General features: G+C 45.2%; 1 long non-coding RNA gene and 1 gene segment (V, D, J or C); both read right to left on the bottom strand.

The window, feature by feature from the left end:
• Positions 1-6,232: 6,232 nt before the first annotated feature.
• Positions 6,233-11,599, bottom strand: LOC119960245. The gene is made up of 3 exons (XR_005459349.1): positions 11,524-11,599; positions 10,671-10,769; positions 6,233-6,612 (listed from the first exon to the last, which is right to left on the bottom strand). It is a non-coding gene; the product is annotated as an uncharacterized LOC119960245 (long non-coding RNA).
• Positions 11,600-17,379: 5,780 nt separating this feature from the next.
• Positions 17,380-41,039, bottom strand: LOC119960244. The segment is given in 7 exon segments: positions 17,380-17,828; positions 19,813-20,121; positions 20,753-21,061; positions 21,261-21,557; positions 39,279-39,325; positions 40,541-40,853; positions 40,982-41,039. Coding segments are annotated over 7 exon segments (1,725 nt in total).
• Between the last annotated feature and the right edge of the window lie 31,050 nt (positions 41,040-72,089).

Here is a 72,089-nt window from a genome sequence, read left to right as displayed (position 1 = left end):
ATAAACCCTATCTCTTATAACCTTTTCCAACATTTTACCCACAACCGAAGTAAGGCTCACAGGTCTATAATTACCAGGGTTGTCTCTACTCCCCTTCTTGAACAAGGGGACAACATTTGCTATCCTCCAGTCTTCCGGCACTATTCCTGTCAACAAAGACGACATAAATATCAAGGACAAAGGCTCTGCAATCTCCTCCCTGGCTTCCCAGAGAATCCTAGGATAAATCCCATCTGGCCCAGGGGACTTATCTATTTTGACATTTTCTAAAATTGCTAACACCTCCTCCTTTTGAACCTCAATTCCATCTAGCCTGGTCGACTGAACCTGAGTGTTCTCCTCGACAACATTGTCTTTCTCCAGTGTAAACACTGACGAAAAATATCCATTTAATGCTTCCCCTATCTCCTCTGATTCCACACACAACTTTCCACTACTATCCTTGATTGGCCCTAATCTTACTCGAGTCATTCTTTTGTTCCTGATATACCTATAGAAAGCCTTAGGGTTTTCCTTGATCCTATCCGCCAACGACTTTTCGTGTCCTCTCCTCGCTCTTCTTAACTCTCCCTTTAGGTCCTTCCTGGCTAACTTGTAACTCTCAAGTGCCCTAACTGAGCCTTCATGTCTCATCCTAACATAGTAAGAAGTCTTACAACACCAGGTTTAAAGTCCAACAGGTTTGTTTCAAACACGAGCTTTCGGAGCACGGCTCCTTCTTCAGGTGAATGGAAAGGCTTGTTCCAGAAATGTTTATATAGACACAGTCAGAGATGCCCCGGAATGCGAGCACCTGCAGGCAATCAAATCATCAAAGATGCAGAGAGAGAGGTAACTCCAGGTTAAAGAGGTGTGAATTGTCCCAAGCCAGTTCAGTCGGTAGGCCTCTGCAAGTCCAGGCTTGTTGGTGGGGGCCGAATGTAATGCGACATGAATCCCAGATCCCGGTTGAGTCCGCATTCATGCGTGCGGAACTTAGCTATAAGTTTTTGCTCAGCAATTTTGCGTTGTCGCGTCTCCTGAAGGCCTCCTTGTAGAATGCTGACCCGGAGATCAGAGGCTGAATGTCCTTGACTGCTGAAGTGTTCCCCAACTGGAAGGGAACAGTCCTGCCTGTTGATAGTCGCACGATGCCCGTTTATTCGTTGTCGCAGTGTCTGCATGGTCTCGCCAATGTACCACGCTTCGGGACATCCTTTCCTGCAGCGTATGAGGTAGACTACATTGGTCGAGTCGCACGAGTATGCGCCGCGTACCTGGTGGGTGGTGTTTCCACGTGTAATGGTGGTGTCCATGTCGATGATCTGGCATGTCTTGCAGAGATTACCCTGGCAGGGTTTTGTGGTGTTGTGGTTGCTGTTCTGAAGGCTGGGTAATTTGCTGCAAACAATGGTTTGTTTGAGGTTGCGCGGTTGTTTGAAGGCCAGTAGTGGGGGTGTGGGGATGACCTTGGCAAGATGTCCATCCTCGCTGATGATGTGTTGGAGGCTGCGAAGAAGATGTCGTAGTTTCTCCGCCCCAGGAAAGTACTGGACGACGAAGGGTACTCTGTCAGTGGTGTCCCGTGTTTGTCTTCTGAGGAGGTCGGTGCGGTTTTTTGCTGTGGCGCGGTGGAACTGTCGATCAATGAGTCGAGCGCCATATCCCGTTCGTACGAGGGCATCTTTCAGCATCTGTAGGTGTCTGTTGCGCTCCTCCTTGTCTGAGCAGATCCTGTGTATACGGAGGGCTTGTCCATAGGGGATGGCTTCTTTAATGTGTTTCGGGTGAAAGCTGGAGAAGTGGAGCATCGTGAGATTATCTGTGGGCTTGCGGTAAAGCGAGGTGCTGAGGTGACCGTCCTTGATGGAGACGAGTGTGTCCAAGAATGGAACTGAATTTGGAGAATAGTCCATGGTGAGTTTGATGGTGGGATGGAACTTATTGATGTCATCGTGTAGAGGCCCCTCGAGCCTGCTCCGCCATTCAATGAGATCATGGCTGATCTTTTGTGTACTTAGCTCCACTTTCTGGCCTGAACAGCATAACCCTTTATCCCTTTATTCTTCAAAAAACTATCTATCTTTATCTTTTAATGAAGGAGCCTCAGCTGCTTCACTGGGCAAGGAATTCCATAGATTCACAACCCTTTGGGTGAAGAAGTTCCTCCTAAACTCAGTCCTAAATCTACTTCCCCTGATTTTGAGGCTATGCCCCCTAGTTCTGTTTTCACCCACCAGTGGAACCAACCTGCCCACATCTATCCTACCTATTCCCTTCATAATTTTATGTTTCTATAAGATCCCCCCTCATCCTTCTAAATTCCAATGAGTACGTCCCAGTCTACTCAAGTTCTCGTAATCCAACCCCTTCAGCTCTGTGATTAACCTAGTGAACCTCCATCCCTCCACATCATGGCATCCTAACATAAGCCTTCTTCTTCCTCTTGACAAGTGCTTCAACTTCCTTAGTAAACCACGGCTCCCTTGCTCGACAACTTCCTCCCTGACAGGTACATACTTATCAAGGACACGCAGTAGCTGTTCCTTGAAAAAGCTCCACATTTCGATTGTACCCATCCCCTGCAGTTTCCTTCCCCATCCTATACCTCCTAAATCTTGCTGAATAGCATCATAATTGCCTTTCCCCCAGCTATAATTCTTGCCTTGCGGTATATACCTATCCCTGCCCATTGCTAAAGTAAACATAACCGAGTTGTGATCACTATCACCAAAGTGCTCACCTACATCTAAATCTAACACCTGGCCGGGTTCATTACCCAGTACCAAATCCAATGTGGCCTCGCCCCTTGTTGGTCTGTCTACATACTGTGTCAGAAAACCCTCCTGCACACACTGCACAAAAACTGACCCATCTATAGTACTCGAACTATAGTATTTCCAGTCAATATTTGGAAAGTTAAAGTCCCCCATAACAACTACCCTGTTACTCTCGCTCCTGTCAAGAATCATCTTTGCAATCCTTTCCTCGACATCTCTGGGACTATTCGGAGGTCTATAGACAACTCCCAACAGGGTGACCTCTCCTCTACTGTTCCTAACCTCGGCCCATACTGCCTCAGTAGACGAGTCCTCAAGCGTCCTTTCTACCGCCGTAATACTTTCCTTGATTAACAATGCCACACCCCCCCCCCTCTTTTACCATCTTCTCTGTTCTTACAGAAACATCTAAATCCTGGAACCTGCAACAACCATTCCTGTCCCTGCTCTACCCATGTCTCCGAAATCGCCACAACATCGAGACCCCAGGTACCAACCCATGCTGCAAGCTCACCCACCTTATTCCGGATGCTCCTGGTGTTGAAGTAGACACACTTCAAACCAGCGTCCTGCTTGCCGGTGCCCTCTTTCGAACTTTTAACCCTATCCCTGACCTCACTACTCTCAACATCCTGTACACTGGGACTACAATTTAGGTTCCCATCCCCCTGCTGAATTAGTTTAAACCCCCCCGAAGAGCACTAGCAAATCTCCCCCCCAGGATATTGGTACCCCTCTGGTTCAGGTGAAGACCATCCTGTTTGTAGAGGTCCCACCTACCCCAGAATGAGCCCCAATTATCCAGGAAACCAAAACCCTCCCTCCTGCACCATCTCTGTAGCCACGTGTTCAACTCCTCTCTCTCCTTATTTCTCACTTCGCTAGCACGTGGCACGGGTAACAACCCAGAGATAACAACTCTGTTTGTTCTAGCTCTCAGCTTCCACCCTAGCTCCCTGAATTTCTGTCTCAAATCCCCATCTCTCTTCCTACCTATGTCGTTGGTACCTATGTGGACCACGACTTGGGGCTGCTCCCCCTCCCCCTTAAGGATCCCAAAAACACGATCAGAGACATCACGAACCCTGGCACCTGGGAGGCAACATACCAACCGTGAGTCTCTTTCGTTCCCACAGAACCTCCTGTCTGTTCCTCTAACTATGGAGTCCCCAATGACAAGTGCTCTGTTCCTCTTCTCCCTTCCCGTCTGAGCAACAGGGACAGACTCTGTGCCAGAGACCTGCGCCCTATTGCTTACCCCTGGTAAGTCGTCCCCCGCAACAGTATCCAAAACGGTATACTTGTTATAGAGGGGAACGACCACAGGGGATCCCTGCACTGCCTGCCGGTTCCCTCTCCCTCCCCTGACGGTAACCCATCTACTTTCTTCTTTTACCTGAGGTGTGACTACCTCCCTATAACTCCTCTCAATAACCTCCTCCGCCTCCCGAATGATCCGAAGTTCATCCAGCTCCAGCTCCAGGTCCCTAATGCGGCTCTCGAGGAGCTGGAGTTGGGTGCACTTCCCGCAGATGTAGTCAGAAGGGATACTAGAGGTGACCCTTTCCTCCCACATTCTGCAGGAGGAACATTCAACTGCCCTAGCCTCCATTCCCACTGGACTAACTTCCCAACAACTGAAAAATAAAAAAATAAAAAGCTTGTTAGTTTAGCAATCCAACGGACAGAGCTTTTTATTGGTTAGAGGAGGAGGATGGGTGGGAGACACTATGTAAGTAGTGTTTCGGGTAAAGCTGTCACTCGAGAACAGCCCCTTCACAAACCACCTTCAACTTACGCTGACCGCACTGCACGTATGCAAATCTCCCCGGAACAGCCAATCAGAAGCTCTGCTCTGCTGCCCTCTGCTGGATGCTCACCTTCCGTCGAACTCCTCGGGTCACTGATGCAGGTGCACCTTCAACTTACGCTGACCGCACTGCACGTATGCAAATCTCCCCGGAACAGCCAATCAGAAGCTCTGCTCTGCTGCCCACTGAAGGTAAGCACGCAGCTACAGCAGGCGGTAAAGAAGGCAAATGGTATGCTAGCCTTCATTGCGAGCGGATTTGAGTACAGGAGCAGGAATATCTTGCTATTATTACACAGGGCCGTGGCGAGGCCATACCTGGAATATTGTGTGCAATTTTGGTCTCCTTATCTGAGGAAGGATGTTCTTGCTCTAGAGGGAGTGCAGCGAGCGTTTACCAGACTGATTCCTGGGATGGTGGGACTGACGTATGAGAGATTGAATCAGTTAGGTTTGTATTCGCTGGAGTTCAGAAGAATGAGGGGGATCTCATAGAAACCTATAATATTCGAACAGGACTTAACAGGGTAGATGCAGGAAAGATTTTCCCGATGGTGGGAGTGTACAGAACCAGAGGTCGCAATCTGAGGATACGGGGGAGACCATTTAGACAGAGATGAGGAGAAATTTCTTCAACCAGAGACTGGTGAGCCCGTGGAATTTGTTACCACAGGAAAACTTTAAGGCCAATACATTATTTGTTTGCAAGAAGCAGTTAGATATCGCACTGAAGGTGAAGGGGGTCAAAGGATATGGAGGGGAAAGCGGGATTAAGCTATTGAGTTGGATGATAAGCCATGATCATAATGAATGGCAGATCAGGCGCAAAGGGCCAAATGGCCTCTTCCTGCTCTCCCTTTTCATGTTTCTATATAATCCCTTCCCACACTAAGAGCAGATGAATTGCCTCTCTCCAGTGTGAACTCGCCGGTGTTTCTGAAGGTTGGATGAATTACTGAATCCCTTCCCACACTGAGAGCAGGTGAATGGCCTCTCCCGAGTGTGAATTCGCTTATGTCTCTTCATGGTGGATGAACTAACAAATCCCTTCCCACACTGAGAGCAGGTGAATGGCCTCTCCCCAGTGTGAATTCGCTGATGTTTCCGCAGGGTGGATAAATCACTGAATCCTTTCCCACACTGAGAGCAGGTGAATGGCCTCTCCCCAGTGTGAATTCGCTTATGTCTCTTCATGGTGGATGAACTAACAAATCCCTTCCCACACTGAGAGCAGGTGAACGGCCTCTCCCCAGTGTGAACTCGCTGATGGTTCCGAAGGTTGGACGAGTTATTGAATCCCTTCCCACATTGAGAGCAGATGAATGGCCTCTCCCCAGTGTGAATTCGCTGGTGTGTCTGCAGGGTGGATAAATCACTGAATCCCTTCTCACAGAGGGAGCAGGTGAATGGCCTCTCCCCAGTGTGAAGTCGCTGATGTCTCCGTAGGTTGGATGAAGAACTGAATCCCGTCCCACACTGGGAGCAGGTGAATGGCCTCTCCCCAGTGCGAACTCGCTGGTGTCTCTGCAGACTGGATAACTGAGTGAATTCCTTCCCACACTGAGAGCAGGTGAATGGCCTCTGCCCAGTGTGACTGCGGCGATGAATCTCCAGCACAGATGGGGCTCTAAATCCCTTCCCACAGTCAGCACATTTCCACGGTTTTTCCATGTTTTGGGTCTCCTCGTGTCTCTCCAGATTGGACAATCAGTTGAAGCCTTGTCTACACACAGAACATGTGCACTGTCTCTCCTCAGTGTGAATGGTGTGATGTTTTTTTCAGGCCGTGTGTCTGGTTGAAGCTCTTTTCGCAGTGAGTTCACTGGAACTCTCTCACTCGGATGTGTGGTGTGGGTCTCGGTGCTTTTCCAGTCACACTGATATTTCAAATCTTTTGACGCCGAAAGATCGGACAAAAATTTCTCCTTCTCGTCGATGATGTTCAGAGCCCGTTGTTTTCAGATCAGAAGGAATCGAGTGAGTTTGTCACATCGAGACGTGATGTTTGAGATTTCTGTCTATAATTCCTCCTCTTCTAATATCCTTTAAAAACAATTTACGAAAGTCATCACTGTTATTACAGGATAGAAACTCAGAAGACAATTCTACTTCCTATGGAATATAATTTCCTCTCCTTTTCCAAAATCTGTAAATCTCCATCCGACACAATCTCCCTCCATTCTCACTCTGCTGTATCTAATATTCACCCTCCCAATTCTCCTGAAGGGCTGATTCATGTTGATTGACAGATCCAAGTTCAGCTCACTGCTTCCTGACCAGGACGCAGAGATTATAATAGGATCAAGTGTAGGCCATTCGGCCCACCGAGTCTGCTCAACCATTCAATGAGATCCTTTGCCGATCCACCTCAGCACCATTTTCCCACACGATTCCCATATCCCTCGATATCTTCAGTATCTAGAAACCTATCAATATTTGTCATGAACATCCCTGATGACTGAGGCTCCATATTCCTCTGGGGAATTCCAAAGCTTCACCACATCCTCGAGTGAAGAAATCCCTCCTCATCTCAGCTTTCACTCTATTTTCCTACATGTTCCCCATAACCCTTAACTCCATTGCCAATAAAATATCTGTCTAACTTGTGCTTCAATATATTCAATGACCCCCAGATACAACTGGTCCCTGTGGAAGAGAAATCCAACACAACCCTCTGAGGGAAGAGATAGCTGGAAATCTATAACGTAGCTACAGTCTTATAGTACATGGCGAGAAATAATTATGAATTTTATTACGGAACTGTAATTAATATATCTAATCTGTACCAGATAAGAACATGAGACGGATCCCTGTCCATTTACTGTCCCTGAAATGTAACCCTGTCCTGGGGTACCCACACCTTTCATTGTAAACATTAGGAAAGAGTTGTTAAAAATATATTTGGAGTAACCAACCTTTTATTCCAATTAAGGTGCAAAATTAGCTTGTTCAAATCACCTACCCTGCACATCTTTGGGTTGTGAAGGTGAGACACACGCAGAGACGGGGAGAATGTGTAAACTCCACATGGATAGTGACTCGGGGCTAGGATCGAACCCGGATTCTCAGCGCCATTAGGCAGCAGTGCTAACCACAGCACTACCATGGCCCCAGAGACCACCCTTTCAGTAAGAAAAATAATTGCATCCACCTGTTAACGGGGTGGGAGGCAGGAGTTGGAAACACTTTGTGGAGCCACGAAATTTCATTTAATTTTGTTTCCCAATTAAATTGAAATTTAACGTGATTCGAGGTTGGGCTCAAATCATCAGAGGACTCTGGTCGTGATTCTCCAACACCCTGCCGGGCCAGAGAATTGGCAGGGGACTGCGCGAATTGCGCCACACCACCTCAACGCCATTCTCCCACATGTAAAAAATTGGGCAGGCGCGCATTGTGCTGTGCCGCACGGAGAATCGCTGCAAACAGCCATAGCGGCGATCCTCCGGCGGCGCCGTGATTCTCCGGCCCGAATGGACCGACCGGCCGACTGAAAAAATCCTAGTCCCGCCGGCGCTGTTCTAACATGCTCTGGGCCCGGTGGGACCTCAGGGTTGAACGGTCCGGGGCGGCCTGTGGGGGATGGACGTGGGGTACATCCAGGACCGGCAGCTGGAGCAGCATGGACCACTTCAGCGCCGTTCTGGCCCCCCCAGGACCCGGGAATCGGGTCTCGAAACCTGCGCTGGAGTAAAGTACTCCTGTTTTGGCGCCGGCACTCTGACGCCGGACCAGAGAATCGTGGCCCTGGTCTGTGGGGAGGAAGGAAACCCAGGGAGGTGGACAGGGAGTATTCACAAACACCCACTGGAGGCCCCAATGAGACCCATTGATTTTATTGTCAGTCTGCAGACAGAAGCTGGAGAACTGAACCCAGGCAGAGGAGGGGGAGGGAGAAAACTGGGAGTGGAGGAAAGAAATGGTGCAGATGGTGAGATGGGTTTGGATTTCAGCCCAGGGAGGACGGAGAGTGAGTGGGACGAGGATTTACAGCTTTGGGGGAACAAGAGAGGGAAAAATGTTCCAGAGAAACTAGAATTGTCTGTTCAGAATTTCTATCCTGGACTGAGTGCTGACTATTGTTTTTTTATTAAATATAGAGTACAAAATTGTATTTTGTCCTAATTAAAGGGTAATTTTATCCATCACATCTTTTTGGATTGTGGGGTTGAAACCCATACTGACAAGGGAGAATGTGCAAAGTCCATATGGACAGAGACCCGGGATCAAACCCGGGTTCTCGGCTAACCACTGAGCCACCGTGCCTGCCCCTAATGACTTTTATAAACTCCTCTTACAGGATATTACAAGGGGAGAATTTACAAATGGAAACTCAAATCAAACTTCACAGCAAGATTTAACAGAGTCACTCCATTCATCAGGACCTGAATATCATTGGCCTGTGAATGTAGACGAAGAAATGTTTGTCTGCTCTGTCTGTAAGAAAAGATTTTCAACATCAGTGTGACTGGGACTGCTGCCTCACGGTGCCGAGGTCCCAGGTTCGATCTCGGCCCCGGGTCACTGTCCGTGTGGAGTTTGCACATTCTCCCCGTGTTTGCGTGGGTTTCAGCCCCACAACCCAAAGATGTGCAGGGTAGGTGGATTGGACATGCTAAATTGCCCCTTAATTGGAAAAAAAAATGGATACTCTAAATTTATTTTTTTTAAAGATCAGCGTTACTGAAAAAAGACCCGATACACACACACTTGAGTTCAACTGATCGTCAAACGTAGAGAGGGACAAGGACACCAGCAGCATGCTGTAACCATGGAAATGTGGGGACTGTGGGAAGGGATTCAGATCTCCATGTGAGCTGGAAATTCATCACCATCGTCACACCCGCGACAGACCATTCGCCTGTTCCGAGTGTGGGAAGGGATTCACTCAGTTATCCGAGTGAGGATTTACCAGTATGTGGGAGCCGGCTGGTGAGGAAGCAAGCGGCCTTTAATAAGGTTCAGGCTGCTCTATCTAAGAAAGGAGTTCCATTCGGGGTGGTTTACCCAGCAAAGCTACAAGTTGCAGATGAGTCCAAGGACTTTCATTTTGAGACTCCAGAGGAGGTGACTGCCTTCATTGAGGGGCTCATTGGTCTGGGGGTATGATTCTCGCTTCGGGTGTTTTGGTTTCGAAATTTGCGAGAGGCCCCGGGTTCAAATCCCGGACAAGCCCTTTGATAATGTTTTCTGTTGGCCAAGCAACATGTTTTAAGGGGTAGTAACTGTAGCACAGTGGGTAACACTGTTGCTTCACAGCTCCAGGATCCCAGGTGCGAATCCTGGCTTGGGTCACTGTCTGTGCGGAGTCTGCATGTTCTCCCTGTGTCTACTGTGGGTTTCCTCCGGGTGCTCTGGTTTAATCTCACTAGTCACGAAAGACATGCTGTTAAGTCATTTGGACATTCTGAATTCTCCCTCTGTGTACCCAAACAGGCACCAGAATGTGGCGACCAGGGGCTTTTCACAGTAACTTCATTGCAGTGTTAATGTTTTTTTTAAATATGAATTTAGAGTGCCCAATTCATTTTTTCCGATTGAGGGGCAATTTAGCATGGCCAATCCACCTACCCTGGACATCTTTGGGTTGTGGAGCCAAAACCAAGGCAAACACGGGGAGAATGTGCAAACTCCACACAGACAGAGACCCGAACCTGGGATCCCGGCGCCGTGAGGCAGCAATGTAACCACGGTAGTCAGTGGGTGGTTGGCGGGTACATTGGTGATGCTGGTGAATGGCTATGCCCCTAACTAGGATAATGTGGCATTTGTAAAAAGAATTGTTCCCCCATACATGGATACACATCAATTAATTCTTGGAGGAGATTTCAACTGTTTTCTGGATCTGAACTGAACTGGTCCAAGCCCATTCAACCGCTACAAAAACAGGAAAAGGGATTGAAACCAGATAGACCTCCCGTCATCGACCCAGGCACCGGAAATGACAACGGCAAACCCAGCAAAAGGTAAAGAAAAGCTGTTCAATAGCAGATTGTAAAAGGATTATGGGACACAGATTTAAGATTGTGAGCAAGATCTACAGGGGAGATATGAGGAAGAAAATTTACACAGTGTGGTAATGATTTGAACTCAATGCTTACACACAAAGGTCAATAATCTCCAGGTCCTGATCACCAGAAAAGTGCTGTCAGAATTTGATGTGAGGATTGATTGTGAGTTTCCTGTCCCTTTCTAAGTCCCTGTGAAAGAAGTTTACAAAGGCATCACTGTCAGTCCAGAAATAAAATTCAGGAAAGATAAACATTTCTCCTGGTTTGAGTTTGCTGTGTGTAAATCCTCCCTGACTAATCCCCTATAAAAGGAGTTTCCAAAATCAATTAGTCAGTTCAGTATAGAAATTCACAACCTCTCTTCCTGCTCCCTGGTCCAGGATTACCGCTTATGCCGCCTCGCCCCCCCCCCCCCCCCGCCGCTGCACACTGACCCTCGTCATCAGCAGTCCCCTGATTTGAGGGTCATGCTGACTTAGGGTTGTGAGTTTCTGCCCTGGGTCTTCATGTGGCTGAACAGGGCCACAGAGCTTTGGACACATCAGGCAGGATGGACAATGAGACAGCGAAATCTGGAGAGCAGGATTGGCTTCCTTTTCTTTCCATCTCTGCCACCGCTTTGCCCCATCAATAAGACATTGGGACTCAAAGACGAATCCAGTTTGATGGACAAGTTGTCTCCATTCTGAACAATGGGGAACAAGCCCCTCCCACTCATTGAAACATCGCCCCGACAAAGATGATAAACGCGCATGCGCCCTGATGCACATCCAATAAAGATGGCGGCCGTTAACCCGAGCCGAAGATGATGAGCTGCAGCTCAGCTCGGTACAAACTGGGTCCCGTAAACATTTCAGAGGTTTGCGATTGCAACAACTTTACACAACGTTTCCGCCCACCCCCGCGATCTCTCGCTCCCTCCGTATTGTTAAACGCCTCATACCGATTTCCGATCTGAAAAAGACATCCTTCTACATCGCCATTACCCACATTGCGCATGCTTCAATCACAGCGGGCCCCGCCCCTCATTCACTCCGATTGGTTGGAGGACCAGCCGCTCCCGTTCTGCCCTCCAGTACCGCCCCTCCTCTTCCTATTGGTCTGGAGCTGCCGTCAATCACCCGGACATTGTGAGGCAGATTTCAGGCTGACTGGCTGATCAATACATATTTTTTGGTAAATGTTTTTTGTTGGGTTTTTGAACAAAGTATATTTACCGTTATGTACACAGGATAAGAAACATATATATATATATATACACACACACACACACACATGTATAGAAGAGAAGGACACACCCCAACATACCAAAGAAAAGAAAATAGTGAATAATTTAAGAAAATACAATAAAAAATAAAATAGAATAATTGGTAGGGTATTGTGCACCAGCTCAACAGCAGCAACTCTGTACACCTGGCAAAATTATTTACAACACATCAGTAAGCGACTGTTTGCGGGCGGGGGGGGGGGGGGGGGGGGTGGAGAGATTGGGGAGGTAAATATACATTCGGGTGCAGGAGAAACAATTACAGTGAGCAATACTCGAATGGGTTTGGTGTTGGTGTTGTCGCTTGCTTCTCCCGGACGGATCTCGCTGCCGTCTTGCGCTCACCTCTGCTTCTGCCGTTGCTCCTGTCTTTCGTCTTTATTCTCCTCGTTCCCTACTCCTGGAGATACCATGTTCGTTAATGTAACCCGCGCCTTCCTTCCAGCTCTCATTTCCCTGCCTCTCTCCTACCTCCCTGGATTGTTCAATACATAGAGATACAATTATAGAATTTATAGTGCAGAAGGAGGCCATTCGGCCCATCAAGTCTGCACCGGCTCTTGGAAAGAGCACCCTACCTTAAGACCACACCTCCACCCCATCCCTGTAACCTAGCAACCCCATCTAACATAAGGGCAATTTAGCATGGCCACACCTGACCTGCACATCTTTGGACTGTGGGAGGAAACCGGAGCACCCGGAGGAATCCCACGCAGACACGGTGGGAACAGGCAGACTCCGCACAGGCAGTTACACTTTTGTTGTGGTTTCTAGCTGATTTTGGACTTTTATTTTGACTGGACCACATGCTTGGGGAAAGCAAGAGAGGAAAGAAGGTTTGATAGAAACTAAAATGATCTGTTGTGAATTTCTACCCTGTTCTTCTGGTGATCATTTTTGTAAACTTCTTTTTCAGGCATTAGAACGGGAGGATTGGCAGCTGGGCAACTCGAACCAAATATAACATCCAGATCTGACTGTCACTCAATTCATTAGCATCTAAATATCACAAACTGTCAATGTGTTTGTCTGTTCTGACTGTGGGAAGAGATTTCAAACATCAGTGTGACTGGAAAAGCCCCGAGACCCACACACATCTGAGTGCACTGACTGTGGAAAGAGCTTCAACCAGTTACACAGCCTAAAAAAATCATCTTCTTTCCTCTTGTGGGAGAGTCTAGGGCCAGAGGCATAATCTCAGAGGAAGGGGTTCAAATTTAGGACAGAGGTGAGGAGACATTTCTTCCATCAGAGGGTAGTGAATCTGTGGAATTCTTCAGCTGTGAAATCATTCTGTCTCTGGGGTTTACCATAAAAAGGCAAAGGTGAAGTTGTCTTAACCCGAATGGGCCGCATGGTGGCGCAGTGGCTCTTTCACTGAGGGGCCTTGAGTTCAGACACATCCCAGACAGGCCTGGTGAGAAATATCTGTCTGGGAAAGGGGAGAAAACTGTATAACCGGGGAAATGGAGCGGTGCTGATGGACCTTAGAGAAAGGAGTTCAGATTAGTCTTATTTTCTTCATTTTTCATTCAATATTTATTAAAATTTCAGAGAAAATATTACACAAAAGTTTATTTTGATGTTTACAAAAGGGAACAGAACGATTGAGGGTCACAGTGAGAACATAACACATGCCCTCTGAGCTGCCAAATGTATGTACAACTGTAACAGACACAAGAGAGAACAGGAGCTCAACATAAAGGGAAGGTAACTGTTGTAAATAAGGTACGTGATAAGATACTTATTTAGACATGACATTGAAAGAAATTACTAGCTACAATTACAATACAGCCAAAATTATCTCGTACATTTCAAACTGAAAAGCAGAAATACTGTCCATGATTGTCTCAGTTACAGATGCAGAATAATAAACGGAGAGGATTTTACTGTTAGAGTCACCAAGAGGAGATATTGTATTTCTGTCACACACAGATCATAATAAACAGCTGAGGGAAATCTACAGCATCCGAACGTCAACCCATCACTTGATCTGTAAAAGAGAGAGAAAATGATGAAGCAGATGTTTATGATCTGGGACATTGATGTTAGAGTTTTTAATCAATCAAACATTTAGTGTTTTTAAACGACTTCTGTCAGTTTGAAGTGTGAGTGGATTGAATCTTCTCACCTTCACCAGAGTGACTGCAGCGCTGTAGGAAATGCTCAGGAAGAACAGGGTGATGAATGTGGAAGCGGTTGTCCAGATGTTCCCATTATCATCCTCATCGTCTTCAGTCCAGGTGTGGTCTGTGGTATCTACGGGAATAGAGCCGAATAAATATAATCAGATTGTTTGTTAATAGAGGCTGGTTAATAGAGGCTCCCCTTTCCCAGACAGAGCTAATAATAGCGCACTCAGCTAAATCACTGGCTTTTCAAGCAGGCCAGCAGCACGGTTCGACTCCTGTACCAGCCTCCCCGGACAGGTGCCGGAATGTGGCGACTAGGGGCTTTTCACAGTAACTTCATTGAAGCCTACTCGTGACAATAAGCATTTTAAATTTAATTTAATACACGTTTTGTTTTTAATATTCCCGTATCATTTTCTCCCGCTGCTAATTCATTCTTTAATATATTTTCATTGCATATCTACTGTTGAGTTCATGACACTCGGAAATCGATCTCTAACTTTTTTCTTCCAATTATGGGGCAAGTTAGCATGGCCAATCCACCTAGCCTGCGCATCATTGGGTTGTCGGGGTAAGACCCATGGGTCACGGGGAACTCCACAGGGACAGAGACCCAGGAGCGGGATCCTGAGGCAGCAGTGCTAACCATTGCGTCACCGTGCCGCCCTTGTCTGACGTTTGTGTTTGTTCTTTAGCTTTTGTGTCTGTGTAGATGCGAAATTCGTGTTTCTTTACTCTTCATTTGTGTGTCGCGATGTCTTTATAAGTGTCATTGTGTGTGTTCATGTGTCAATGAGTATTGATCTGTATATCTGTGTGTCAGCGCCTTTGTGTAAATTTATCTTAAGTCAATGTTTATATATGAGTGTTTTATTGTGTGTGTTTGTGTGTTGAAATCTATGTTTATATATTAATGCCTGTGTTAATATAAGTTTATACTTCCCTGCCCAGTGATAAAAGTGTTAATGTGTCTTTATACGTTCAACATGCATGTCATTGTCTTAATGTTTGTGTCTGGGTAAGTGCGTTTGTGTGTGTGTTTGTTTGTAGATGCGCGTATTTCATCACAGAATCATCATCGGATAATCCCGACTGTGCCGAACGAGGCTATTCGGCCCATTGAGTCTGCACCGACCCTCCGAAAGAGCACCCTACCTGGACGCATGCCCCTGCCCTGTCCCCAGAACCTCGTAACCCCACCTAACGTTGTGGGCACTAAGGGGTAATAGAGCCTGGCTAACCCACCTAACCTGCACATCTTTGGACTGTGGGAGGTAACCGGAGCAGGCGGAGGAAACAGGAACAGACACTGGAGAACGTGGGAACTCCACACAGACAATCACCCAAGGCTGGAATTGAACCCGGGTTTATGGCGCTGTGAGGCAGCAGTGCTATTTATTCGTTGATGGTTGTTTATAACTATCTATTGATGTGTATTGATGATTCTATGTGTATTCATTTGTGTTCGTGTTAGCGTGTGTACGAGTCTGCTAATATGTGTCTACGTGTGTCCATAAGTGTGTTAGTGTGGATTATTGTCTCTAAATGGAAATATTTCTGTCATCGTGAAATTCTGCTAATGTACATGTTATTGGTTACATTTGTGTTTAATATTCTTCTGTCAGTCTGCTTGTCTGGTTTTATATGTTTGTGGACATGTGGCTGTATGTGTCTGTGTACATTTGTGTAGCCACTTGTGTGTGTGGATTTGTGTGTCTATGTGTGGATGTGCACGTGTGTCTGTCTCTGTATAAATGTGGGCTTGTTTGTGTTTATGTGCATGTTTGTGAATTTTTGCGCACCTTTGCGTGTGTTTTTGTGTCAAAATATGTGTGGTTCGTTGTGCCTGGGTGTATGTTTATGCATGTGTTTCTATGTGTGTGTCCATGTGTGTGTTTGTGTCCACGTGTGAGCGTGTGTGTGTTTGTGGGTCTGTGTGCATGTGTGTGTAGTGTCTGTGTCTGTTTATCTGTCTGTGTATTTGTATCAGCTGCCTGTAGCTTTGCCAGTTGTGGGTATTATTGGTACCGATGTAGAATATGTTGAACTTTCTGCATATAAATGTGTTTTCTGTGAGTTGCAAGCTGACATCAGGTGTCCTAATGCAAAAATACAAGGAGGTGCCTCAGGAGAGAACAGTGAAAACCCAGCGAGAATTCAATCACCAGTCTGGATTTGGATTCTGGGGAATCGGTCTCAGCATACGGATAAGAGGAACAAGGGTGTTAAAAATGCTGTTGCATAAATAGATACTTTAAGAACATCTTTATCATGATTGTCTTTTAAAGCCTTCAGCCAGTAAGCTACATGCCGCCTTGTAATGTCAGTAACTGAGTTCTTAGTCTAGAGAACCGTTTACTTCCAAACTCCCTGCTTGGGGACTGGGAAGTATTGAGTTAATAATCTCCCTCTCTCTGGTCAGCTCAGCAAATTGCCTTTGGATTCTCCCTGCTGGAGGTGGAGATACAGAGAGTTCAATCGTCACCTTCCTCCTCTTTTGGTCGGGAAAGTGGAGGTAAAATGGGTCAGCATTGCCCCTTAGCTCTCTTTGTTGGGGAAGTGTGGGTATAGTGGATTAAATAATGCCGCTCCACTCATTGTTGGAAGAGGGTGCACAGTGGATTAACTCAGCCCCCACCATCTCTTTGTTGGGGAAGTGAGGGTACAGTGTGTTAACTAATGCCCCTCCCCCTCTCTTTGCTGGGGAAATTGAGGTACAGTGTGTTAACTAATGCCCCTACCCCTCTCTTTGCCTGGGTAGTGGGGGTACACTGTGTTAACTAATGCCCCTACCCCTCTCTTTGCCTGGGTAGTGGGGGTACACTGTGTTAACTAATGCCCCTACCCCTCTCTTTGCCTGGGAAGTGGGGGTACAGTGCATTAAGTAATGCCCCTCTTCCTCTCTTTGTTGGGGAAGTGGGTTACAGTGGACTAACTAATGCCCCTACCCCTCTCTCTGTTGGGGAAGTGCGGGTATAGTGGATTAACAATTTCACTTTGCCCTCTCATTGACTGGGCATTGTTGGTCCATGTTTCTGTGTGATCCTCAATTCAGTTCCCAGTGGGTGTGTTACAGCAATTTAAAGGTGACATTAATTTTAAAGGGGTGGACAATGAGAAAAGCAGGAACACCGAGATCTAAATGTGATGTGTTTGTTTGTCTGAAATGGGGAATGATCCGATTTCTCCTCAGCGGGAGGAAAGTCAATGAAGATATTTTGCTGAATCCTGGAATGAATGAGATTTACTCTGTCTCTAACCCAGGGTGTATCTGAGCTGGGAGCTCTGATTGTATCAGACTTGGGGCCGAGACCTGTAGAAATCCGGGTCTCATTGAACAGATCTAATATCAGCAAAGTGGAAGCTCCATTAATTAGGCGGCTGTACATTTAAATCACAATTGGAGGAAAACAATCTTTATTATTTTATTTTAGTTCAAAATATAACCAATAGATTCTCATTGACATGAATTAACGGTGTCCATCAGAGCGAGGGAAATGTTCACAAAACTGGGTTTACCGCTGGATTTATCAACCGTTCTGTTGATGATCTTCAAGGGGATGGCTTCATGTCCCACCACACAGGAGTAAGAAGCGCCGCTGGCCCACTCCTCCGCTGCAATGGATAACAGGCTGTACATGAAGAAGGAGCTATTGCCGTTCTCCGCCATCACCTCGGTGTTCTTGTAGTTCCCGGGATTCACCGGCTTGTCATTGACGGTCCACTTGACGAAGATCTCTCGGGGGGAGAAACCTCTCACTAAGCAGCTGAGGGAGACGAATCTCTGAGCGGAGACGTCTTCAGCCGAGGGCAGGAGGACAGAGACGGACGGTTCCCGCGGATTGGGATCTGCAGAAAATGTACAATAAATGTCAATAAAATGGGGAATTCCGGAGACAATGGAACCGCGGGTTAGATGTGGGAGAAATGTGTTTTGTGTTGGATTTTAAAGGTTTCCATTTTCCACTTTAGGATCTGTCCTGGTTCCCAGCTCGGAGCAGAGGTGGACACAATCCTTTTCCCTGAGAATTTACGGATATTGGATTCGAAATTTTCAGAAAGTGTACAGCAGGGAAACAGGCCATTCGGCCCAACTGTTCTGTGCTGGTGTCTAAACTCCACACCAGGCTCCTCCCACCTTACTCCCAGAGGATTGGGAAACTGCCAATGTCACACCCTTATTCAAAAGGGAGGGAGACAAAAACAGAGAACTACAGTATAGGCCAGTGACCTTAACATTTGTCAGTGGGAAACGGTTCGAGTCCATTATAACGGATCCAATAGCTGAGCATTTAGAAATACACAATATAATCAAACAGAGTCAGCCCGGCTTCGTGAAGGTGAAATCATGCCTGACAAATTTATTGCCCTTATTTGAGGTGATAAGGAGAAAGCTAGAGAAAGGGGGGCAGTAGATGTAATATACATAAATTTCAAAACTGTGTTTAATAAATGAATGTACTATTCCTACGGCTGCAGATGACAAAAATATAAAGGCAAGTGGTGAGGTTACAGAAAAGCTAGAGAGGGATAGAGACAGCTTAAGTTACTGAGTAAAAACTTGGCAGATGGAACATAATGTTGAGAAATGTGAGGTGAGACACTTTGGTAGGAGGAGGAACATAACGGAATATTATTTAGCTGGAGAAAGACTGTAGGAAGCTGAGGTAACGGGGGAATTGGGGGTCCTCGCGCAGAAACCACAAAACGCAAGTTCTGCAGGTAATATGGAGACAATTTGAATGTTGACATTTATTTCAAAGGGAATAGAATATAAACATGGGGAAGTCGAGCTAAAACTATACAAGGCATTAGTTAGTCTACACCTGATATACTTTGAACAGTTTTGGTGCCCTTATCTAAGGAAGACAGATTGGTTTTGAAGGCAGTCCAGAGATGGATCACGATGTTGATCCCGAGTATGGAGGGATTTTCTTATGGGGAGAGGTTAAGTAGGCTGGGCCTGGACTGATTGGAGTTTAGAAGAATGAAGGCGGCCTAATTGAGACATGAAAGATTCTCAGGGAGCTTCGGAGTGTAGTCGCTGTGAGATTGTTTTCCCTTGTGGGAGCATCTCGGACCAGAGTGCAGGATCACATAGTCAATGTTCGCCCATTTAAGACAGAGATGAGAAGGAATTTCCTCTCTCAGAGCGTCGGGGAGCTGTAGAATTATTTAACCCAGGGGGCTGTAGATTCTGGGTTGTTCAGTATGTTCAAGGTTGAGAGAGACATATTTTAAACCAATGAGAGATATGGGATTGGATTTTGTTTATTGTCACGTGTACCGAGGTACAGTGAAAAGTATTTTTCTGCAAGCAGCTCAACAGATCATTCAGTACATGAAAAGAAAGGGAAATAAAATAAAATACATAACAGGGCAACATAAGGTACACAATGTAACTACTTAACACCGGCATCGGGTGAAGCATACAGAGGTGTAGTGTTAATGAGGTCAGTCCGTAAGAGGGTCGTTTAGGTGTCTGGTAACAGCGGGAGAAGGCGGGAAAGAGGAGTTGAAGATCATCACATCAGATCAGTTATGATCTCATTGAAGGCTGGATCAGTGTTGTTGGGCTGAATGGCCTACATCTGCTCCTACGTCTTGTGGCCATTGGTCTAGCTCCGTCTAAACCCCATATCACTGCTTTTAATTCATTGTTCCTTCATCTACGTAGCAATTTCCCCCTTAAGATCAACAGGCCCAAAATTTTTAGTCGTGGAATTACCAATCAGAATGGACCATAAATACACTGAATACTAAATACTGACCGCTGCACTGACACTAGAAATAGACACAATGACTCACTTATTGCTTCAGTTTCACCGCTCACCTATTTTTTTGTGGATTGAAATTCTTAAAGGAGTTGGCAGGTCCTGATGGCTCGCCACACAGTCAAACACAGCCCCACTCAGCCAGGCTTGTGTCGAGATGTTTAATTTGCTGACCACGCTCTCAGTATCTGCCCCAGGCTGGTCGGCAATCTCTGATTTCAGCGGCTTCTTCGCTTCACTCCAGGACACGTTGACTCCATAAGGACCATTCGAAATGACGCAGGTTAAGGTGACAGTCGCCTCCAGTAAGACCTGTTCTATTGGTGGTGGCAGTATTGTTACTGAGGCGGTAATACAATCAGAAGGATCTGTGAATGAAAACATGAAAATCAACACAAGTTTCATCTTCAGAATCAGGACAGAAGGATTCAGCCTTCACTCACTCAATGGGAATAAATCAACTTCGAAACTTCTAATGATCGCCATTAATCTTCTGTACACAATGGAAAACCAGTTTGGTCATCTTAAACGATTCTCATTGTGAAATACAGTCAGCACCAATGGCATTCTAATGAACGAGTATTGCAGCATTCCCAATACAAATATTCCAATCCTGATCTCGGAAACCTAATACGGAAGGCTGATTTACAAATAGGTTGAATGAACTTTCCAACAATTTTCCTTGGAGCTGTTATCAATAAAGGGGTTCAGACACCCACTGCCTCTCAAATATAATCAGCTGTCTCAGGATAAGGCTGATATCAAATCCACCTCACTCACTAAATGACTTCAAATTAGAGGGAAACATTTATTTCTCTGCTGATCAAATCCTGAATGGTGAGCAATCCAAATGCAGCTCTTACATCAGAATGAAACACAAACTACATGGCAGTAAATTAGAAGTTATTCTGTGCTTTGTCCTGATTTTAATAAATTCCTGATTTGGATTAACATCAGAGTGCAGGATGATTTATTGTTTCCTCTGTTTGTGTCTCTTACCAGACGCGGTGATGTTGTGACTTTGGGTGACCTCTTGATGAGTGACCTGGCAGGTATAGACCGCTTTGCTGAACCATTCCCCAGCAGAGACTGTCAGCCGACTGCTCGCCGAGAAGTTCCCGTTCACTTCACAGGCGGGAGAGGTGACAATTCCTGAAGCCATGGGTTGTCCTTTCTTCAGCCACTTTACCGTGATTGAATTGGTCTGGAAATCGTTAATTGAACAGACGATGGTTGCAAATTTCTGTCTTGTGATTTCTTCACTGGAACTCACGGTGAGGATAACATTTGGAGGGACACCAGGCGGGCCTTCAAGAAACACAATTTAGACATTTCTTGCAGAAGATGGTGTGATAAATAAAATGATTTATTATATTTTAACTGTTACTGCGGCCAATATTTTCCTCAGGAATCAGAACAGCACACTTTATCATAAATATGTTATAGCCAAAGGTGTAAATAAAGTAATCACAGCGGTTCTGCTTCGCGCAGTTTCCATAACACTTACATGTCATTCCAATGCTCTTGTCTGAGCCGCTGTGTCGAACCTCACAGCTGATTTTGCTGCATTCCCCCTCTGACTCGGTGATGGTTAACTGGCTGCTCAGGGTGTAGGTTCCCTTCTTGTTTCTCACTGACGGGTATTCCTTAACTCCAGTGCTGATCAGCTGCCCATCTTTCTTCCAGGTAAGGCTGGTGATTTCTGGGGAGTAGTCCATCGCCAAACAGCCGTAGGTGACGGAGCCGTCGGTGTTGTGTTGCTGACAGGAGACCAGGCTGTAGAGAGTGGGTGGAGACGGTGTCGCTGGGAGAGAATGGCCAATTGAACAAGTTAGACTCTGGGATTTGTCATTAAGGTATCATACAACTTAGAATTTGGATAAAGTTACAAATTTATCATAAACCGTTCGCATTAAAACTGCATCCATACTTGAGCTTCTGTTACTTCTAACTTTTGAGAATCACCATTTGTTTATTCCCTCTTTAGAAACTCACATCTCTTTCTCCATTTCTAACACCTTGCAGAAATTAGCATTATGGTGTCATCTGAAAATGTACCATTCATTCCTTTCAATGAGCAGAGCGGAGGGTTTCCCCATTATTTATGACACCAATGTTTTTTCCACCAACAGCACTTTGTGATAAAGAAGTTGTCTCTTCATTTCGGTCATTGCTGTTTGGAAATTGCCTGTGTTCAAACTGACTGATGTCCCCCCCTCTCTCCACCTCACTACCCCCACTCCCCAAAACAGGGAGTCGTGACTTTGCTTCAGAAAAATCATCCAGGTATTTAAATAATGACTATAAAATTCTACGTTTGAGCACATGTGCAAGTAACTCCAAAATTCTCCAATTACAGGACCCTGGACATTAAAAGCGGGATGCGGCCATTCCGTCCCTCAGGTCTCCTGCACCATTCAATATGATTATGGCGGAGCAGATTGTGGGATGAACTCCGCATTCCATGTATCCGTGATAACCAGCTTCCTGTCCTTTTCCCAGCTCTCTGCGCTTTTCCCAGCTCTCTGATCTTTCCTCCACTTCTGTAATTTGCCCAGCTGCATCTTTCCAGGTTGTTTGCTCTTTGCCTCAGCTTCTGGAACTTTCCACTTGCTCTTTGTGCTTTTCCCCAGAACATGGCACTTTGCCCCCTGATTATTGGCTTTGGCCCAGCAATTACCACTTTTCCCCGTGTTCCTGCAGATTCTCTCCCCTGTCTGCGCTCAGCTCTCTGGTCATCTCACCTGCTCACTACTCAGCTCTCGTATTTCCCAGGCTCCCTATACTTTACCCAGCTTTATACAATTTCCCAGGCTCCGTGTCCCCCCCCCCCCCCCCCACCCCACCCCCCGCCCCCCCCCCCCACCCCACTCCGGCCAGCTCGCTACCCATTCCGAGGCTCCCTGTGCTTTTCCCCAGCTCTCTGCATTTTCCCAGGCTCCCTGTGCTTTTCCCCAGCTCTCTGCCTTTTCTCAGGCTCCCTGTGCTTTTCCCCAGCTCTCTGCCTTTTCCCAGGCTCCCTGTACTTTAACCCAGCTTTATACCATTTCCCAGGCTCCATGTGTTCCCCCCCCCCCCATCCCAGCTCGCTGCCGTATCCGAGGCTCCCTGTGCTTTTCCCCAGCACTCTGCCTTTCCCAGTCTCCCTGCGCTTTTCCCCAGCTCCATCTTTTCCCAGGCTCCCTGCGCTTTCCCCCCAGCTCTCTACCCTTTCCCAGGCTCCCTGTGCTTTTCCCCATCTCTCTACCTTTTACCAATCTCCCTGCGCTTTTCCCCAGCTCCTTCTTTTCCCAGGCTCCCTGCACTTTTCCCCAGCTCTATCTTTTCCCAGTCTCCCTGCGCTTTTCCCCAGCTCCTTCTTTTCCCAGGCTCCCTGCACTTTTCCCCAGCTCTATACCTTTTCCCAGTCTCTCTGCGCTTTTCCCCAGCTCTATCTTTTCCCAGGTTCCCTGTGCTTTGCCCCATCTCCATATCGTCTCCCAGGCTTCCTGTGCTTTTTCCCAGCTCTCTACCATTTCGCAGTCTCCCTGTGCTTTTCCCCAGCTCTCAGCCTTTTCCCAGTCTCCCTGCGCTTTTCCCCAGCTCTCAGCCTTTTCCCAGGCTCCCTGTGCTTTCCCCCAGCTCTCAGCCTTTTCCCAGGCTCCCTATGCTTTTCCCCAGCTCTCAGCCTTTTCCCAGGCTCCCTGTGCTTTCCCCAGCTCTCTACCTTTTCCCAGGCTCCCTGTGCTTTCCCCCAACTCTCTGCCCTTTCCCAGACCCCCTGCGCTTTCCCCCAACTCTCTGCCCTTTCCCAGACTCCCTGTGCTTTTCCCCAACTCTCCGCCTTTTCCCAGCCTCCCTGTGCTTTTCCCCAGCTCCATCCTTTCCAAGGCTCCCTGCGCTTTCCCCCCAGCTCTCTACCTTTTCCCAGGCTCCCTGCACTTTACCCCAGCTCTCTGCATTTTCCCAGTCTCCCTGCGCTTTTCCCCAGCTCCTTCTTTTCCCAGGCTCCCTGCACTTTTCCCCAGCTCTCTACCTTTTCCCAGTCTCCCTGCGCTTTTCCCCAGCTCTATTTTTTCCCAGTCTCCCTGCGCTTTTCCCCAGCTCCTTCTTTTCCCAGGCTCCCTGCACTTTACCCCAGCTCTATACCTTTTCCCAGTCTCCCTGCGCTTTTCCCCAGCTCTATCTTTTCCCAGGCTCCCTGTGCTTTCCCCCAGCTCCATATCGTCTCCCAGGCTTCCTGTGATTTTCCCCAGCTCTCTACCTTTTCCCAGGCATCCTGTGCTTTTTCCCAGCTCTCTACCTTTTCCCAGGCATCCTGTGCTTTTCCCAGCTCTCTACCTTTTCCCAGGCTCCCTGTCCTATTCCCCCAGCTCTATACTTTTTCCCAGTCTCCCTGCGCTTTTCCCCAGCTCTATCTTTTCCCAGTCTCCCTGCGCTTTTCCCCAGCTCCTTATTTTCCCAGGCTCCCTGCACTTTTCCCCAGCTCTATACTTTTTCCCAGGTCCCTGCGCTTTTCCCCAGCTCTATCTTTTCCCAGGCTCCCTGTGCTTTCCCCCATCTCCATGTCATCTCCCAGGCTTCCTGTCATTTTCCCCAGCTCTCTACCTTTTCCCAGGCTTCCTGTGATTTTCCCCATCTCTCTACCTTTTCCCAGGCATCCTGTGCTTTTTCCCAGCTCTCTACCTTTTCCCGGGCATCCTACGCTTTTTCCCAGCTGTCTACCTTTTCCCAGTCTCCCTGTGCTTTTCCCCAGCTCTCAGCCTTTCCCAGTCTCCCTACGCTTTTCCCCAGCTCTCAGCCTTTTCCCAGGCTCCCTGCGCTTTTCCCCAGCTCTCAGCCTTTTCCCAGTCTCCCTGAGCTTTCGCCCCGCTTCCTGAATTTTCCGGACTCCTTTTGCTTTCCTCCAGCTCTCAAACGTTTCCCAGGCTCCCTGTCCTATTCCCCCAGCTCTATACTTTTTCCCAGTCTCCCTGCGCTTTTCCCCAGCTCTATCTTTTCCCAGTCTCCCTGCGCTTTTCCCCAGCTCCTTATTTTCCCAGGCTCCCTGCACTTTTCCCCAGCTCTATACTTTTTCCCAGGTCCCTGCGCTTTTCCCCAGCTCTATCTTTTCCCAGGCTCCCTGTGCTTTCCCCCAACTCTCTGCCCTTTCCCAGACCCCCTGCGTTTTCCCCCAACTCTCTGCCCTTTCCCAGACTCCCTGTGCTTTTCCCCAACTCTCTGCCTTTTCCCAGCCTCCCTGTGCTTTCCCCCAGCTCCATCCTTTCCAAGGCTCCCTGCGCTTTCCCCCCAGCTCTCTACCTTTTCCCAGGCTCCCTGCACTTTTCTCCAGCTCTCTGCATTTTCCCAGTCTCCCTGCGCTTTTCCCCAGCTCCTTCTTTTCCCAGGCTCCCTGCACTTTTCCCCAGCTCTCTACCTTTTCCCAGTCTCCCTGCGCTTTTCCCCAGCTCTATTTGTTCCCAGTCTCACTGCGCTTTTCCCCAGCTCCTTCTTTTCCCAGGCTCCCTGCACTTTACCCCAGCTCTATAACTTTTCCCAGTCTCCCTGCGCTTTTCCCCAGCTCTATCTTTTCCCAGGCTCCCTGTGCTTTTCCCGAGCTCCATATCGTCTCCCAGGCTTCCTGTGATTTTCCCCAGCTCTCTACCTTTTCCCAGGCATCCTGTGCTTTTTCACAGCTCTCTACCTTTTCCCAGGCATCCTGTGCTTTTTCCCAGCTCTTTACCTTTTCCCAGGCTTCCTGTGCTTTTCCCCAGCTCTCTACCGTTTCCCAGTCTCCCTGTGCTCTTCCCCAGCTCTCTACCTTTTCCCAGGCTCCCTGCGCTTTCCCCCCAGCTCTCTACATTTTCCCAGGCTCCCTGTGCTTTTCCCCGTCTCTCTACCTTTTCCCAGGGTCCCTGCACTTTTCCCCAGCTCTCTGCATTTTCCCAGTCTCCCTGTGCTTTTCCCCAGCTCCTTCTTTTCCCAGGCTCTTTGCACTTTTCCCCAGCTCTATACTTTTTCCCAGTCTCCCTGCGCTTTTCCCCAGCTCTATCCTTTCCCAGGCTCCCTGTGCTTTCCCCCATCTCCATGTCGTCTCCCAGGCTTCCTGTCATTTCCCCCAGCTCTCTACCTTTTCCCAGGCTTCCTGTGATTTTCCCCAGCTCTCTACCTTTTCCCAGGCATCCTGTGCTTTTTCCCAGCTCTCTACCTTTTCCCAGGCATCCTGCGCTTTTTCCCAGCTGTCTACCTTTTCCCAGTCTCCCTGTGCTTTTCCCCAGCTCTCAGCCTTTCCCAGTCTCCCTACGCTTTTCCCCAGCTCTCAGCCTTTTCCCAGGCTCCCTGCGCTTTTCCCCAGCTCTCAGCCTTTTCCCAGTCTCCCTGAGCTTTCGCCCCGCTTCCTGAATTTTCCGGACTCCTTTTGCTTTCCTCCAGCTCTCAAACGTTTCCCAGGCTCCCTGTCCTATTCCCCCAGCTCTATACTTTTTCCCAGTCTCCCTGCGCTTTTCCCCAGCTCTATCTTTTCCCAGTCTCCCTGCGCTTTTCCCCAGCTCCTTATTTTCCCAGGCTCCCTGCACTTTTCCCCAGCTCTATACTTTTTCCCAGGTCCCTGCGCTTTTCCCCAGCTCTATCTTTTCCCAGGCTCCCTGTGCTTTCCCCCATCTCCATGTCATCTCCCAGGCTTCCTGTCATTTTCCCCAGCTCTCTACCTTTTCCCAGGCTTCCTGTGATTTTCCCCATCTCTCTACCTTTTCCCAGGCATCCTGTGCTTTTTCCCAGCTCTCTACCTTTTCCCGGGCATCCTACGCTTTTTCCCAGCTGTCTACCTTTTCCCAGTCTCCCTGTGCTTTTCCCCAGCTCTCAGCCTTTCCCAGTCTCCCTACGCTTTTCCCCAGCTCTCAGCCTTTTCCCAGGCTCCCTGCGCTTTTCCCCAGCTCTCAGCCTTTTCCCAGTCTCCCTGAGCTTTCGCCCCGCTTCCTGCATTTTCCGGACTCCTTTTGCTTTCTTCCAGCTCTCAAACGTTTCCCAGGCTCCCTGTCCTATTCCCCCAGCTCTATACTTTTTCCCAGTCTCCCTGCGCTTTTCCCCAGCTCTATCTTTTCCCAGGCTCCCTGTGCTTTCCCCCATCTCCATATCGTCTCCCAGGCTTCCTGTCATTTTCCCCAGCTCTCTACCTTTTCCCAAACTCCCCGCACTTTTCCCCAGCTTTCTACCTTTTCACAGGCTCCCTGCGCTTTCCCACAGCTCTATACATTTTCCCAGGCTCCTGTGCTCTTCCCCAGCTCTCTGTCTGTTCCCAGGCTCCCTGTGCTTTCCCCCGCTCTCTGCCCTTTCCCAGACTCCCTGCGCTTTTCCCCAGCTCTCTGCCTTTTCCCAGACTCCCCGCACTTTTCCCCTGCTCTCTACCTTTTCCAGGCTTCCTGTGCTTTCCCCCAGCTCTCTACCTTTTCCCAGTCTCCCTGCGCTTTTCCCCAGCTCTCTACATTTTCCCAGGCTCCCCGCACGTTTCACCAGCTTTCTACTCTTTCCCAGGCTCCCTGCACGTTTTCCCAGCTTTCTACCTTTTCCCAGGCTCATGCGCTTTCCCCCAAACCTCTACCTTTTCCCAGGCTCCCTGTACTTTCTCCAGATCGCTGCCTTTTCCCAGTCTCCCTGTGCTTTTCCCCAACTCTCTACCTTTTCCCAGCTTCCCTATGCTTTCCCCCGGCTCTCTGCCTTTTCCCAGGCTCCCTGTGCTTTCCCCCGGCTCTCTGCCTTTTCCCAGGCTCCCTGTCCTTTCCTCAGCTCTCTATATTTTCCCAGGCTTCCTATGCTTTCCCCCAGCTCTCTATATTTTCCCAGGCTCCCTGTGCTTTTCCCCAGCTCTCTATATTTTCTCAGGCTCCCCGCAGTTTTCCACAGCTCTCTGCCTTTTCCGAGGCTTCCCGCACATTTCCCCAACTCTCTACCTTTTCCAGGGCTCTCTGCTCTATTCCATGACTCTTTGACATGTTCCTCTCCCTCGATATTTTCCCACGTCCTCTTTACAATTCTCCCCGCCCCCGACCCTGACGGTTCCCTCCAGCTCTCTTCTCTTTCTCCTGGGTCTTACTGCTCCCTTGCCAGGCCACCACATTCGTGCACACTGGCTCTCACTCCTCGCTCCAATTCTCTCTTCCTCTCTCATTGCAGACTAACTCCTCCCATTTAGTGAGCAAGGGGACAAGTGAATGAGGGTGAGATAGCAGGGGTGTGAATTAGGGCGGGAGTGAGAAGAGGGTGGCTGGGTGTGTCAGTGTGTGTGCATGAACAATGGTGGGCGCGTATGAGTGTGGAGCATGAGGATGGGCGTGCAATTGTAAATGAGTGAGGATGGATTGGTGAGTGAGGGAGGATGCATGGGCGACGGTGGTGGTTGAAAATAAATGAGCACAGTAAGAAGTCTTACAACACCAGGTTAAAGTCTAACAGATTTGTTTCAAACACGAGCTTTTGGAGCACTGCTCCTTCCTCAGGCGAATGAAAAGATATGTTCCCGAAACATACATATAGAGTTTTGTCTGTATATATATTTCTGGAACCTACCTCTTCACTCACCTGAGGAAGGAGCAGTGCTGCGAAAGCTAGTGTTTCAAACAAACCTGTTGGACTTTAACCTGGAGTTGTCAGATTTCTTACCGTGCTCACCCAATCCAACGCCAGCATCTCCACAGCATGTAAATAAATGAGTGGGTGGTTTGGTGTTGAGTGAGATTTTGGGTGATCTGAGGTTTATGAATGTGGCTGCGTGAGTAATGGTGGGTGAGCGAGGATGTGTGGATGAGGCCTACTGAGTGAGTGAAGGTGGGTGAATGAAGGTGAGGCTCAGTGAGGGCGTGTAAATGAAGTTGAGTGAATGAGGGTGGATGAGTGAGGGTGAATGAGTGTGGGTGAGTGAATCACATTGGGTGAGCGAATGAGTGTGGGTGAATGAGGGTGCGTGAGTTATGAAAAGTGAGCGAAGCTGGGCGTGTGAGACTGGTTGAGTGAGGGGAGTGAATTAAGTTGTGTGGAGTGAGTGAATAAGTGAGTGTGAGTGAGTGACGGTGGCTGAGTGAAGGGACTGAGTGATTTCCATTAGTAAGGGTGGTTGAGTGAGTGTGAGTGATTGAAAGTGGGTGAGTGGGTTTGTGTGGGGTGGTTGGTTGTGGGTGAGTGAGTGTGAGTCAGTGTGAGTGAGGGTTGGTGAGTGAGGGTGAGTGGGAGTGAGTAAATGTAGTTGCGTGAATGAGTGTGAGAGAGGGGATGAGGGTTGGCGAGTGAGGATGAGTGAGTGTGACTGAGTGTGAGTAGTGTGGGTGAGTGAGTGTGTGTGAGTGTGAGTGTGAGTCGGTGAGTGAGGATGAGTGAGTGAGTGGGGTGGTTGAGTGTGGGTGAATGAGTGTGAGTGAGTGAGGGTGAGGGTGGGTGAGTGAGTGAGAGTGAATGAGGATGGGTGAGGGTTGGTGAGTGAGGGTGAGTTGGAGTGATTGAGTGAAGGTGGGTGAGGGTTGGTGAGTGAAGGTGAGCGAGTGAGAGTGGGGTGGTTGAGTGTGGGTGAATGAGTGTGAGAGAGTGAGTGTGGGTGAGAGTGGGCGAGTGAGTGACAGTGAATGAGGGTGGGTGATTGTTGGTGAGCGAGGGTGAGTGGGGGTGAGTGAGTAAGTGTGAGTGGGCTGGTTGAGTGTGTGTAAGTGTGAGTGAGTGTGAGTGAGAGTTGGTGAGTGTGAGGGTGGGTGAGTGAGTGTGAGTGAGTGAGGCTGGGTGAGGGTTGGTGAGTGAGGGTGGGTGAGTGAGTGTGAGTGAGTGATGGTGGGTGAGGGTTGGTGAATGAGGGTGAGTGAGTTTGAGTGGGGTGACTGAGTGTGGGTGTGTGAGGCTGTGTGAGGGTTGGTGAGTGACGTTGGGTGAGGGTTGGTTAGTGAGGGTGGGTGAGTGAGGCTGGGTGAGGGTTGGTTAGTGAGGGTGGGTGAATGCGGCTGGGTGAGGGTGGGTGAGTGACGCTGGGTGAGGGTTGGTTAGTGAGGGTGGGTGAGTGAGGCTGGGTGAGGGTTGGTTAGTGAGGGTGGGTGAGGGTTGGTTAGTGAGGGTGGGTGAGTGAGGCTGTGTGAGGGTTGGTTAGTGAGGGTGGGTGAGGGTTGGTTAGTGAGGGTGGGTGAGTGAGGTTGGGTGAGGGTTGGTTAGTGAGGGTGGGTGAGTGAGGCTGGGTGAGGGTTGGTTAGTGAGGGTGGGTGAGTGAGGTTGTGTGAGGGTTGGGTAGTGAGGGTGGGTGAGTGAGGCTGGGTGAGGGTTGGTTAGTGAAGGTGGGTGAGTGAGGCTGGGTGAGGGTTGGTTAGTGAGGGTGGGTGAGTGAGGCTGTGTGAGGGTTGGTTAGTGAGGGTGGGTGAGTGAGGCTGGGTGAGGGTTGGTTAGTGAGGGTGGGTGAGTGAGGCTGGGTGAGGGTTGTTTAGTGAGGGTGGGTGAGTGAGGCTGGGTGAGGGTTGGTTAGTGAGGGTGGGTGAGTGAGGCTGGGTGAGGGTTGTTTAGTCAGGGTGGGTGAGTGAGTCTGTGTGAGGGTTGGGTAGTGAGGGTGGGTGAGTGAGGCTGGGTAGGGGTTGGTTAGTGAGGGTGGGTGAGTGAGGGTGGGTGCGGGTTGGTTAGTGAGGCTGGGTGAGGGTTGGTAAGTGAGGGTGGGTGAGTGAGGCTGGGTGAGGGTTGGTTAGTGAGGGTGGGTGAGGGTTGGTTAGTGAGGGTGGGTGAGTGAGGGTGGGTGAGGGTTGGTTAGTGAGGGTGGGTGAGTGAGGCTGGGTGAGGGTTGGTGAGTGAGGGTGAGGAAGTGAATGTGGATGACAAGGTGGGTGAGGGAGGGTGAGTTAGTTCGGATGGATTACTGTGAGTGAGTGAGGGTAAGGGAATGAGGGTTGGTGATTGACGATGTGCATAGGTGAGTGTGGGTGTGTGAATGAATGTGGGTTAGTTGGTATGGATGCATGAGGGTGGATGATTGAGGGAGGGATTGTGACTTAGTGTCGGTAAATGAGTATGGGTTAATCAGTCAGTGTGTATGAGTGACTGTGAGTGAGTGTGAAAAGGGGTGAGTGAGTGTGAGTGAGAGTGAGTGAGTGTGAGTGACAGTGAGTGAGTGTGAGTGAGTGAGAGTGATGGTGAGTGAGCGTGAGTGAGTGTGAGTGACAGTGAGTGAGTGTGAGTGAGTGTGGGTGAGTGTGAGTGACGGTGGGTGAGTGTGAGTGACGGTGGGTGAGTGTGAGTGAGTGTGGGTGAGTGTGAGTGAGTGTGAGTGAGTGTGAGTGACGGTGAGTGAGTGTGAGTGAGGGTGAATGAGTGATCATTCAGGTACTCCTGGCCAAGCCGGGCGATGTTTCTCTGGATGAGATTCCGCTCAGGCTCAGCTTTCTCTTGTCTGTTGTCCACAGCCGAGCTGGGGGCTCCTCCATTCGGCTGCACCACCCCCACCTCCTCCTCTTCCTCTCCATCCATCCTGTCCTGATTCTACACATTGATCAGCTTTCAGTAACACCGGCTGTGTACAGTCAGACAGCAGTGTAGATCACTGGGCAGCAGCTTTAATACTTTCAGTAACCCCGGCTGTGTACAGTCAGACAGCAGTGTAGATCACTGTGCAGCTGCTTTAATACATTCAGTAACACCGGCTGTGTACAGTCAGACAGCAGTGTAGATCACTGGGCAGCTGCTTTAATACTTTCAGTAACACCGGCTGTGTACAGTCAGACAGCAGTGTAGATCACTGGGCAGCTGCTTTAATACTGTCAGTAACACCGGCTGTGTACAGTCAGACAGCAGTGTAGATCACTGGGCAGCAGCTTTAATACTTTCAGTAACACCGTAAGAAGTCTTACAACACCAGGTTAAAGTCCAACAGGTTTGTTTCAAACACGAGCTTTCGGAGCACGGCTCCTTCTTCAGGTGAATGGAAAGGCTTGTTCCAGAAATGTTTATATAGACACAGTCAGAGATGCCCCGGAATGCGAGCACCTGCAGGCAATCAAATCATCAAAGATGCAGAGAGAGAGGTAACTCCAGGTTAAAGAGGTGTGAATTGTCCCAAGCCAGTTCAGTCGGTAGGCCTCTGCAAGTCCAGGCTTGTTGGTGGGGGCCGAATGTAATGCAACATGAATCCCAGATCCCGGTTGAGTCCGCATTCATGCGTGCGGAACTTAGCTATAAGTTTTTGCTCAGCAATTTTGCGTTGTCGCGTCTCCTGAAGGCCTCCTTGTAGAATGCTGACCCGGAGATCAGAGGCTGAATGTCCTTGACTGCTGAAGTGTTCCCCAACTGGAAGGGAACAGTCCTGCCTGTTGATAGTCGCACGATGCCCGAAGGAGCCGTGCTCCGAAAGCTCGTGTTTGAAACAAACCTGTTGGACTTTAACCTGGTGTTGTAAGACTTCTTACTGTGCTCACCCCAGTCCAACGCCGGCATCTCTACTTCAGTAACACCGGCTGTGTACAGTCAGACAGCAGTGTAGATCACTGGGCAGCTGCTTTAATACTTTCAGTAACACCGGCTGTGTAAAATCAGACAGCAGTGTAGATCACTGGACAGCTGCTTTAATGTCGGTGTAATTTCATTCTGTACAAAACAATTCGGAACTGGAACAATGAACCATCCTGCAACTTAATAGATTTTCATGTTGAAAATGGCAATTTCAGGCCGTAAAATTATTGTCATATTGTGTCAGAGAGTGTGTTTTCTTAATTCTTGTGATGCAGACGTCTCTGGCTGGGCCAGCATTTATTTCCCATCCCTCATTGCCCTTGAGAAGGTGGTGGTGAGCTTCATTCTTCAACCACTGCAGTCCATGTGGTGTTTGGGAGGCAGCTCCAGAATTTTGAATCATGGACAGTGAAGGAACAATGTGAGAGGCTTGATGGAGAAATTCCAGTTGGTGATGTTCCCATGTGTCTGCTGTCCTTGTACAGATGGTGCTGTTGTGAGTTTTGAAGGTGCCGTCCAAGCAGCCATGACCAGTTCCTTCAGAGCATGTTGTAGGTGTTACACACTGCTGCCAGTGTTCCTCAGTGGTGGAGGGAGGGAGTGGTTGTCGATGGTGTGCCAATCAAGCGGGCTACTTTTGTGTCATTGGAGCTGCATTCATCCAGACAAGTGGAGAGTATTCCATCACACTCCTGAATGTGCCATGCAGATGGTGATATGGAGATGCCGGCGTTGGACTGGGGTGAGCACAGTAAGAAGTCTCACTCAGGTGACTCACCTGATGAAGGAGCTGCGCTCTGAAAGCTAGGGATTCCAAACAAACCTGTTGGACTTTAACCTGGTGTTGCAGATGGTGGACAAGATTTGGGGCATCAGGAGGTGTTTTTGTTGCAGAATTCCGAGTCTCTGACCTCTTGTCACAGCCACACAGTGTATATGGCGAGTCCAGTTCAGTTTCTGGTCAATGGTCAGCAGGACATTCAGCGATGGTAATTCCATTGAATGGCATGGGGTGATCGTTCGATCTTCGCTTGTTTGAGATGTCCATTGCGTGCACTTGTCTGGTGCGAATGTTCCTTTCCCCTTGTCAGCCCAAGCCTGGATATAGTCCAGATCTGGCTGCATTTAGCAATGGACTGCTTCAGTAACTGCGGAGTCATGAATGGTGCTGAACATCGTTCAATGATCAGCCAAAATCCCCATTTCTGACTTTTGGAAGGTCATTGCTGAAGCAGCTAAAGATGATGGGGCCAACACTGAGGAACCCCTGCAGTGATGTCCTGGAACTGAGATGATTGATCTCCAACAATCGAAACCATCTTTCTTTCCACTCGGTATGACTCAAACCAGCGGGGAATTTCCCCCGATTCCCATAAACTTCAGTTTTGTTCGGGGTCCTTGATGCAACACTGGTTCAAATGTTGCCTTGATGTCACGAACAGTCACACTCAGCTGTCTGTGCGTTCTTGTGTGTGTGTATCCCTGTGTGCGTGTTCCTAGGTGTTCATGTGTGTGTGTGTGAGCGTGTGTCTGTCCCTGTGTGTGTGTGTGTGTCCCTCTGTATCCCCTTGTGCATGTTACTGTGTGTCTGTGAGTGTGTGTATCTGTTCCTGTTTGTGTGCTGCTGTGTGTGTGATGTGTGTGCGTGTGCTCCTGAGTATGTGTGTTTGAACATATGTGTGTGTTCCTGTGTGCCCCTATGTGTGTGTTCCTGTGTGTGTGAGAGAGACCGAGTACGTGTATGTATGTGAGATAGGTGTTAGAGGGAGAATAAAATAATTTGCAAGGGAGAGTTTCTGTGTAAGTATGTGTGAGGGGATGTGTGTGAGAGAGATTTTGTGTGTGAGTGAGAGAGGCAATGTGTGTGAGAGTGTGTAATGGGAAGATTGTGTGCGTGAATTCGAGATTGTGTGTGTATGTGAGTGTGTGTGAGAGATTAGAGAGCACGTGGGTGTGTACCTCAGACAGTGAGAGAGAGACCACGTGTGTCAGAGAGAGACAGAATGTGTGGGCACGTTTGTGTGTTTCTGAGAACATGTGATAGAGTATGCCAAAGAACATAGAACATAGAACATAGAACGATACAGCGCAGTACAGGCCCTTCAGCCCACGATGTTGCACCGACATGGGAAGTCAAAAACTAAAGGCCATCTAACCTACACGATGCCATTATCATCCATATGCTTATCCAATAAACTTTTAAATGCCCTCAACATGTCTGTGTTTGAGTGAAAGAAAGTGTGTTCACGAGGTATGTATGTACCAGTGTGTGTCAGAGAGAGAAATAAGTGCTTGTGTGAGTATGTATGTGTTTGTGTATGAGAGTGTGCATGTGCGAAAGAGAGAGATTGTTTGAGAGAGGCACGTGACACAATGTGCATGAGAGCGAGCAGGTGAGAGAATGTATGTGTGTGACCGGGTGCGTGTTTGTGTCTGTGGAAGTGTGTGTGAGAGAAAGGGAGAGAGATAGTATGTTTGAGATTATGTGTGTGAAATAAGGAATGATTCTGTTTGAAGAGCGATTATGGATGTGAGACTGTGTGTGGGAGAGAGAGATCTGTGTGTCTGAGATAGTGTGTCTGCCATAGAGAGGGAGTGTGTGAGAGAAAGAATGTGCGGATGAGAGAGTGTGTGTGTCAGAGAGAGAGAGAATGTGTGAGAGTGTGAGATACTGCATGCCTGAAAGAGAGAAATAGTTTGTTTGTCAACAGAGAGAGAGAATGAGACAGTGTCCATGAGAGAGAGAGAGAGAGGGCATGTGCCAGGGTGCACGTTTGAGAGAGCGTGTAAGCGAGAGAGTGAGAGAGTAATAATGTGTTGGTGAGTTTGTGTGCGTCTGAGATATTGTATATGTATATAAGAGGGAATATGTGTGAGAGAGAGCCTGAAAGAAAAAAATGCTACGTTTGAAGAGCGATTATGCTTGTAGGTGAGGGAGAGAGACGGCCTGTGCATTTGAGAGTGGGTGTGAGAGTGAGGCAAAGTGTGTCAGAGATTTGGTGAAAGAGAGTGCGTGTGAGATAGAGCGTGTGTGAGTGAGAGCGCGTGAGTGAGAGATCATCACAGTGTGTCTGAGAGTGAGATTGTGAGTGTGTGATTGTGTGTGAGGCACAGTGTGTATATTTGAAAGAAGTATTGTGATTATGCGCGTGAGAGAATTCGTTTGTGTGAGGATGTAAGAGAAATAGCGAGTGAGAGAGTGAGAGTGTGTATGTGTTTGTATCGATGTATGGGTGCACCAACACCTGCAAGTTCCCTTCCAAGACACTCACCATCCTGATTTGGAAATATACTGCCAATCCTTCACTGTCGCCGAGTCAAAATTCTGGACCTCCCTGCCTAGCAATATTGCAGATATACCTCCGCCACATGGACTGCAGCTATTCAAGGATGCTTCACATCAAAACTTTCCCAAGGACCCTTAATGAAATGAAATGAAAATTGCTTATTGTCACGAGTAGGCTTCAATGAAGTTACTGTGAAAAGCTCTAAGTCACCACATTCCGGCGCCTGTCCGGGGAGGCTGGTACGGGAACCGTGCTGCTGGCCTGCTTGGTCTGCTGTAAAAAGCCAGCGATTTAGCCGAGTGAGCTAAACCAGCCCCAGGGATATATATTAAAATCTAGCCTTGCCAGCGCCTCCAGAATCCTAGGATAGGATTAAAAATCAAATGCAAAGGGATTTCTCCGCTGCACTGACGCATTAAATAGATCAAGGACTGCCATAGCACGGAATGTAACCCAATAAATCGCTCTCTGCATTGCCGAATCGAAAATTCCCAAGACCGATATATCACTGCTTAAAAATCAACCAAATCTCCTTCTCCAGCCTGTCTGGCGTTGCTGAATTCTTTCTGACTGTCACAATCTGGGTTTGGAATCCCCTTTCTGAGTCACCTAGTCAAACATCAAGTATAATTTCCACATTCCACACATATACAAGTTTTATTAAAGAGATTGATCAAATTGTACTCCCTGAAATATTGGAAAATGAAGCAGAAGATTTACAACCAATCAGGAAGATTCCTGGTCCCAGCACAGTGACCGCGCGCACAGAAACTGAACAGACACACATGGCAACAATCGAGTTCCAGCAGATAGATCTGTTCAATCTGTCAGTTTCATGAAACTGTTTGATTCTAATTTATCAATGGTCAACTTCCGACAACAATAATTTAGTAACTTATTTGAAATTAAACTGACATTAATTTCAAAACTGCATTCGGTTTTTAACTATTTCTCTCTGTCCATCTCAAAACTCGATAATTGGGCAAAAAGTAGTTTTGCTGAAAATGAGCAGATTAAATATTACAGATTCAGGCCAGATTAATGACGGAACAGAGACTCAGTGACAGGGTAATAATTAAACAAACCAGGAAATATTCACATTACCCACTGATATGATCTAAAAACACAATTAAATGTAATCAGAAAAATAATCAGGGCAAAAGAATGTAATCAGTAAAATAATTGAGCTGCACGCAGCAGTATAATGAAATGTATGGGTTCATCAATTAATTTCAGATATTATTAAAATTCTCTAAAACATTTGAGATATTGCACGCCAGGATACAACTCAATTGTAGGAGATCATTTATGTTGAATTAATTCTCACTGATATTGTACTGTAAGTTATTGTTAATTGTCAGCTAATTCTTTATTCGATTATCTGTACTATAATAATAAATATAATAAAAATAGCATTCAATAATCCCCAAATTGTTTTTACCCAGAGCGTTATGAAATAATTGGGGTTTAATTAAAACAACATGACAATCAAATAATGTTGAACAGTAAACTCCAAATTACTCGATGGAAACATCTGAACATTTAATTGACCATATTCACATTTCTTTAAACTCCAATTGCTCTATTCGACCTACAAATGTGTAAAATATGTGCCTTTCTGGAAACATTGATAAATCATAAACTCCATCTATTCTCAGAAAGTAATGAATATAACGAGAACAGCTCAGTAATGTTTATTCAAATCATTTGCAAAACTCACCCATTATGAACAAGTGGAGTGGATAATTTGTTGTTGAATTTAGCATTTAATAAAATTTAAGCCGAAAGCTAAGATATAATCATTCTTACTTTCCTATCATCTGTTCTTCCTATAATTCTATCGTGTGGAGAGCACATCTATGGGAGACAGGATGTCATTATAAAATGCAAAGGTACTGTTAAACTTTTGTAACTAAATAAATACATCGGTTTGACATTCAAGCTTTTACTTTTCAATCTCTTGCCATATGCAATCTGAACTTTCCTATAATACAAATAAAATCATGGGAACAATTCATTGATTGGCAGCGACTTCCACATCTCAGAAAACTGTTTCAGGTTAGATTAGTGATAATTCCCACCTATCCAACTACGCATTACAGTGAAGGTATAATATGGTTGCAGCGGCACTGAAATAATAGAATAACTGGAACTACAAAGTATTTCCAGCCTAGAAACCTGTCCGGTCATGTTAACCTCGTGCAGAACACAGCAGGATTGTGAAAGGTGATTAATGATGAATTATATTAATCTAAAATAACCCTTGGTTAATATAGAGTTGTATCACCGCATTGCAATTGTTTGAATTATATAAATGTTACTATGTTCTGCATGGGCGTTTCGGTCATTATTTCGTTTAATCTGGAAGCATCAGTTAAAATTACAAAATGCATCAATATATCTTTATTCGATTATTTTCTTAAGCCTGGCTGTTTTCTCCCGACAATCGCCCTTCAAGCATTTTCAAACGTGGAGACTGTTTGCATTCAACCAGAAAACGTGTAACCGCTCAGTGTCACCGAGTTTAAACAATGCAGAAACAATGCAGAAACGCTGAACCGTTTGACAGATCTGAATCATTTAAAGTCACCCAGACACACAATCTCCTCAGCAGAACAAAACACTAAATCACATCAATGAAACGCGTTTATGGAGAAGCAACTCAACTCTACATCGAACAGGATCAAACTTAACATTGCAAGAAAATATCAATATCCAGCAAACCAGCCCATCGCCAAATGTTGAATTATTAAACTAAACAGAAATCTGGACTAAGAGCAATAGCATTGCGAGGAGCTGGAATATTAACAAATAAATATTGAAACTTTACCACATTTTTTCATATTGAGTCATTTTTCAAACACATTTAAATGCTTTTAATGTTTGCAGTTATGGTAAAAGCTGCAACCATCAGATGCCACCGAGATTAAACTTTGCACAAACGGCAAACTGATTGCAGCAACAACTTGTGCTCGGAAAGGATTATCGTAAAACGTGGCTTAGTTTAATCTACAATTTTCACTTTTTTCACGATGCAGAAACAGCCTCCCTGTTTTCTGCCGACAATCCTGCGACAAGCAGTTTCAAACACGTAGACTCTTTGCATTCAATCACAAAACGTGTAACCGCTCAGTGTCACCGGGTTGAAACAATACAGACACACCAAACCGTTTCACAAACTTTCCTACACAAAGTCACCCAAAAACATTCCTCAGCAGGAAAACACCAAATCACATCACTGAAGGAGTGAAACATCATGGAGAAGCAGCTCAATTCTACAAACACTTCCAACAGAACCAAATGTAACATTGCAAGAACATCTCAATTTAGAATGCACAAAACCCTCATTTCATCAAATGAATGAACAGGTAAACTAAACAGAAAACTTGAATAAATCATCAGCACTTTCAGTAAGCAGAACATGTTCAATAAGATAATACAGAAACTTTAGCACATTTTGTCAATGTTGGCGTCGATCTCAAACACTTGTGCAGAAGACGGTACAAACTGCAGACATTAGATAGAACCGAGATTAAACATCATAAAAACAGTCGTCTTGTATTTAAAGTAACCCAGCCACACAGTATCCTCAGCAAATAAACACCAAATCACAGCAAAGAGGGACTGAATCCCTCAGCAGCATCTTTCTGTCAAGAAACTGCGGGATTCTATATCCCCCTTTCAGCAGAATCAAATGAAACATTGCAACAACATCTCAATACATGATCCACCAAAACACATTTCAGTGAACGAATGGATTTTGAAAATGCAGAAAAATATAAAACAAATACTCAAGTAAAACAGTTGGTAAATGACGGAATGGTTCTTACCTGCAGTCACCGTCACCATGGTGCCTTGTCCCCAGTAGTCGAAGTAGTCACAGTGTTACATTCCCTGGGCTGCTCCATACAATAACCGCACCTGCACAAAATAGACAGAAATCCACCATTATTTTAAATATTCACAAACCAATGGCAAAGAAAATTCACGATTAATTTTCAGGAAATTATATTAATATTTGTGGATACCGTTCTCTCTTCATAAATGACCGAATGTTTTACATTTCACAGACATGGAAATGTTATTGAAAACACCAACTGTGACTAAATAACGACCACCAATTTTCCACATTAATTATTATTATTTTGTCAGTGTTGGAAATAAATAATGCTTCACTGTGAATAAAGTTGGATTGTAAAAGCGAGCACTGAGCTAGCCTCAGTTAATTAGTGCTGAGGGGCTTTTTGTATTGACAGTAACTGCTGTGCCCCAGTTATCACAGTGAGACACAGCGTGTCAAATACTGCGGCAGACTGTTAACTGTAAAATACAGAGATTTAATTTCACTGTTCACTCAAAAACCTAACTGTCTCTTCCAAGAGCGAATGGGTGAGTTATTTCAGCTTGTCCTGGTCATTACATTTACAAAGAGGATCGGAACACTTTTAAACCCTCTGTGCATATTTCGCGTGTCGGTCAACAGTGATAAAGTGGAAGATTTTTATTGCTTTTTGCAAACTAATATTACTTCCAAACTTTGTTTTATTTAAAACTCATTGACATTGACAATCCTGCTGTGGCGCTGAACACCAATTTGAACAAACTATATCACTGAGGTTTTTGTATGAGGATGTCGCTGTGCACAGCACTGTGACCCACTGCTGTAGTCACAGTGACAGACACCCGCACAAAAACTGCACTCACTCTCTGTTCAGTCCTGCCACTCAATATTCGCTACAAATACACGTTTACTTCTGATCTAATTTACAATTTATACTGCAGTTTACAAAACACAATGTACAAAGCTCTGCTCCAAATTATAGACATAACAAAACAAGTATCCTATTCAGGTCAGTGATTGCTGAAACTGAGACATTACATATAAACACAGTCACATTGATATCGGTAGGTTTGTTAGGTTTTACTGCGAACATTTGTCTGTCTCAGTTGTGTCAGACGCGGCTCGTGGTCCGGTTCTGATCACTGACATTAATATTAGATTTGGATCAAGTGCTAACCTTCAGGTTAAGGTGCAAGTTGCTGAATTCCCTCTCGAGCTGTTCTTGTGCGGGTCCAGCCCTGGTTCCTCTCGCTGTGGTGTCTTGCACAGTAATAGATGGCGGTATCTTCGGTCTTCAGGTTCGTCATGGCCAAAGAGAAGATGTTGTTTGAAGTGTCTTTGGACGGAGTAAATCGGCCCTGAATCCCTGGCGCGTAGAAGATGGTGTTGGATGAATCGAGGTACTGAACCAGCCACTCCAGCCCCTGCCCGGGAACCTGCCGGACCCAGTTCATCCAGTAGCTGCCAAGGCTGAACCCGCTGGTTTTACAGGTCAGTGTCAGGGAGCCTCCGGGACGCCCGGTCTCTGCCTCTGGCTGAGTCAACACAACATCCGACTGGACACCTGTAAAAATATATCAAAAAGGCCGAGGATTAATGCTGGTGAAATGATTGGTGACTCTGGAACATTCTAGAGAGAGACTAACACTGAAACAGTAACAGTGAGAGACTTGGACAATAAAAACTACTCACGGGATAAGAAAGTCAGCAACAAACTGAGAGAAATGGCCCACCTCATCCTTCTGGTCATTTGGGGGAAATGGTTGTGTCAGGAACTCAGTGACCAAACCAGCTCCCGGACTGTTGGATTCGGGTCCCAGTGAGCGGCATTTAAATACCCGGCAGAAGGGGGCGGCTTTCCAGGCGCCGCCTGTTGATTCCCTGGTGGAGGCGGCGACTGTATCAACGTCCCGCCTTCCACACCCCCAACAGAATGGATCCAGAGATTTACTATAGGTTATTATTAAAATATACATTGATCTGTATCGGGATATTTGGTTGTCTGAATTGATTCTTTATAATGACCCCATTGCGAAATTACATTTGCGCATCTGTTAATAAAAAAAAAACTATTCCATTGTAAATTCAGTCCCTTTATTTCTACTCTAATATATTGAGATGATCTCAAATAGACGAATTATTTTGTTAGGGAATAGGTTGTATGTCAGTCTGATTTACAACACTCCGGGTCTCTATTCCATTTGCAAAAAAGTATCATTTATCAGAGGAATTGTTGACGATTTATGTCTAAATGCGGGAATGAACAAGGTGATTCCATTTGCAGTGCGGATGATCACTCTGCATTGCGGGTCTGCAGACAAGACAGACTGCTAACATTACACAATAGCTCTCCTTAAATTTCTGGAACTGTCCCTGCGCCTCAGTCATGTGAACATTAGCGGTAAAACAAGCCACTTGTCTGATAATTCAGCAGTGAGTTGACAGAAACATAAAATTGACATTAACATTTGACAGAGAAGTTAATGAATCATAACGGACACGGCGATCAGCAAAGTTATCCTTCAGCATCCAAATCATTGCCGCTAATTTCACTGACCACCGGCTGTCTAACATTCACTGGTGTTGGGAACACAGGATATCAGGACTTTGCGGAATATTACACAATATCACAGGAATAAATGTTCTATCTTCCAATGAAGCAGGTCATGAACTGGTCATTTCTCCACTCGTTGGCAGCAATGAGAGAGACTGTTAAATAATGGAAATCAACACAAATTAAACTTTACAGACTACGGTGAAAATCAGGTAAAAGTTTAAATGAGGTCAACAACTCGGAGAATATTCCAAGAATTCCGCCGGGTTTTGAGCACTTTTATGATTTTCTTTTAATTCAACTTATATTTTTTTGCAATTCCTCTCATCTGATTGGGCTTGTGGATTGGGTCCATCAACACCACTCACTCTCACTTCATTAGGTTCTTCACAAACGGACTTTCATAACTAGAGTGACCTTCACACGGAACTTATATAAATTAAATAGTTTACTATTTTCCGATAATGTTTAATCTAAGAGTGAACAGATCATTTACTGAATATATTTATTTAGATGGATCACCATTTAAAACGCTTACTTCATGTGCGACTGAAACATTTATTGTTAAATGGATAAATCCCATTGAATCCATTAATATTCAGGTTAATCTGCCCCACACAGTATTTGGCAGCAATCCAGCCGCCTGCAGTCAGGGAGGCTCGAATGTTCAATGTTGTTTACAGGAAGCATCTGGATTTTTTTCAGAGATCTGTTGGCTCAGTACTGACCGCTTGGCTGCAAGCCAACTTCAAACTCTTAACATTGTCAATGAGGACTATTTATAAACAAATCTACCCAGCAACAGTACTGCGGATCATTTTATGTTTTAAATTGTTTTAAATTAAGTGGAATCAAATTCCCACTCCGACTATGGTGGGATTTGTACCCGAGCATTTGTACCCGGGCATTTTTATTACTGGCCCAATAACATTAATACTGCATCACCATCCACCCAAAATATAAAGGGATCACTGATTTGATGTAGAGATGAGTGTTAGTTGGATGCCTGAATATTGTGATTGAGGATTCAGTGACTGGAGGTGATGGACGGATGGATAGATGGCCCTGAAAGATGCTGTTCTACATTCTCAGTTTTGCGCTTGATGATTTCACAAATTTAAGTTGGTCCTTTATAATTTGTATCGCCTGATACATTCGGTGGCTGAAGCCTTTCTGGGTGAATTCCCTCCCCAGACTATCGGCAAATAACGAGCTAGACGTCACTAAGAGGGAACTGGAGATATTCCTGCGGTGCTGGTGATTCTTCTCTGCTGATGGCGAATCTTCATCTCAAAAACAGAAAGCGGGAACGTGATTACATTGTGGAGGACGGCTGTAATATTTGGAACATGTGGCCATTTCGTGTACAATATGTCACTCCAGATGTCCCTACCCAAATTAATGAAGACAGCAGACTAAAAACATATTAATGTGAAAACAGAAATACTGTGAAACTCAGTGGAGAGCTGTAAATGTTGAATTACTTTCCAAAACAGTGTAATAAGACATTGGGAAGTAAAGGTTCATTAACGTCACATTAGGTAAAGGCATTTTTATTTCTACCGGCACTTTAAAAATCATCTCACACCCCAGTCTGGCGATTCTGTGTGACGATGAGGTGATCACTGACCAATACAGCGCAGAGGCTGCTGGGTAGCTGCACATTCTCCTCGGTGTGGTCTAATTCCATTTCACATTGAATTCCGGTGTAGATGTGACTTCTTGGTGACAGAATGGTCAATGCTATTCAATTACGTTTAACCTTAATAAATTATGTTAAACACACAAGAAAAGAATTAGGAGCAGAAATAAGCAAATAAGCCCTTCGAGCCTGCTCCGCCATTCAATCATCACGGCTGGTCGCTTCATGGTCTCAAAACCACCTCCATTAAATGAATTCTATTTACATTTTGTAAAAGAAAGTGCGGATCATAATTGGTGAATGGAACTTCTTATGTTGTGTTGAAGATAATTGAATAATGTCATTATTTAACTTTGTGACTTGTGACAATTGGTGATATTCGCCACGGAATTGCTAAACAATTACCATTTCCAACAAAATAGAATCTAACCATCGCTCCTTGACATTCACTGATATTGTCATCGCTGAATTCCCCACGATCAATACACTGGGGTTACCATTGACCAGAAACTGTACCGGACTGACCATATAAATGCTGAGGCTACAAGATCCGATCAGCGTCCAGGAAACCTGCGGTGAGCAACACACCTCCTGACTCCCAAAGCCTGTTCACCATCTACAAAGCATAAACCTGGAGTGTAATTGAATACTCTCTAGTTGCCTGGCTGGGTGCAGCTCCAACAAAATTCAAGAATCTCGACACCATCCAGGCTAAAGAAGCTTTATTGTCATCCCATGTGCAAACACTCATTCAATCCACCTCCGGCGAATAATGGCAATAATGTCCCATCCACAAGATACACTGCAGGAACGCAGCAAATCTCCTTTCGAAACACCTTCGGAACCCAGGACCATATCCTTCTAGAAGGAAAAGGCAGTTGATACATGGTAAGATCACCTCCTGGAAATTCCCCTCCAAATCATTCATTATCCTAACTTGCAAATATATCACCGAATCTTCGCTGTCGCTGGCTCAAAAGCCTGTAACTGCCTCCCTAACAACATCGTCGGTGTACCTACACCAGAGTGGCTGCAGAGGTTCAAACAAGCAGTTCACCTCCTCTTTGTGAAAGGCAATTAGCGATGGACAATAAATCACGACCTAGCCCTCGGTGCCCACACCATATAACTTCATTTAAAACAGGACTTTGTGGAACGATGGCAATTGCTGAATCTAATCATTTATATTCATAAATTAATGAAAATTGGTGAATATAATTGCTATGTTTCTGACCATTTATGGCCTCCGCCTTCTCTGCTGGAACATATAAGGCATCCCACATGAGATTCATGATGTAAAATCATAACCAATATCGGAAACAAAGTGGACAGAGGGAAGTGCAACAACTATTGACATATCTCACTCATTGCAGCACTGGGAAGGCCTTTGCTAGCTTTACACTTTAAACACTTCATCTGCTTGCAGGCGGAATGTTGCTGGAAGTAAGGTGCTGTGTGTGTGTCGCAAGATTTACTCTGAACACGATCTGCTCTTTCTGCCACATGTCTACCGCTTCACCTTACTTTAATCAATTTCATCAATCTCAATAAACATTCGACACTGTAGGTGGGCTGGTGTGAACCAGTGGATTTAGCAGCTTTGAAATCGACAAAAACCGAGAAAACGGCAACACAGAACGACAACTGGGAGCTTCATGTGCAACATTTGTGGATCTATTTGCTGTGTATCTATTGGAAATAGAAGGATGCCGTGGCCTTTGTTAAATTTGTGCGCAACATGTGTTTCACACAAACACAGCCACACAGTCTCCCACGCACGCATTCTCTCTGTCTTACACGCGCACACACATTTCCCCTTGAAAATTAAAATCCCATGTTAACTTCCTGGGAAGCTTCGGACACAATGGACCCAACCATTTTGCAGGTGGTATAATCAATCAATAAACACTCCCCAACAGTATGTTTGTGAGATTAATGTTAAATTTCCCATGGGCTCCATAGAACGCCCAGGTAAACATTCCTCTATTTAACAAAGATGAACAAAAACGCTTTACCAGGAATTGAGCCGCTTTGCTCTGGTACTGATCTCAATGTGGGAGAATCAGTCAGCCACACCTGCAATTAGTTACACTTTAAATTTTGTCACCTCCCGTAGAAGTAGATGTGATATTACATTTGTGGAAATGGATTATGGATACATCAACATCATGGATTATACCTGACAGCAACATTTTCACAGCAACTGCAATTGTAAAGTTTGGCCAGCAGATGGGATTTAAATCGAGGTGACTTGCATCACATGAAGCAGACATTGCCTCAATAATAACTGCTGCCTCTGCTAATTTTAAATTGGACTCCATCTGTATTTTTGTTAGGCTAGACAGTGTCTTTGTTTTTATACACGGCACTGTTTCAATTAATACTGCACCAGTACTTGTCAATGTTTATATCACACAATCAATGTGATCCTATTTTCAATATACAGGATCTGACTCTGCAGTTTTGCCACATCCAGTCCTGAATAGTAACGAATAAATAAACAAAAGGCCGGAATAGGAGCCTCAATAAAATTCCCCTCTTCAATGATGCGGGAGCCCAGCACGTCAGTGCAAAAAACAAGACTGAAAGTTTCTGCCAGAGGTGCCGAGATGATGATCCATCTCGGCCTCCTCCGGTGGTCTGCATCATCATGGATGTCAGTCTTCAGCAAATTTGATTCACTCCACACGATATCAACAAACGGCTGACGGCGCTGCTAATGCATTATCCCTGGCAACATTCTAGCAACAATACTGAAGATGTGTGGCCTGGAGCTGGCTGCGCCCCAGGCAAGTTGCTCCAGTGCAGGTACAGCACTGCCCTGTACCCAACAATGTGTAACATTGCCAAACATGACCCGTCCACATAAGGCAGGAAAAACCCAACCCGGCCAATTATTTCCCTATCAGTCCGCATTCGATCATCAGCAACTTCATGAAAAATGTCAAGGAGCATCCTGTCACGTATAGTGTCCTAGCATAGTGCCCCCGGACCCGGACCTTCATCATAAGGTCAGAAGTGGGGTTGTTCGTTGATGATTACCCAATGTTCTGCACCATATTCGATTCCTCAAATACTGAAGAAGTCTGTCTCCATGTACAGTAAGACTTGGACAACATTCAGGCTTGGGCTGACAAGTGTCAGGCAATGACCACCCCAAAAATAGAGATGCTAACCATCTCCCCTTGATTTTAAATGACACTGCCTTGATATAATCCCCCACCATCATTAGCATTGATGAAAAACTGAACTGGAAGAACAATTTCAATAATGTGGCTACAAAAGCAGGTCAGTGGCTGGAAATTTTACGGTGAGTTACTCACTTCCTGACTTCCCAACCCCGACTCATCATCTAGAAGGCAGATGTCAGGGGTTTAACTGAATATTCTCCATTTGTCTGAAGTGCGCCCTTCAAGCAACACTCGAGAATCTCAACGTCATCCAGGACAAAGTGGCCGACTCGAGGAACACCCCATCCACCAGCTGAAACATTCACTCCCTGCATCACGGGTGTACAATTCTAGCAGCGTGAGCGATATACAAGGATGTACTGCAGCAACTGCTTCCTTCTATACCACCTTCCAAACCCACGAACTCAGACATTTAGAAGGACCAGGCCCGGCAGACGCATTGTAACAGCAGGACCTGCAAGTTCCCCGACAAGCCTCACACCATCTTCATAGATTTCATAGAATTTACAGTGCAGAAGATGGGAACTATATCTCTTTACTGTCACTGGTCAAAATCCTGGAACTCCCTTCCTATCAGCTCTGTGGGTGGACGTGCTCAGTATGGAATGCAATGGTTCAATAGCGGGATCAACACCACATTCCCAAGGGCAATTAGGAATTGGCATCAAATGCTGACGTTACTGGTGACACCAAGATGCCATTAAATCATTTTTAAAATATCTGTCAGCTTACATTCACCTAGCCCCGGCCTCTGTTTACATTACACTCGCCGTGTCTCTATCACATTACAGCAGGTCCTGTCTCAGTTTCCCTGCACTCGGCTGAGTATCAGTTGTTAATATACAGGCCCACGCCCTGTTTATATTACAAATTATTAATAATAACTGCACTGAATCATATGTCGGTTCGTCTGGCACGAAACACGTCACAATGGTTACAGCATCAGAACGTTTATCTGTGCATCGTAACTGGAACAACATTCTGTTTGCATCACGTGGTTCGGTCTCAGTTATTACTCGACAAGATAGTTAGATTCTAATAAACTCAATGCTGCTTTAGTTAATTCTACACCTGTCCATGTCCCTGTTTGTATAACACTAGCCCCTGCCCCTGTTATTCTTGTGTTGTACGATATCCCTCTTATTGCTGCATTGATCATGTCTCAATTTGTATCAATCGACACTCCGCTAGACCAGAACTCAGTTTATATTGCACTAGACCCAGTTTTTTATTATGTTATCGGCGGCACGGAGGCATAGTGGTTAGCACTGCTGCCTCATAGCTCCAGGGTTCAATTCTTGACGATCCGTGTGGAGTTTGCACTTTCTCCCTGTGTCTGAGTGGCTTTCCTCCGGGTGCTCCCGTTTCCTCCCATAACCCAAAAATATGTAGGTTAGGTTTATTGGCCATTCTAAATTGCCCCTTAGTGTCCAGGGATGCGCAGGTCATGTTGCAAGGGCAGGAGATTGGGGAAGGTGTTCTTTTAAAGGTCGGGGCAGATGCTATGGGCCGAGTGGCATTCTGCCCTGTAGGGATTCTATATTTGATCCTGAATCTGCCTATTTGTTTTCGAGACCTGCTCCCTTTTATTAATGCACCAGATGATGACTCTATTTTGAATTGTGGGCGCATTATTCCACAGGTCTTTGAGATGGAAAGATAATATAATAAATAGATATTTTGAACAAGAAATCAGTATATGGCAACAGCCTGAAACGGGATGTATAGTGTATACAGTGTGTGCTATGCAACATTTGATATTCATTTTCAGTGCAGTCAACGGAATTAGATTTCAGTTGGCACTTCTTCGTTGCCAGTGCCCAAGACCAATTCCTACCCCAGAGAGTTGGATGTGTAGCAGGATGCAGAGTATTGTGTTCCCATGTGCTTGTTGCCCTAGTGATTCTCGGAGGTCTCGGGTATGGAAGATGCTGTTGAAGAAATCTTGGCGAGTTTCTGCAGTGCAGCCCGGCGATGTTACACAATGCAGCTACTGCATGCCTGCTGTGAAGAGAATGAATGTTGCTGTAACATTAGGTTCTGTCTCAGTTATTTATCTAATTGTCCTATGTTTATGTGACACAATTACAACTATTCCATTCCCTTAGTTTATTGCACTAGGCCCAGGCAATAGAATTTCAGTTGTACAAGTTGAAGTGGCTGCAAGAAGATCAGGGAGGTCTGCGCTTGTATGTCCACAGATCCAGGGTGGTGACAAGACAGATTATGACGTTTATCTGGGCATAGATCAGCATTGCTCGCTAATGAATTTTAGACTGTCACTGTTCCCTCAGTTTTTTTAATCTTCACAATTTCCACTTCAGCCATTTTCCAAAACATTGTACATGGTCTACCGCAGCAATTACCGAGGCTGGGTCCAATGTAATATGAAGAGACATGCCCAGTGCAGAATTGAGGCTGTATCTAATGGAATACAAACAGAGACAGGTTTAAATTAATAGAAACAGAGTCAGGTTGTAGGTTAATGTAAAGAGAGACAAACAGGGTCCCTCAGTCCAAAAGATGAAGGAGCGGAATTAGGCCATTCGACTCATCGCGATTGCTCCCCCATTCAATCATTGCCAATATGTTCCTAATCCCCATTCTCCTCCCTTCTCCCAATAACTCCTGAACGCCTTATTGATCAAGACATGTCCTCTAATTGGTGGCCTAGTTTAATATGAACAAAGAGAAATAGGTCCTTATTTAATATAAACTGACACAGGCACAAGGTAGTATAATATAAACAGAGACGGGCTCACAGCCTGGTGCAATACAGAGACAGGGACGACTGCCCCTTCAAACACTCGCAGGCCAGGTGCATCACAGGTTGGAGACAAAGAGAAACTCCCTCACACTGTCCCCATCAAACATTCTCAGAGCAGCTGCAGTTTGTTTAGATATAGAATTAAATTCCCTCTCGCTCAAACACATTAAAGGCCTAGAAACCAAGAGTTCTATACCAGGCAAAACCTCTTCTGCGCTCTTCCTTCAGAGATTCCCAAGACAGGTTGACAGTGGGGTTAGTTACTGGGTAAAGAAACCTCTGCATTTTCCCATCAAACCCACCCAGGTCAGGTGCAGCACAGTTCAGATACGGAGTAAATCTCCCTGTGCACAGTCATATCAAACACTCACAGGGCAGGTTCAGTGCAGGTTACATGCAAGTAAACTTGCTCTACACTCTTCAGTCAAATGCTCCAAGGCCTCGGCAGCTGGATTAGTGCAAGGAAAGATTCTTCGACCCTGCCACATCAATCCTCACCACCATGTGCAGCCCAGATCAGATATAGAGGAAACTTGTCTCTACAGTTCTCATTAAACACTCCAAGACCATTGAATGCTCCAACCTCATTTTAGAGTAAAATTCCCTCGACGGATTCCAATACATTGGATTCGATGCATTTAGTTGGGAAGCCAACGGGGTGAGTTCGGGCTGAGAGGGCTGGTTTAGCTCAGTGGGCTAGACAGCTGGTTGTGATGCAGAACATGCCCAGCAGCCCGGGTTCAATTCCCGTTCCAGCTCACCTGAACAGGCGCCGTAATGTGGCGACTCGGGGCTTTTCACAGTAAAATTGTTATTAGTGTTGGCCACATGTCGATTAAAGACAATGACCCTTTGTGGAGAGACATGAGATAGAACCAGTTATGAGAAAGACACAGAGAGAGATAGGATGCAGGACATTCTACTAACACACTTGGCATGCCCTTATATTTAGAGATTAGAGGGAATATTTCCTAATTATGAACATGGATATCATCATGACATTTTTCTCATATAACTGATGAATTAAAAAAATGTCGAAAAACAAACACTACTGGAATCCGTTGATCTATTTGCATCATTTGCTCTATTTCTGTGCGGTGTTGGTGGGGAAACATTTGTTTTGCTTTTCTCAGTCCGCAATCTAATCTAGATCTTCTATTTCTGTGTCTATTTACATAAACACCTCACTGGTCACAATGAAGTGTTCATGTCAGCAAAATTAGATAAACACAGTCACTTATTGATTAGTTTTAACTCAAAATAGCGGTTTATTTTAAGAATATTGACAGTTGGTTAAAATGAATAGAAACTTCCATTAGAACAGATGTTACTTAATTGAAATAAAAAATACTTTAAATTAAGAATTTATTCTGAAAGTTCTGATGCCTCAATTAATAAAGCATCTTTAACCAGCTACTTTTCCACTGAACGTTAATTTGATTGAAATATTAACCTATTTAAAGTAGATAGATTAAAACATCAAGCAGAGGAGTGATCTATAGTCACATCAATCTCAGATCTTTCAACATATTACAACCAGCATTTTAAAAATGTTAACATTTGAAAAGAGCTTGCTTTTGTAAAACACTTTACGCGACCTCAGGTCACCTCAACGCCCTTAAAACTCACTGATATTTTTTTGCTGAATTTAGTCTCTGCTGTAATGTTGGAAACAGAGCAGGGAATTTGCGCACAGCAGCTCCACAAACTGAGATGTGATAAGTGACCAGCTAATTTGTGATTTTAGATGAAGAACGGACATTGGTCCAACATACTGGGAAAAGCAGCTCTGCCCTTAGAATTATATCAGTGAGGTAATCCATCTGAAATGTGAATCTGTTTCTCTCTCTGCTGATGCCCACTGGCCTTCTCCGCAGTCTTTTTTGTTGTTTTTGTTTTAGATTTCCAGAATCTGCAGCAGTTTGCGCAGTTTTGGATTCATTCTCGCCATGTAGCCATCAGTGACAAAGTCAGCATTAACTATCCATCCTGAGAAGCCGGATGTGAACCATCTTTTTGATGAGGTGCACTTCGAGCAATTTTATTCACATTTGACTTTCTGTAGCATCTTCCCTTCAACTGACTTGCTTGCTCGGCAATATCAGAGATAGTTAATAGTCAACCACATCATTGTTGAAATAGAGACACATATAGGCCAGAGAGAGTAAGGAGGGAAGATTTCTTCTGAAGGACGCTGGTGAACCTGCTGGGCTTCGCGTGAAATTTCCATTTCTTCGGAAGTATAAACAACGCGATGATTTTTGGTTGATTGATTAAGCCATTCAATTGAAAGTCTCTACAGCTGCAAAAACCCCATAGGATTTGGAGCAGAACTTGGCCATTCGGCCCATGGAATCTGATCTGCCATTCAATGAGTTCGTGGCAAATCTGGTAAAAATCCTCAACTCCACATTTCCACGTCGTTCCCATAACCCTTGATTCCCTTACTGATGAAGAATCTGTCTGTCTCAGCCTTGAACACATTGATTGACCAGGCCAACTCTCTATGGCAAAGAATTCTAGAGAATCACTACCCTCTGAGAGAAGAAATTCCTCCTCATCCTCGTCTGAAATGAGTGGCACCTTACACTTAGATTGTGCCCTATGGTCCTAGACCCTCCCACAAGCCGAAACAACCTTTAACATCTACATTGTCAAGTGCCCTGAGATAACTATAAATCTCAGTAACTTCGCCTCTCATTCTTCTAAACTCCAATGCGTGTAGTCCTAACCTACTTAAGCTCTCCTCATGTCAGTCTCTGTGGTGCAATTGGTCAGCGTGTTTGGCGGTTTACCGCAAGGTCTGTGATTCAAGGCCGGATTCTTCTTTATTTGCTGACAGACAGAGGACCGATGGGCCGAAGAGCCTCTGTCGGTGCTGTGAAATGCTACCTGCCTTTGAAAATCCCTCCACTCTCGGGACTGCCCCCAAATATCTATCTTTACATAAGGAGACCAAACCGTTCACAGCACTGTAATATGCCCTGGAGGAATTTGCACTCCTGTGTCTGGAGTATTAGTTCAGACCTCCAGGTTACCAGTTTTGTAATAATCTTTGCGAAACTACCCTAAGACTGAAATCATCACATCTAAAGATGGAACAACTGAACATAATACACTCCTCCTGAATTCGATCACAGGTCTGGATCATGGGCTCAGGTATCTGTTGTGGGAGGTGATATGGATTCCACTAGACAAGACTGCTAACCTATCATGGTTTGTATTTTGACATTCTGATATATTGCTCAGTGTATCTAAAGTTCAAACTCTGGGTCCAGTCTTACTTGGGTCAATTTAATTTTCAGAGGTTGGTCTTTATTAGTCTTGGTCTTATTCGGACACAATGGTAATGGTGAATGGATGTCCATTGGCTCCATATAAAATATCAGTTATTCCAAAAATAGCATCTAAATGCAAGCAAGGCAGAAACATATGTACAACCTGATCTTCTCACTGCATCAGCTGCACGGTCAGAGCGGTTGGAAGCTGGGATTGTTTTCCTTATAACCCAGCAGGTTATGGGAAGGCCTGGTGAAAATTGTCAAAATCGGAATGGTTTTGTTTGATTAGTTAGGAAGAAACTTAATTCACTGGAAGAAGGGTCAGAAAACAGAGAACACTGATTAATGAGATATGAATTAATTTTCCGCTCTGATTATAAACCGATCAAATCGCAACAGGACTAGACAGGGCGGATGCAGAGAGGATGGTCCCGATGGCCGGCAAAGCTAGAACAAGGTGTCACAGTCTAAGGATACGGGGTTAACCATTTAGGACTGAGATGAGGAGCAATGTGTTCACCCTGAGATTTGTGAATCTGTGAATTCTATACAACAGAACGAAGTTGAGTCCAAAGTATTCTATGTTTTCAAGAAGGCGTTAGATAAAGCTCTTGGGGATCAAAGCTATAAAGGGACCAAATGACAGGGGGGAAAGTGGAAACAGGTTACTGATGTGGATGACCAACCATGATCAGAATGAATAGCGGAGCAGGGACAGAATGGTCTACTCCTGCTCTATTTTCTATGTCACTGTATTACGTCAAATCTGTTTCTTCTCAAGTTGAATGAGACTCTGCCTTTATTTATATTAAAGTAAATCCTGTCCCTGTCTGTACTACACTGTTCTGTTTGTGCCACACTCAATTAATATTACACTAAACCATGCATATTATTATATTACATTAAGTTCCGCCTCTTTTATATTCCACTGGAATGTGTCTCTTTACATCACACCAGGGCCTGTCTCTGTTAATATTACACTGGACCATGTTCCTGTTGTCTGTCTCGATATTACAAATTATTTTATATATTTGCTTGTTGTGACTCGTGGTGTTCCGCAGGGACCAGTGGTGGGACCTTTGATGTTGGTAGTATATATAAATTATTTTGAGGAAAATGTAACTGATCTGATTAGTAAGTTTACGGACGACACAAAGGTTGGTAGGGCGAAAGAGAAAATGTTGGAAAATCTCAGCAGGTCTGGCAGCATCTGTAAGGAGAGAAAAGTGCTGACGTTTCGAGTCCAATGACTCTCTCTCACACAAAGGTTGGTGGAATTGCAGATAGCGATGATAACTGTCAGAGGACATAGCAGGATTTAGATCATTTGGAGACTTGGGTGGAGAGATGGCAGATGGAGTTTAATCCGGACAAATGTGAGGTCATGCATTATGAAAGGTCTAATACAGGTGGAAAATATACAGTGAATGGCAGAACCCTCAAGAGTATTGACAGTCAGAGAGACTTAGGTGTACACGTCCACAGGTCACTGAAAGGGGCAATACAGGTGGAGAAGGCAGTCAAGAAGGCATACGGCATGCTTGCCTTCATTGGTCGGAGAATAGTGCTTAAAAATTGGCAAGTCATGTTGCAGCTGTATAGAACCTTAGTTAGGCCACACTTGGAGTATAGTGTTCAATTCTGGTCGCCACACTACCAGAAGGATGTGGAGGCGTTTGAGAGTGTGCAGAAGAGGTTTACCGGAATGTTGCCTGGTATGGAGGGCATTAGCTATGAGAAGAGGTTGAATAAACTTGGTTTGTTCTGACTGGAACGACGGAGGTTGAGCGACGACCTGATAGAGGTCTACAAAATTATGAGGAGCATAGGCAGAGTGGATCGTCAGAACCTGATGCACTGGCAGTGTTAGACAGAACCGTGTCTCACAGTATCGCCAGATTGGCACCCACAGGATAAATATCTGAACAACCATAGAACTCTCATCTGGTTAAGGAGAGCAATTGAAATCACTGCAAAAACGTATTGACCGTTCGTGTCGGTGTGGAAAAAACATTGTTCAAAATGTTTGCAACTGTAATCAATCAAGACGTAATGCTATCTTCGGAATTAATTGTTTCACTTTGCCATGTCTTCATGCGTCTCGGCCCTGAGCTCTGGTATGCATTCCACACTCCTCTTTACCTCAATTCCCTTAATAAAAATCATCCCATATAACTTGCTTCGTCGACCAAGCTTTCAATCATCTGACCTAATAACTCTTTAGACATATATTAATCCAGACCCTGCAGCAGGAATTACCGAAATAGACCCTACCTCAGTTTAGACTATTCCAGACTCTGAATCAATGGTCACTGCTCGACGTCCTATATCATTTAAGGTGAATCAAACTTTGTATCAGTAATTTCTGCACTAGAACCTGTCTCGGTTTATGTTAGTGTGGACTCTGTATCAGTAATCACTGCACTAGATCCAATCTCAGTGGCACTGTTGCTTCACAGCGCCGTGGTCCCAGGTTTGATTCCTGACTTGGGTCACTGTACGGAGTCTGCACGTTCTCCCTGTGTTCTGTATGGGTTTCCTCCTGGTGTTATGGTTTCCTCCCACGTGCCCCGAATGACGTGCTGTTAGGTAACTTTGACTTTCTGAGTTCTCCCTCTGTGTACCCGAATAGGCGCCTGAATGCTGCGACGAGTAGCTTTTGACAGTAGCTTAATTGCAGTGTTAATGTAAGCCTACTTGTGGCAATAAAGGTTTTTGGATTAGTTTAGGTCAATTTCCACCCTGTATGAGTGATAATCGTTTTAGACCATGTCATAGAGCCATGGAGTCTTAGAGGTTTACAATACAGAATGACGCCCTTCCATCCATCGTATCGGCGATGGCAATGAAGCACCTATCTATTCTAAGATCGTCCACAGATGGTCTTCAGACCATAAAACCATAAGAACATGAGCAGAACTAGACCATTAGGCCCATCGAGTGTGCTCCTCATTCAATCATTTTTAAAAATAAATTTAGAGTCAGCAATTCATTTTTTCCAATGAAGGGGCAACTTAGCGTGGCCAATCCACCTACCCTGCACATCTTTTGGGTTGTGGCGGCGAAACCCATGCAAACACGGGGAGAATGTGCAAACTCCACACGGGCAGTGACCCAGGGACAGGATCGACCTCGGCACTGTGAGGCAGCTATGCTAACCACTGCGCCACCGTGCTGCCCCTCCTCATTCAATCATGACTGTTATGTTTCTAATCGCCCATCTCCTGTTTTCTCCCCATACCCCTGATCCCCTTATTAATCAAGAAACTATCTATGTCTCTCAGACTGGTTATATATAGGGAAAGATCATTCGGCACTGCCAAATCAAATCCTCACCACTCTGTGCAGCTCAGGTTAGATACAGAGTAAAATTTTCTCTACAGTTCTGATTAAACACAACAAGGTAATTGAATGCTCTAACCACATTTTAGAAGAAAACTCTCTCTATGTATTCCAATTCATTGGATTCGATCCATTTAGTTGGAAGCCAATGGGGTGTGATCGGGCTGAGAGAATATATTGGGCACATGTTGACTTCAATTTGTCGATTACAGACAATGACCCATCGTGGAGAGGCATGAGACAGAACCAATTGGGAGAAAGACACAGATATCAGATACATGAAAACTCTACGAACACATTTGGCATGTCATAATATTCGAGATTAAAGGGAAACTTTCCTCATTCTGAACATAGATATCATGATGACATTTTTCTAATATAACTGATGAAGAAATAAATGTCCAAAAACAATTACTGCTTGAATCCGTTAATCTATTTACATCTTCATCTCTATTTCTGTGCTGTGTTGGCAGGGAAATAGTTGTTTTGTTTTTGTCAGTCTGCAGTCTGAACTGGGCCTTCTATTTCTGTGTTTATTTACTTAAACACCTCACTGGCACAATGTCAGCAAAACGAGATAAACACAGCCACTTATTGATTAGTTTCAACTCAAAATAGCCGGTTATTTTAAGAATATTAACAGTCTATTAAAATGTATAGAACCCTCCATTAGAACAGATGTTACTTAATTGAATTAAAGAATACAGTTGAATTAAGTGTTAATTCTGAAAGTTCTGATGTCTCAATTAATAAAGCATCTTTAACCAGGCTGTTATTCCACTGAATGCTAATTTGATTGAAATATTAACCGATTTAAAATAGATAAATTAAAACATCAGGCAGAGGAGTGATCTATAGTCACATTAATCTCAGATCTTTCAAAATCTTACAACTTGCATTTTAAAATGTAAACGTTTGGAAAGAGTTTGCTTTTGTGAAATGCTTTACCCGATCTCAGGTCATCCCAATGCCCTGAAAACTCACTGATATATTTTTGCTGAATTTAGTCACTGCTGTAATGTTGGAAACATAGCAGGGAATTTGTGCACAGCAAGATCCCACAACCTGAAATGTGATCAGTGACCAACCAATCTGTGATTTATGTTCAAGAACGGACATTGGTCCAGGATACTGGGAAAATCAGGTCTACTCTTTAGAATTCTGTAAATGAGGCAATCCACTAGAAATGTGAATCTGTTTCTCTCTCTGCTGATGCTCACTGACCTGCTGAGCAGCCTTTTTTATTTTGTTTTTGTTTTAGATTTCCGGATTCTGCAGCACTTTGCACTATTTTTAACATTCATTCCCGGCCTATGACCCTCACTGACAAAGTCAGCATTAACTGTCCATCCTGTGAAGCCGGATGAGAACCACCTTTTAGATAAGGTGCACTTTGCACAGTTGAATTCACATTTGACTTTATATTGCAGATTCTCTTCGACTGACTGGCTTGCTCGGTAATATCAGAGGTAGTTAAGCGGCAACCACATCATTGCTGAACTAGTTACATATAGTCTAGACAGGGGAAGGAGGGAAGATTTATTTTCCTGAAGGACATTGGTGAACCTGCTGAGCTTTGGGAAATTTCAAGAGCTTCATGAGTATTATGAATGACACGACGATTTAGAACATAGAACAGTACAGCACAGAACAGGCCCTTTGGCCCTCAATGTTGTGCCGAGCCATGATCACCCTACTCAAACCCACGTATCCACCCTATACCCGTAACCCAATAACCCCCCCCTTAACCTTACTTTTTATTAGGACACTACGGGCAATTTAGCATGGCCAATCCACCTAACCCGCACATCTTTGGACTGTGGGAGGAAACCGGAGCACCCGGAGGAAACCCACGCACTATTTGTATTGCTGACTTATTAATTCATTCAATTATAAAACTATAAGATGTAGGAGCAGAAGTTGGCCATTCGACCCATGTACCTTCTCTGGACGGCCTCCAAAATATCTATCCTTAGGTAAGGAGACCAAAACTGCTCACATCATTGCAATATGCCCTGGTGGAATTTGTACTGCCTCTGGAGTAATAGTTCAGGCCTCCAGATTACCAGTCCAGCAACAATATTGCGAAGCAGCCCGAAGGCTGTAATATAATCACATCTAAAAGATGGAACAACTAAAACATAAAATACTCCTGCATTTGATCACAGGCTGTCGTGAGAGGTGATATTGATTCTCATGAAACAAGACCTATCATGCTTTGCATTTTGACATTACATTCTGAGATATTGCTCAGTGTATCTAAAGTTCTAATTCTGGGTGCAGCCTTCCATGGGTCAATTTAATTTTCAGAGGTTAGTCTTTTATTAGTCTTGTGACTTATTCTTTTATAAATTTAGAGTACCCAATTATTTTTTCGCAATTAAGGGGCAATTTAGCGTGGCCAATCCACCTACGCTGCACATCTTTGGGTTGTGGGGGCGAAACCCATGCAAACACGGGGAGAATGTGCAAACTCGACACGCCCAGGGACCCAAAGCCGGGATCGAACCTGGGACCTTGGAGCCGTGAGGCAGCAGTGCTAACAACTGCACCACCGTGCTGCCCCCGTCTTACATCTTATTCTAACACGATGGTATTGGTGAATGGGAATTCCACTGGCTCCATATAAAATGTCAGTTATTCCAAGAATAACATCTGAATACAAGCAAGGCATAAAAATATATACAACTGGGTCTTCACACTGTATGAGCTGCACGGTCAGAGCGGTTGGAAGCTTGGATTGTTTTCCTTAGAATCGAGCAGGTTATGGGATGCGTGTAAAAATGGTCAAAATTATGAAGGGTTTTGTTTGATTAATTAGGAAGAAACTTGATTCACTGGCAGGAGGGTCAGAAAACAGAAGACACTAATTTATGAAATATTAAATCCACCCTCTGATTATAAACCGATCAAATTGTAACAGGACGAGACAGGGTGGATGCAGAAAGGATGTGTCCGATGGCGGGGAATGTAGAACCAGGGGTCACAGTCTAAGGATATGGTTTAAACCATTTAAAACTGAGATAAGGAGTAATATCTTCACCCTGGGAGTTGTGAACCTGTGGAATTCTCTACCACAGAGCGAAGTTGACTCCAAAGTATTGTATGTTTTCAAGAAGGAGTTAGATAAAGCGCTTGGGGATCAAAACTCTGACGGAACCAAATGATATGGGGGATAATGGGAACAGGTTATTTAGGTGGATGATCAGCCATGATCAGAATGAATAGAGGAGCAGGCTCGAAGGGCAGAATGGTCCACTCCTGCTCTATTTTCTATGCACTGTATTACGTCAAATCTGTTTATTCTCATGTTAAATAAGACCCTGTCTTTATTTCTATTAAAGTAATCCCTGTCCCTGTCTATACTACACTACTGTTTGTGCTACACTCAGTTAATAATACGCTAGAATATGCATAGGATTATATTACATTAAGTTCCATCTCTATTATATTCCACAGGAATTTGTTTCTTTACATCACACCAGGGCCTGTCCCTGTTGATATTACACCGGACCATGTTCCTGTTGTCTCTCGATATTACAAATGATTGTACATGTTCGCTTGTTTCTCCAAGTACAATCATCGTTGATTTTGAGATTATGTTAATTCCTGTTAATATCTATAAGTAGTTGTATTAAATGTGCATTTGCTCTGCTATCATGTGGGCAATATTGAGTTGAATATTTTACCAACATCCCAGGAATGAACTGGTCTTGGGAGACATGTCTACATGTGAACACCGGTGCACAGCAATTTCCAAAATTTAGAGGAAATCTCTGTTTTGTTCAAAATTATGAATTTACTCTTGTGTTATGCTCTATCGATTGGAAAGCTTTTTTTTCACGATGGTGGTTATATTCATGCCTCGATTTATATTAACCAATCACCTGTTCGAATCCCGGGCCTGGGTCACTGTCCGTGTGGATTTTGCACATTCTCCCCGTGTCTGCATGGGTTTCACCCCCACAACCCAAAGACGTGCAGGGTAGGAGGATTGGCCACGCTAAATTGCCCCTTAACTGGAAAAAATGATTGGGTACTCTAAATTTATTTTAAAAATATATTAACCCATCACCTAATGCACTGGCAGAGTTAGACATAACCGTGTTCTCACAGTATCGCCACGATGGTAATGGTGGGCACTCATAGGAGAAATGCCCACCCAATCATACAACACTCATCTGGTTAAGAAGAACAACTAAAATCGCTGCAAAAACGTATTGATCGTTCGTGTAGGTGTGCATATGAAACATTTTTCTTATTTTTTGCAACTCCAATCGACCAAGATGTAATGTTATCTTCTGGATTATTTGGTTCACTTTTCGATGTCTTCATATGTCTCTGTCCTAAGGTCTGGTATTCATTCCCTACTTGTTGAAGAAATTAATAGTCAGCACGTCGAGTTTTCGCCAAAGGTCTTTAGTTAACACAAAGTTCGTGGGGGGATTAGATAGACCACAGTCATTCCAAATGTCCCCGCTTTACAGAGGTAAGGCAAGCAAGTTACAGTAAGCAATATCTAGGACAGGCCTTGAGTTCCTCGCCTAAGAAAAAATTGTTGTCTGCTGTCAGCAAAACAGTGTGCAGCTGTATGCTTGTTTAAACTGACTGTTTCATACAGAACTTCTTGACTAAAAATAAGGCTAAATATCCATCATGCTTTGCCAAGTGCCTATTTCCATGAAATATAGTGAAGCAGCCAGTTAAAATGAATACAGCGTATTCAGGCAACTAATCCGCAAACTAAAGTCCCTTCTACACTACTCCTCTTCACGTCAACTCCCTTATTAAAATCATCCCATAACCGGCCTCGTCGACCACGTTTTTAATCGTCTGGCCTATTAACTGTTTACACATATATTAATCCAGACCCTGAGCAGGAATGACTGCAATAGACCCTGCCTCAGTTTATAATATTCTAGAGACTGTATGAATAATCACCGCTTTAGATGCTATCTCATTTAAGGTTAATCAAACTTTGTATCAGTAATCGCTGCACTACAACGTGTCTCGATTTATGTTAATCTAGACCCTGTATCAGTCATCACTGCACGAGATTCAATCTCAATTTAGGTTAATCTACACCCTGCATTAGTGATCATTGCTTTAGACCCTGTCATAGAGTCATGGAGTCTGAGAGTTTCACAGTATAGAAAGATGCCCTTCCACCCACCATATCTGTGACGGCAATCAAGCCGTCCATAGATGGTCTTCCTACCATAAAAACATAAGACATAGGAGCGGAAACCAGCCTTTCAGTCCATTGAGTCTGCTCCGCATTCAATCATGACTGTTATGTTTCTAATCCCCATTCTCCTGCCTTCTCTCCACAATCCCTGATCCCCTTATTAATCAAGTACCTGTCTATCTATATCTTAAAGACACTCAGTGATTTCGCCTCCACAACCTTCTGCGGGAATGAGTTCCACAGATTCAAGACCCTCTGGCTGAATAAATTGCTCCTCTTCTCAGTTTCGGAGGATCGTCCCTTAAATCTGAGGCTGTGTCCTCGGGTTCTAGTTTCACCTAATAGGCCTCTCGCTGTTCTGTAAGTTTCAATGTGACCCCCCCCCCCCCGCTCCCCCCTCCCCCCCCCCCCCCCGCCCATCCCACACTCCGCGTCCCCTCCCCCACAGCACTTCATCCTTCTAAACTCTATCCAGCACAGATACAGAGTCCTCAACCGCTCCTTTTATGAAAAGTCTGTCATTCCGAGGGTCAGTCTTGTGAATCTTCTCTGGAGCTTCTCCAAGGCCTTCTTTAGAAAAGGGGAGCAAAACTGCTCACAATATTTCAAATGGAGTCTGACCAGAGCCTTATGGAGCCTCAACAGTTGCATCCCTGTTCCTGTAATCTAGCCCTCGCAACATGAATGCTAAAATTGCATTTGCCTTCCTTGCTGCCAACCGATCCTGCAAGTTAACCTTAAAATAGTCCTCAACTAGAATTCCTAAGTCCATTTGAGCTTCTGATTTCCTCAGCCCTACCCCAATTAGAAAATACTCTATGTTTCCTCCAACGTGCGGAACCTCAAACATTTCTACATTGTATTCCATCTGCTACTTCTTTTCCCACTCTCTTGGCCTGACAAGGTCTTTCTACAGCCTCTCTGCTTCCTCAGCACAACCTATTCCTCTACGTATCTTTGCATCGTCTGAAAACGTAGAAGCAGTGCCCCCAGTTCAAAAGTAATAATAAAAATCTCTATTAGCTTTTACATTACATCAGCTTTTAAATGCTTCCGTATACTCTGGCATCCCATTCATATTCGTCACATTGTCTGCTTATTCATTTGCTTTTATGTTGTCCTTGACTTCCCTTGTCAACCATGGATGCCCATTCCTCCCCTTAGCATGGTTCCTCCTCCTTGGGATTAATTTGTGTAGTGCCTCGCGAATAATCCCCATAACGTCCTGCCACGGCTGTTCCACTATCTTCCCTGCGTCCTATCAACTCTGGCCAGCTCCTCCCTTTATCTTTGTAGTTACCTTTATTCAATTGTAATACCGTTACATTTGACTCCAGATTCTACCTCCAAATTGCAGGATGAATTCTATCATATTGTGGTCACTGCCCGTGAGGGTTCCTTCACCTGAAGTTCCCTATTCATGTCTAGCTCATTACACATCAGCAAATGCAGAATTGCCTGTTCTCGACTGACCTCTATCACTAGCTGCTCCAAAAAACTTATCATCGAAATTCCATAAATTCCATTTCTTGGAATCTGCTACCAACCTGACGTTTCCTGCCCTCCTGAATATTGAAGTCCCCCATGATTATTGTAATATTGCCTCTCTTATATGTATTTGGGGCAGCACGGTAGCATGGTGGTTAGCATAAATGCTTCACAGCTCCAGGGTCCCAGGTTCGATTCCCGGCTGGGTCACTGTCTGTGTGGAGTCTGCACGTCCTCCCCGTGTGTGCGTGGGTTTCGTCCGGGTGCTCCGGTTTCCTCCCACAGTCCAAAGATGTGCGGGTTAGGTGGATTGGCCATGCTAAATTGCCCGTAGTGTAAGGTTAATGGGGGGATTGTTGGGTTACGGGTATGCGGGTTATGTGGGTTTAAGTAGGGTGATCATTTCTCGGCACAACATCGAGGGCTGAAGGGCCTGTTCTGTGCTGTACTGTTCTATGTTCTATGTTCTAAAAAGCAGCGCTGCTAATATTACCCACTGGAGAATAACACTCTGTACCCCACCCAATCTGAAACAATTGTTAACATCTACACTGTATTCTGTCCTTTAGTCACTGTTGTACACATTCTGCTAGTGCCCCTTTAATCACCTGAGCATCAATTTCCCCCAGTTTTCAAATATGACACAGACATTAAGATATTTGTCCCAGACATTTCCATTCCTCGTGTCCCATCAGAATGCCAAGGACAGGTTTAGTAATGCTCTGCTTGTCTAAACTATTCCGTCAAATTCTCGCAGGCCAGGTACAGTACGGGGTTGCATACCGAGCAAAGCTTCCGGCACACAGAACCAGCAAACACTCTCAGGCCAAATGCATCACAGTTTTCGATAAAGAATAAAACTTCCGAAAACCTGTCCCATTATACACTCCCAGGGGCCCACCAGTAAACATTTAGTTACTGAATAAACTTCGCTTTACAATCTCCCCTCAAATACTCGAAGGACAGGTACAGTACAAAGCAAAGCCCCCTCCACAACATCCGCCATCTAACATGTGAAGGACAGGTAAAGCACATGTGAGGAACAGAGTAAAGTTTCCTCTTTGCCCTACCATCAGATACTTGCAGAACAGGAAAAACGCAGAGTATGTGGAGAGTAAAGTTTCCCATACTCCGTCCCATTAATTGGTGTATAAAACAAAGGAAATATTTGTGCAGGAATTTGGTGTGAAAATGTCCACACACACACAAAGACTCAGAAAAAAACACACATATGTCTTAATGTATATAATCTCAAATGTGTAACGGTGAACATCACACTCGGCCCTACGTTGATTAACATTAATCTTGGGCAGTCCCTGCAATCGACCCTCTCTCGCTTTGTACGAATGTATACCCCGAATCAGTAATCACTGCATTAGACCTTATCTCAGTTTTCGTTAATCTAGACCCTGCATCAATAATTACGGTACTAGAATCTGTTTTACTTTATATTAATCTCGACGCTCTATCAGCAGTTAGTGCTCTAGAACCCTGTCTAAATTCACATTACTGAACACCACCTCCCCCCCCCCACATCAGAAATCACTGCGCTCGACCTTGTCTCGGTTTATATTAATCTAGACCCTGTATCAGGAATTACTGTACTAGACCCTGTTTCAGATTATATTTAATTTAGGCTTTTTTGCATTACATAGAACAATAGAAGTATAGAAGCATAGACAATAGGTGAAGGAATAGGCCGTTCGGCCCATTGAACATGCTCTTTCATTCATTCTGATCGTGGCTGATCATCCAACTCAGTAACCTGTTCTCGCTTTCCCTCCATATCCTATGATCCCTATTGCCACAAGGGCTATATATAATTCCTTCCAGTAAACATACAATGCTTTGGCCCCAACTGTTTTGTGTGGTAGAGAATTCCATAGGCTCACCACTCTAGGTCAATAAATTTCTCCTCATCTATCTCCTTAGACTGTGTCCCTGATTCTGGACTCCCCTCCATTGATCATTGCTTCACACCCTGTCTCCGTTATTATGAGTATTTACCCTGTAACAGTAACCCCTGCATTAGAACCCTGCCCCAGTTATTGTGAATCCCGGTCTTTTCAAAGAATCATAGAATCATAGAATCCCGACAGTGCACAAGGAGGCCAGTCGGCCCATCAAGTCTGCACCGGCCCTCCAAAACGCCACCCCACTGAGAACCCCTCCTCCATCCTATCCCCATAACCCCACCTAACCTTTGTACACTCAGGGAAAATCTTTTAGAATCGCCAATCCACCTAACCTTGATTTGATTCATTTTGGAAGGAATAACAGGAACACAGAGTACTGGGCGAATGGTAAGATTCTTGGCAATGTGGACGAGCAGAGAGATCTCCGTGTTGATGTCCATAGATCCCTGAAAGTTGCAACCCAGGTTGAGAGGATTGTTAAGAAGGCGCACGGTGTGTTAGCTTTTTTTGGTAGAGGAATTGAGTTTCGGAGCCATGAGGTCATGTTGCAGTTGTACAAAACCCTGGTGCGGCCGCCTTTGGAGTATTGCGTGCAGTTCTGGTCGCCACATTAGAGGAAGGATGTGGAAGCATTGGAAATGGTACAGAGGAGATTTACAAGGATGTTTCCTGGTATGGAGGGAAGATCTTACAAGGAAAGGCTGAAGGACTAGTGGCTGTTTTCGTCAGAGAGAACAAGGTTAAGAGGTGACTAAATTGAGGCATACAAGATGATCAGAGGATTAGATAGGGTGGACATTGAGATCCTTTTTCCTCGGATGGTGACGTCCAGCACGAGGGGACATAGATTTAAATTGAGGGGAGATAGATATAGGACAGATGTCAGAGGTAGATTCTTTACTCAGAGAGTAGTAAGGTCGTGGAATGCCCTGCCTGCAACAGTAGTGGACTCGCCAACACTAAATGCATTCAAATGGTCATTGGATAGGCAGATGAACGATAAGGGAATAGTGTAGATGGGCTTTAGAGTGGTTTTACGGGTCGGCGCAACATCGAGGTTCGAAGGGCCTGTACTTCACTGTAATATTCTATGTCCTATGCAACCTGCGCATCTTTGGACTGTGTGAGGAAATTCTCGGTTTCTACTGCATTGCACTGTCTCCACTTGTATCCTTGTTTTAATAATTCCGGTACACCGCCAGCTCTGTTTATTTAATGCCAGTTTCTGTACCTATAAATGATGCGATTCTCTCTGTTTTAGTTATTACTGTGCGAGACAATACCAATATTAATCATGATGTGGAGGTGCCGGCGTTGGACTGGGGTGAGCACAGTAAGAAATCTTACAACACAAGGTTAAAGTCCAACAGGTTTGCTTCAAACACTAGCTTTCGGAGCACTGTTCCTTCCTCAGGTGAATGAGGAGGTATGTTCCAGAAACATATATATCGACAAAGTCAAAGATGCCAGACAATGCTTCGAATGCGAGCATTTGCAGGTAATTAAGTCTTTACAGATCCAGAGATAGGGGTAACCCCAGGTTAAAGAGGTGTGAATTGTCTCAAGCCAGGACAGTTGGTAGGATTTTGCAAGCCCAGGCCAGATGGTGGGGGATAAATGTAATGTGACATGAATCCCAGGCCCCGGTTGAGGCCGCACTCATGTAGGCAGAACTTGGCTATATGTTTCTGTTCAGCGATTCTGCGTTCTTGCAGGTCACCTCACAATGTTCCACTTCTCCACTTCCACCGTAAATATACTAAAGAAGCCATCCCCTATGGACAAGCCCTCCGTATACACAGGATCTGCGCAGATGCGGAGGAGCATAACAGACATCTACAGACGCTGAGTGATGCCCTCGCACGGACGAGATATGGTGCTTGACTCATCCAACGCGCACAGCAAAAAAATGCACCAACCTCCTCAGAAGACAAACACGGGACACAACCGACAGAGTACCCTTCATTGTCCAGTACTTCGCCGGAGCGGAGAAACTACAACATCTTCTTCGCAGCATTCAACACATCATCGATGAAAATGAACATATTGCCAAGGTCATCCCCACCCCCCACTACTTGCCTTCAAACAACCACACAACCTCAAACAAACATTGTTGGCAGCAAACTACCCAACCTTCAGAACAGCGACCACGACACCACACAACCTTGCCATGGCAATCGCAGCAAGACGTGCCAGATCATCGACATGGATACCACCATTACACGTGAGAACACCACCCACTAGGTACATACTAGTGCAGCTCGGCCAATGTTGTCTACCTCATACGCTGCAGGAAAGGATGTCCCGAAGCGTGGTACATTGGCGAGACCATGCAGGCGCTGCAACAATGAATGAACGGACATCGCGCGACAATCACCAGGCAGGAATAGTCCCTTCCAGTTGGTGAACACTTCAGCAGTCGAGGGCATTCAGCCTCTGATCTCCGGGTAAGTGTTCTCCAAGGCGGCCTACAGGACACGCGATACCGCAGAATTGCCGAGCAGAAATTTATAGCCAAGTTCCGCACACATGAGTGCGGCCTCAATCGGGACCTGGGATTCATGTCGCATTACATTCATCCCCCCACCATCTGGCCTGGGCTTGCAAAATCCTACCAACTGTCCTAGTTTGAGACAATTCACACCTCTTTAACCTGGGATTACCCCATCTCTAGATCTGTAAAAATTTAATTACCTGCAAATGCTCGCATTCTATGCATTGTCTTGCATCTTTGAATTGTCTACATATATGTTTCTGGAACATATCTCTTCATTCACCTGAGGAAGGAGCAGTGCCATGAAAGCTAGGGTTTGAAAAAAACCTGTTGGACTTTAACCTGGTGTTGTAAGACTTTTTATAATATTAATCGTGCAATGGGTTACATCTCATTTATTACCGCACCCCTCCATATCTCTGTTTAAAATAAAATAGGTCCTTTCTCAGTTCTCTCTAAATTTGACCCTCTCAGTGTTTTTATCTTTCGGTATTATTCTAGTTATTAATACATCAGATCATGCTTTTGTGGCCTGAATAATTTACTCTAGTTGAGTTTTTACTTGTAGTTAGACGATGTATTTATTTATATTTTACTGCACATTGTGTTTCGTAGTATTACATTCATCCCTGCTTCAGGTATCACTGTACTTAACCGTGTACCAAGTTTTATTATACTTGGTCTTGTCTCTGGAATGATTGTACAGGACCATGTTTCGTTTTACCTTTCCCTCAGCATTGTATCTGTGTATATAATTCTATCTACAGTTAAACATTTCAATAAGAAGGACCATGTTTCTGTACATACTATAATTCACCCATTCTCGGTTATGACTGCGTGAGACTGTGTTTACTGTTTTAACAAATAGGTGCAGTCACATTCAGAAATATACTGAGCAACACCTCTCTCTACTGCAATTGACTCTTTTTTAATCATTGAATTAGACCTTATATCTATTAATATTACATTATGTGCGGATTAATTAATGGATGCACGAATCCATTAATGCATGAATGTTGCTATACATGTTAGAAGTCACCATTTCGGAGCAGTTGTTCAACTGCAGCAAGTCTCCATTTATATTATGTTGAGCCCATTCTCTGATATTAATTTGTTAGACTCGGTTTCATTCAGGGCTCAAGTCTTCCCCCACAGAGTAATGCGCCAGATTTACTTTCATTGACTACCGCACAATCAACATCCTGGGGTTGTCATTGGCCGGAAACTGTTCTGGACAAGCCAGACGAATGCTGTGGCTGCCAGAGCAGTTCAAAGGGTAGAGATCCGGTGGCGAGTAATTCACATCCCGATTGCCCAAAGCCTGTCCATCACCTGCGAGGCAAAAGTCCGAAGTGTAATGGAACAAAAGCTCCACTTCTCTGGAGTGCAGCTTCAACAAATCTCAAGAAGCTTTCCACCATCATGGACTTCAGTAAAGCATTTGATAAAGTTTCCCATGGCAGGTTGATGGAAAAAGTGAAGTCGTATGGGGTTCAGGGTGTACTAGCTAGATGGATAAAGAACTGGCTGGGCAACAGGAGACAGAGAGTAGTGGTGGAAGGGAGTGTCTCAAAATGGAGAAGGGTGACTAGTGGTGTTCCACAGGGATCCGTACTCGGACCACTGTTGTTTGTGATTTACATAAATGATCTGGACGAATGTATAAGTGGTCTGATGAGCAAGTTTGCAGATGATACTAAGATTGGTGGAGTTGCAGATAGCGAGGCAGACTGTAAGGGGCTGGTTTAGCTCGCCAGGCTAAATCGCTGGCTTTTAAAGCAGACCAAGCAAGCCAGCAGCACGTTTCGATTCCCGTACCAGCCTCCCCGGACAGGCGCCGGAATGTGGTGACTACGGGCTTTTCACAGTAACTTCATTGAAGCCTACTCGTGACAATAATTTCATTTCATTTCATTTGTAAGAGTATTCAGTAAAATATAGATAGATTGAAGTGTTGGGCAGATAAATGGCAGATGGTGTTCAATCCGGGCAAATGCAAGGTGATGCACTTTAGAAGATTTAACTCAAGTGCAGACAGTATGGTCAATGGAAGAGCCCTGGGGAAAATTGATGTCCAGAGAGATCTGGGAGCCCAGGTCCATTGTACCCTGAAGGTGGCAACGCAGGTTGATAGAGTAGTCAAGAAGGCATACAGCATGCTTGCCTTCATCAGATGGGGTATTGAGTGCAAGAGTCAGCAGGTCATGTTACAGTTGTATCGGAATTTGGTTAGGCCACATTTGGAATACTGCGTGCAGTTCTGGTCGCCACGTTACCAGAAGGATGTGGATGCTTTAGAGAGGGTGCAGAGGAGGTTCACCCGGACGTTACCTGGTATGGAGGGTGCTAGCTATGAAGAAAGGTTGAGTAGATTAGGATTGTTTTCGTTGGAAAGATGGAGTTTGAGGGGAGACCTGAATGAGGTCTACAAAATTATGAGAGGTATGGACAGGGTGGATAGCAACAAGCTTTTTTCCAAGAGTGGGGGTGTCAGTTACAAGGGGTCATGATTTCAAGGTGAGAGGCGAAAAGTTTAAGGGAGATGTGCGTGGAAAGTTTTTTACGCAGAGGGTGGTGGGTACCTGGAATGCTTTGCCAGCGGAGGTGGTAGAGGCGGGTACGATAGCATCATTTAAAATGCATCTGGGCAGATATATGTACAGGTGGGGAACAGAGAGAAGTAGACCTTGGTAAATAGGCAACAGGTTTAAATAAAGGATCTGGATCGGCGGAGGCTGGGAGGGCTGAAGGGCCTGTTCCTGTGCTGTAATTTTCTTTGTTCTTTGTATCATCCAGGACAAATCAGTCGCTTGATTGTTGCCATCCACAAGATTTACTGTTGGAACTAATGATGGTTTCATATTCAGCACCTACCAGACCCACAGCTACAACCATCAACAAGGACAAGAACAGCAGATACTTTGGAACACCAACACCTGGAGGTTCCTCTCCAACACTTTGACTTGGAAATATATCGCCGTTCCTTCAATGTGGCTGGGTGAAAATATTGGATTTCTCTCGCTAATACAGTATGGGCGTAACTGTATATCAGGGACTGCAGCGATTCAAATGGCAGCTCACCACCACCTTCTGAATGGCAACTTGGGATGGGCCATAATTGTTGACCCAATCAGTGGCGCCATATCGCGCAAGTGAATGAAAAAAAAGAAAGGTTGTCTAAAAGATAGACAAATAGATAGATAGCTAGGTAGGTAGATATATATATAGATAGATAGATAGATAGATAGATATATACAGATATATATATATATATAGACAGATAGATAGATAGATAGAAAGACAGATAGACAGACAGACAGACAGAAAGAAAGATGGAATTTTATTTTCAAGATACTAAATACTTTTTATTCGTTCACGGGATGTGGATGCCGCTGGCTGATTGTGCCCATCCCTGAGGGCATTTCAAAGTCAACGACATTGCTGTGGGGTCATCTGGAGTCATACATAGGTCAGACTAGTTACGAAGGTCATCAGCGAACAGATGGGTTTTGATTACACATGACAATGGTTTCATGGTCATCATTAGACTTTTAATTGCTATCGTGGGCTGCACGGTAGCATTGTGGATAGCACAATCACTTCACAGTTCCAGGGTCCCAGGTTCGATTCCGGCTTGGGTCACTGTCTGTGCAGAGTCTGCACATCCTCCCCGTGTGTGCTTGGGTTTCCTCCGGGTGCTCCGGTTTCCTCCCACAGTCCAACGATGTGCAAGTTAGGTGGGTTGGACATGATAAATTACTCTTAGTGTCCAAAATTGCCCTTAGTGTTGGGTGGGGTTACTGGGTTATGGGGATAGGGTGGGGGTGTTAACCTTGGGTAGGGTGCTCTTTCCAGGAGCCGGTGCAAACTCGATGGGCTGAATGGCCTCCTTCTGCACTGTAAATTCTATGATCTATGAATTCACCACATGCCATGGTGGGAGCCCGGATCCCCAGAGCTTGACTCTGGGTCTCTGGATTACTAGCCCAGCGACAATACCAGTGTGTGGAAAGGGGCACTCACGTGTTTGGAAGAATATATTTCGTTGTGTCAATAAATATTAGCTGTTATGGACGTTCGTTGCAAAGGCAAATACATCTTTCAAACTCCTGCCTGCACCTAGATTAATTAATGTCTCTGTTCTCTCTCAGCCTTAATTCACTTACAAAAGCACAATGAATAACTATTTGGTGTTGTGTGATTGGTCTGGTAATGGATGTGTAATATTTTGCTGCAAGGTCGGAGCGAATCTTGTGACATTCACTTCATCACCAGGCTGAGGAACAGAAACACAGGAGCCATATTGAACGTCACATTGCACAACACAGTCACAAACTCCATTGTGTTGGATATGACTAATTCAGCCTTGTGTTCATCTGTGGCAATTACCCACTGTTTCCTTTCATCGTCCGAATTGTCTTTCACCCTTTTTGCTGAATGGATTTCTGTTTGCTTTTGGTGTAGCCACTGATTGTGAAAGACCGAGTCTGAAACGGTGTGTATGTGTGTGTGTGTGTGTGTGTGTATGTGTGTGGGTCTGTGTGTGGATAGGTGTGTCTATGTATGCGCCTGTATGTCTATATGGGCCGGTTAGTCTGGAACACATCATTATTCATTGTTTGCAAAATGGCGTGGCCAATAATTGCAATTATTTTTCAGCACAGGACGACATTTTATTGAGATTACCTTCCACATCCTGCGCTACACTCAATATGTAATGTATTGTCTTGAGTGATCTAGACAGTAATATCATGATGTCCATTCCATTGAAAAGGCAAATGTATCTTTCAAATTACTTACATATCGGTTCAGCTCGCTTTCTCTGTCTCAGGCTGCACCTAAATCAGTTGAACCCTCTTCTCTCTCTCAGACTTAACTCACTCACACAGGCACACATCAGCCGAGTCTGGAACCTAGTGTTTAAATGGCACCTCGTG

The sequence above is a fragment of the Scyliorhinus canicula genome, unplaced genomic scaffold (assembly GCF_902713615.1).
Source record: "Scyliorhinus canicula unplaced genomic scaffold, sScyCan1.1, whole genome shotgun sequence".
Taxonomy (NCBI): Eukaryota; Metazoa; Chordata; class Chondrichthyes; order Carcharhiniformes; family Scyliorhinidae; genus Scyliorhinus; species Scyliorhinus canicula.
This window is presented reverse-complemented; position numbering and strand designations above follow the sequence as displayed.